The sequence below is a fragment of the Heterocephalus glaber genome, unplaced genomic scaffold, assembly GCF_053883595.1.
Source record: "Heterocephalus glaber isolate CG9 unplaced genomic scaffold, H.glaber_assembly_v1.0 deba00001497, whole genome shotgun sequence".
Classification (NCBI taxonomy): Eukaryota; Metazoa; Chordata; class Mammalia; order Rodentia; family Bathyergidae; genus Heterocephalus; species Heterocephalus glaber.
Window position 1 is genome coordinate 6,264,165 of NW_028258320.1, and position 68,461 is coordinate 6,332,625.

Below are 68,461 nucleotides of genomic sequence, written 5' to 3' on the forward strand. Positions count from 1 at the left end.
AGTCACTGCTCTGTGTCCACTTCAGCCAGATCCTCATCTGCTCCAAGGGCACACCCTCCAGAGAGCAGGAGACAGGGCTGCAGGTAGTGTCACATGGCCCTGGGGGCTGTGCCTTGCCAACTGGGCCTCCTCCTGAGCCCAGTGAGCTCCCAGCTCCCCAGGGTGGTGGCTTCCCAGTCACACCACTGGCTTGCTGGTGGGTCCCAAAAGGAACCCGAGTCTACCAACCACTGCTGCCAATCTACCCTTCCCCACTGGTCATACCACAGGTGGTGGGGACATTTCAGCAAAGACACCACAGTGACAATCCAGGACTAGAAGGATGAGGCCCTGGGGCTGTTGGGCAGCCTCATAAAGGCACAGAGGGGAAAACAAAGCAAGTTTATCCTCACAGGGAGTGAAACACAATCTGTGATTATAAATATTTCATGGGCAAAGAGTGGAGTGGGGGTGGACAGCAATGAAGCTCCCATCTGCAAAGTGATCAGGCCTTGGGCACAGCAGCCAGGCCGGGCTATTCTGGGCAGTGTGGGGTGAGGCCTGCGTCACAGCCCCGGGCACCTGGCTATGCGGAAACCACAGCCTTCCGGTGGACAGCTCAGAACACCTTGGGACAAGCACCCGCGTCCACAGTCAGAGGGGACAGGGAGGACAGGTGATTCTACTGAGTCTTGAGAGTGTCAGGCAGGGGCAGGCCAAATGGCCACCCTCCACCAAGACGTGACCACAGACAGATGGGACGGGGCCCAACCCCGGCAAGAACAAGTGGAGAAACTGGGACTGCATGAGTTAAGCTGCCGGGGCACAGTGAAGGTCCACCTCGGGCACTGCCAGGTTGAGAGTCCCTTGCCTTTGCCCCAGCCAGCCCCTCATGCAACGGCCTGTAGGGGGCAGCATGGACAGCGGGCAACTTCAAGCTCCAGATCCCACTGTGGCAGTGCAGAGACCGCACCACAGGGCAGCTCAGTAAGGTCAGTGGTGCTGGGCACCCAGACTCCACCGGCCCTTGATGAAGGCGATGGCCAGAGCACTAGGAGCCACACTCAGGGCCCTGGGCAGCAGCGCACTCCTCAGTTGGAAGATGGGATGCTGGCAACCCCTGCCTCCCAGCATCAGCACTAGGTGGAGTGGGCTTAGGTTCCACGAGGTGCCCCAGGGTTTGGAAGACAGGAGGGGCACAGCCAGTGAGAGCCATGGAGAGGGCACAGCCACCACGGAAACGTGTCCAGATGCCAGGGCTGCCCGTCTGGGGTCTCCCAGCATCGCCAGGGCATTTGAGGCATCACTGGATTTGTGCTGATTCCCCGTGACACCGTTAAGCTCCACAAGGACGAGAGCCAACCCTGCCCTTAGTCATCTTCATTTCCTGGAGCTGGCACAGTCATGAGAACAGGAAATGGCTCAGCCGTGCTGAATGCTTACTCCTCCAGGTACTGCGAGAAGCACTCAGGGGCACTAAGCTCACTTCACCTTGTCAGGTAAGTGCCCCTGTTTCATCCTCATCTTCCAGCCAGGAAACTGAGGCACACAAGGCCAGGTAACATGTGCAGTATCTCACTGAGCTTTGTGGTAGAGCGGGGATTCACACCAGGCTGCCTGGCTGTGAACTATGCTCCTGACCACGACGTGACCCTGCATCCAAGGCCGATGTGGTAACTAACAAGCACCCAAAGTGCGTGAGGTGAAGGATCTTGGACATGAGCTCATGAGACTCCTTTACAGAAACCAAGGCAGCACTTAGCGCCTCACTCCCCCAAGGAGGCCGACAGTCACCAACACAGGACTGATGGTGTGTCACCTGCAAAGCAGGACCAATCTATCTCCTCGCAGCCCTGGGCACAGAGCAGGGCCCAGGCAGACACCCCAAGGAATGACAGGGCGCCATCTGGGTGCTCCTGCAGCCCAAAGGCTATGGCCCAACTTGCCTTCCATGGTGGCCCCAGTCATCTTTTTTGTTTTCTTGACACATGGTCTCACTAAATTGCCCAGGCTGGCCTTGAAGTCACGGCGATCCTCCTGCCTCAGCCTCCTGACTGCAGAAATTACAAGTATGCCACCACACCTGACTCCTGGGATCTTTATAACCATGCAACCATGTCTTGAGCCCTCTAAAACAGGAAGAAATGCTACAGATGAGCAGACTCCATGGCACGTTTATAAATCAACACCTGATTTGTACCCAGTTTCCTGAGCCTGCCAAGCCTGGATGAACTCACGTGACAGGGCCCCGAGGAGAAAAGCAGGGTGCAGGCTGCCATCCCATGCACGGGGCCAGGTATGGTCAGTCTCACGGTCCCAACCCAGATGTTCAGGAAGCAGCCGTGCACAACAATGTTTATTCCCGCAGACAATACCGTCCCCCACCCCAGGGGGGCACTGTCCTCCAATCAGCCAGGTGCAGGCTGGGATCGCCGCTCACACGAAGTTCTGTGCTATGGCCAGCACCTTGGAGTACTCGCCCTCCTTCCGACGCAGGCTCGTGGGCACTGGCACTTTAATCCGAGTCCCCACAGGGTTGCCATTGTCCTCGATGAGGACCACATTGTTGGAGTCAAACCTGGGGGTCATCCGGGGGCCAGGCATGCGGTGCCCCACGATGAGCGCTTTCTTCTTCTGCCCCCTGATGGCTAGCAGGATCCGGTCACCCACCTTGCCCACCCCACTCTTGTTGTAGACATGGATGCAGCGGGGAGGTCGGTGGTATGGGGTGTTGCCCAGGGCACTGTTGTCCACTACGCGCACCCGCGTCAGCTTCTGGATTGCATCAATGCTGCCTGTGGTGCTGGGGACAGAAAACACAAGTTGGTGGACTGGGTCAAGGTCACAGGCCTGCGAGGGCTAGAAAGCACACACCTGCTGCATACACACAAGTGCACACTCATACATACAGGCTGAGCTCTCAAAGACTCTTCTACTCATGCTTCCTCCAAATTGAAAGCTTCTACCCTTGTGCCATGGTCTCATTTTGGATAGACTTTTTTGTTTGTTTGTTTTGGAGTTTTTTTGGTCTTATTATGGTAGTCCAGGCTGGACTTGAACTCACTCTATAGCCCAGGCCGGCTTCAAACTCGAGGCACTTCTCCTGCCTCAGTCTTCTGAGTGCTGTGATTACAGGTGTGCACCACCATACCTGGCTCTTGATTTGGATACATTTTTAAGAGGACACAAGTTTTCTATTACAACACATCTCATTGCACCTTAATCTGAAACCTTTGAAGAAATCCTTGGCTGGCCAGGCCTACCTACCACCTCCCAAGAAACCTGCCTCCCAGGTACTTGCCCAAGTTGTCTACAACAGAGCGAGCAAGATTGCTGAGGAGTCCCAAGTAAGATGCAGCAGAGCCCACTGTGTTCTCTCGATGGGGGCCACCCTCATGACGTAGGGTGTATTACTTTTCCTTCTTTTGTTTGGCCCAAATTTGCTCTGCAGAGCCTGGTTCTTTTCCTACCTTTAATAAAACTTTGCTACCATTAATTAAAAAAAAAAAAAGTTTAAGTGTTTTGCAGACCACCTATTAAAGGCAGGTACAGTATTAGAGATCTGGTCACCAAGGCTTCAAGGCAACACTCAGAGCTCTCAAGTGACCAGGGCTCCTCTCCTGGTCCCCGTGCCCAGTACCCACACCGCCCACAGGTAGAGCCCACCTCCAGGCCCATGCCTCTCTTACACTTCACCCTCAGAGTCTCCACAACACGTCCACAGATGCTGCCCCCGCAGGCGCTCGGGCTTCTCCAAGGACTCTCCCACCACACCCCCTGCTCTAACACCTACAGGCACCTCATCCTGGGCTCCATCCTTTCTCTGCCTCTGCCCCACGACCGCCTTCCTCCAATGGCTCCCTGTACACTGGGACAAGCACGAGTGTTCTCCAGGCCTCATGGCACTGTGCTGTGAGCTGGCCCTCAAGAACCTAAAGCAAAGCCATGCTCCTGCTTACTGCTGTCTGTGGCTCCCCACCATCAGTCCTGTGTTTGTGCAGGTCCTGCGTGGACCCTGCACCCAGAGCAGACAAGGGAACTCCAGGCTCACCCCTCCCGGCCCCTAGGGCCTGCCCTGCACCTACTTCCCTTCCTCCCCTCCTCCATCAGCAGGTCCTGTCTCAGGCCTTCCGAAGCCACCACACTCCTCACATCTTCTAGGTCAGAGACTTGTTTTTAAGTCCCTCCCTGCAGCCCCTGGAGAAACCTTCACTTCGGGAGGCAATTCCCACGCCAGGCAGAAGTTCAGCCTGCACTTGGACACCTGTGCTGGGCCTTCCTGTTCAGTCACCAGGGCCCATGACACCTGAGCATCCCCCAAAGGAAGAAAGGAGCTGTGCTTCTACCATGCTGGAATGTTTGCTAACAAGCATGCACTGTTTCTGTAACGGAAAGAAATTTCCTTCCTTAAAAGGGAAGGTTTTAGGGGACCGGGGATTTAGCTCAGTGGTTCCACCACCTGCTCTGCAAGCGCAAGGACCTGAGTTCGATCCCCGGTACAAAAAAAAAAAAAAAAGGGAAGGTTTTGAAGCCTAGGGAAATGCAGCATCCAGAGATGTCGGATCCACTCCAGGTCTTACAGGGGCTGAAAAGCAGCAACAACTACCCTCTGCCAGCCCATGACATCCCCACCACAACCCAGACACAACTGTCATCTCCTTACCTCCTCCCTAGTCCTGACCAAATCCCAGCTCAGCCAGTTGCCTCCAGCTTCCCCAACCCAGGGCCCTCCCAAGGTTGCGCCAACTCTTGTCACCTTATCACCCTGTCTGCTGGCCCTGCTGGGAAGTCTCAAGTCACCTGAAAGCGTGCCAGCCGAGTGCTCTGATAACACAGGCCAAGGGGCCACAGAGTGCAGGAGAGGCGGCCATGGGATCCCACAATGGCAAGTCCTGCTGGGAGAGGGAGGAAAGATGGCTAAGTCAGAGTCCTTCTGTGGAGCCAGGTTTCTTTGGGGATGTGTGTGGGAGATGGCGATTCTAGAACAAGATCATTAGTCATATAAATCCCAGTGTTTACAAGAGAAAGGACAAGCCCCAGCTCCTGCCCCACCTGCTGAGTCAGGGTCTGACCTGGGTTGGGGCACACTGGACCCCAGAGCTATTCGAAGTGATAACAATAGCTGCCACTGCACCTGCCTACTGGCACCTCCAGCTGTGACAACTCCTCAATAATCCCACGACCCCACAGGCTCCCCACAGACACCGTGGGCCTTCTGGTTAAAGTTGGTACTTTAACCCCTAATGGGGGGCGGCATTACTTAAGCACTGCCAGTCACCTGGTCACCTTTCCCCCGAGTGCAGAGCCCACAGCAGCCCTTGCCAAGTCACTGGCCAAAGTATTTGGATGAACATCCCAAACGCCAGCAGACCACAGAAAAGCTGCCCAGCCCATCTGGGACAGGAAATGAGTTTTGGGAAAGCAAGCACCGCCACCAACCCAAGACGCATGATTCCAGCCTGGAGGTCACCAGGGCCTCCGACACCTGAGGATCACCAGGAGCCTGGATACAAAAAGTCTCCAGATCCAGACAGCAAACCTGTAATCCCAGCACTCAAGAGGCTGAGGCAGGAGGACTGCTGTGAGTTCAAGGCTAGTCTGGACTACACAGTGACACCCTGTCTCAGAGAGAGAGACAGAGAGAGAGAGGGAGGGAGGGAGAGAGATGGGGGGAGGGGGAGGGGGAAGGAGGGAAGCAAAGCAAGCAAGCCTCCCACCACAAAGCACATCTGTCCCTCCCCGAGATGTCTGTCTACAGCAGGCCTGGCTGAGCTCCATGAGCCAAGCCTCTACCCAAGTGTTTACACACATCCTTGCCCGGCACAAGTTCAAGGCTCTCAGATAAGACTTTATTTAATGAAGGTGGAGGGCTGTTTACCTCCTCAGGAAAAGCCAGACATTCCATACATGCGCAGTAACTCCAGTTCAGCCCCAACTCTAGGCCTGCTCCCAAGAGTCTTCCTGAGACAACCCATGAAGCACGGGCCAAATGTAATTATAATCCAAAAATTAAGTGCAAAAGAAGACAGTTAACCTAGGAAATCACTAGCACCTGACACACACAGGACCAGAGATGCCCAGTGGCAGCCAGCTCCACTTATAGCCAGATGACCCAGATGGCACAAGCAACTGCACCTGGCTCCCCACTTCACCTGAGACACTGGCAGGACCTGCTCAAAGGTGGCCAGGAGGAGCCACCAAGGCTCAGACGCAGAGCATCTGGGCACCTGCCTGATTCTGCAGAGCAGCAGGGCCCCAACCCATGCCCTGCTCACAGATGCCCACAACCTGTGCCCCTCCCTGCCCACTTGGGTCTCCCCTGGCCCCAGCCCACCTCCCCTAGAAGCCTATGCAGAACAGCAGCCTCGCCCCTGCCCTCCTGCACACCAGGAACAGCCATACCCAGGCTGGTGCAGCCCTCATAGACGGCACCATATCCAGACACTGAACAAACCGGACATTTTTTTGAGATAAGGCCAACATCCCTTGCATCCCATTCCTTGCTGCTTCCTCTCCAGAACTCAGAAACCACAGAGGAGCTCACGCATGGCACCTGGCTGTAGAGCTCGGGCCACATGTACCAGGTGGCACCCTGGCCTCCAACACGAGTGACATGGGAGTGCCTGCAGGAAGCACACTCACTGTCAGAAGAAAAGGCTAATTCAGTGACTTTCACTAGCTCTTTTCTTTCTTTTTTTTTTTTGGTACCGGGGATCAAACTTGGGTCCTTGCGCTTTCACAGCAGGCAGCGAAACCACTGAGCTAAATCCCTGGCCCCTTTTTTCAGTAGCTCTTAAACGGATTTGATATTGACCCTCCCCAAACAGCAAACAGACGATAGTAACCATTTCTATTGCTTATCCCTCCAAAAACCTCCAAAACAAAAAACCAACTGTTTCTCCTTCCACCTCTACCACAGCAGATGCTGATGAACAGAAAGAGTGTGATAAATATTTGTTAATCAAATAAATGAGGCAAGCTGGGTATGTTGGTACACACCTGTAATCCCAGCACTCAGAAGGCTGAGGCAGGAGGATTGAAAATTCCAGCCCAGGCTGGCCTGCATAGCAGCAAGTTCAAGGCTAGCCTGGACTATACAGTGAGACTCTGTCTCAAAAAATAAAATAAAATAAAACAAATAAAAATAAACGTAAAAATAACAAATGAAGTAGCCAAGAGGAAGATAGGCCCCACACCTCAACCATGGCTGCAGGCAAGGAAAACCCCAAGTAGGGTTCCCGTCTACATGGCGGGACCCAAGAGCTCAAAGGCCCCAGGCTTCAAGATGCTAGTGGTCAGAGGAGCAGCCCCAGTGTCACCTGCAGGCCTCAGAATCATCTGCTAGCCTGGAGTCCACACTGCCTACCATGGAAAGCACCCCTTCCCACCACTAAGTACCTGCTGCAGATGAGGAAGAGTGATGGAGGCAACAAGCCTCTTCAGAGAGACTCTGGAATCCTTAGTGTTACTTCATGGTATAGACGGATCCACCCTGTGGACGCGGCCTGGTCCACTTCACACCCAGGCTAATGCTTTGCTGTTAGCCTGGTTGTGCCTGGGCAGGAGGTAAAACCTAATGCTGCTTCCTTCACTACATTCATTGCAGGGTGGCTTTCCACACTGCTTCCTAATTCAGAAAGTGAATCACAACCTTTCCCTTATGGGTGGGGGGGCAAAGTGACTTGATGCCATCCGAGTGGTGCTCACGTGCCCTTGGTTAACACTATCCCGTCTCTGGCTGTGGGGATCAGGGACAGGCAGGATCTCAGGGACATATGGGTGCCCTCACTTGGCTCGGCCCCCAGAGAGGTGCTGGAATGATGGCTCTGTGGGGGCAGGGACTGCAGTCCCCGGCTCAGTGCCACCCGCTCTGGGCCCAGAACAGTGGACACATACATCTAGAGCTGGGGGACCATGCCAGAAGTGATTTGCAATTCAACCTCTGGCTCAGTTTCCATGCGGTGGTGTTGGGGTGCTCCCAAGGACCCGGGAGGCTGGGTTTTACCTCATTTCATACACAGGGTCTGAACTAGAAAAGCAGACAGAAAGAACCTCCGATGCTTTGTGGAAAGATAAAGTATCACCCCTGGAGCTCTAAAGATCAGTACAATGCATCTACAAGTGTGGGTATCCATACAGAGCTAGGCTATAGTGTATGCTGTATCTAATCGTATAGTATACTTAGTATCACAGACCAATCTATACATTGTTTCCACCCAAACAGCTTCAATCTTCAAGTATCTAATATGTTGCATGCATTTGAAAGTCTTTCCAGGGAACAGGCTCCTATGAGCTCTACAGAAAAGTAAGGAAACAGGGCCATGGGTAGGGGTGGAAGGGGGCAGTTGGATGGCAGAGCACGTGCCTAGAATGTGTGAGGCCTTAGAAGAAAAAAAAGTCTTACACCACCACCAATGTGTGCTTAAAGGAGATTCTGTTAGAAAGAGAAAAGAAACACTAAGAAATCAAATGCAAAGCTCAGGCACAAAAAGGACAAACCATCAGTGTGAGCCTCTAAAGGTCTTTCATCAAAGCAGAGAAAGCCAGGGGCGGGCTCACAGGATTGAAACTCTCCCTATCCCTAGGACCCCAGGGTTCTCCTGCTCACCCTGGCCCAGTAAGTGCTTCTGTGTGTTGACTGAAAATTCATCATTGCTTTGCAGCCTTATAATTCCCTCTCAGAAGAATTTACTATGTGTGTGGGTGGGGGTTTTTTTTAAGACAAGTTCTTGCTATATCCTTCAGGCTGGGCTTGAACTCATTATGTAGGCAAGGCTGGCCTCAAACTTGAAGTGATCCTCCTGCCTCTGCCTCCCAAGTGCAGGGATCACAGGTGGGCAGCTACCACACCAGACTACTGCATGTCTTTTTTTTTTTTTTTTTTTAACTGCATGTCTTTTTAACATCACAAAAGTATACCATGTTGCAATTCTCAAAGTATCCTCAGGGAGGTCATTTTCTTTGGTGATTTCATCCTGAGCATCCAATGGAAACAAAGAAACAAGAAACTAAAGCCTAAGAGGTTGCATCAGCTGAGGATTCTGAACAGTTCTGAGGTCTCAGGGAGGAAGTGCCATTCTGCAGATGGGGGATGAAGTCAGAGAAGCTGGACACCTGCCAACTCATCCCGGGTTAGCAGGCACCAGAGTCCACACAGAGTCCAACACTGTTCTTGTCCTGCCCTGCAAAGGATGGGGACCAGGGACCTCAAGAGGCTGCTTTCACCACCAACAAACTCCACCGAGGCAAGCGCACCACACACGGGGCTGTCTCCTTTGCCACTGTTGCCGTCAATAAGCACCTGCCTCTTCAATAAATATCGATGCTACCCACCCAGTGCAACCCAGGACCACAACTGAAGCTGATTCACTGATCAAGGTTCGAGTTTTCACAGTATCACTACCCATAAGCAAAGCCAAGCTGGGCATGGTGGTGCACACCTGCAATCCCAGCATCAAGAAGGCTGAGGCAAGAGACCAGTGAATTTGAGGCCAGCCCGGGCTACATATCAAGTTCAGGCTGGCCTGGGCTACAAGCAAGATCCTATCTCAAAAAATAAACAGATAACCAAGTGTGTGGCAGATGCTGATAATCCCAGCACTCTGGGAGGCTGAGGCAAGAGGATCACAAGTTCTAACCCAGCCCAGGCAATTTACCAACTTACTGAGATCATATCCCAATCAATCAATCAATCAATAAAATAAAAAGGGCTGGGGATACACTTCAGTGCAAAGTCCCTAGGTTCAATATCCAAGACCACAAAATAAATAACATTAAATTAAAAAAACAAAAAAATAAACAAGGCATCCCTCAACAGCATGACAGGCTATTTCTACTACCACTACTGCTAAGAAAAATCCCCTTTCTCAACTCAGTCCACAAAAAATTTTCTTACATTTGTTTATTTGTTACAGAAGTATTTAAAGCAGTGGTTCTTAGCTAAATCTGACATTTGTCAATCACTCAAGCTGGTTTTATAATATACAGATTTTATATATTCCAGCTTTATCTCCTTCCCATCCCATCCTCACGGGGGTTTGGGGGGTACCTATAATCCAGGAGCAAGTTTGGAATGTTTAAGTTCAGGAAAAGCTGCAGAAGATAGAGCTCGGTCTATTTAATCCTGCACCTGTCTCCTGCCTGTCACTGACTACACGGGGCCAGGAACAATGGGCCAGGTATGCAGAGGGGTCAGGTGTACAAGAGAACAGCAGGGAACAGCAAAACAGGAGGGTAGGGGACAGGATCCCAGCCCAGCCTCCCCTCCTCAAAGTCTGTGACCTTGAGATCACAACTCCAGTCTTTTTTTTTTTTGTACCAGGGATCGAACTCAGGACCTTGTGCTTGTGAGGCAGGTGGCAGAACGGCTGAGCTAAATCCCCAGTCCACTCCTCCAGTCTTGGTGACTCTGTCCAGCTGGGGTCACTAGGAAGAGCAAAGTGACATGGAAATGAAAGTACTTTATCTCCACACAGGTGAGGGGCACTGAGACTGGGAAACCCTCTGAATCAGGGATGGAGAAACTTTTAGAGACCAAGTGCCAAACTGCAACCCCAAACCCACTTATTTATCACAACAGTGCCAACACTGCAATTAAACCTGAATACTGAGGTTTTAGTTTAGAAAAAACAACTCGTAGGCCAGGGATGTAGCTCAGTGGCCCCGTGCCTGCTTGGCAAATGCAAGGTCCTGAGCATGATCCTTGGTACAAAAAAAATGAAAAAACAACTCATACATTAACATCGTTTGTGTTAAAAGAAAAACACAATAACGTGTGCCATAAGTTTGCCACCACTGCAAGTCTGAATCATCCCATTGGGGGTAGGTGTGTAGGACAAGTACTCTGCCTCCCTGACCCCGGGCAGCTCATGGGCATCTCAAGGATCACAACATCCTGCCTTAGAGTGGACCTGGAGAAGTGCGACCTCTCCTCCCTAAAGATGAGAATTCGGGGGACTTTCCTACTCTTTCCTGCACATTCCTAGTGAATGACAAGCTACCTGCATCCAGTATGTTACTTGACCCAGGACAACACACCAAAACCTGAGCTATCACTGGCTGTCACCATTAACATGCCTGTCAGATCATACCAGGGCAAGCCATGATGTACAAATCACCGCCTATGAAATGGAAGGCTAACCTTAATCTGTTTTTTCTGGTACTGCAAATTGAACCCAGAGCTTCTTACTGAGCTACGTCCCCAGCCCTTTTTTTTTTTTTTTAAATTTGGGACAAGGTCTTGCTGTTGGTAAACTGTTAAGGCTGTGTGCAAACTTGCTATTCTCATGCCTCATTCTCCTGGAGTGCTGAGATTATACATGTGTGCCATGGCCCTCGACTCGTAATTTGATTTTTTAGACCTTCCCTACCCCCTACAGAGCTGTAAGAACTACCCAAGTGACACAAACAGGAGAATCCACCATAGATGGGTCCAGATGCCACAATCACAAAGAGGAATTGGAGCAAAATAGTCTTTAAAGGACAATGCATCATCTAGCATTCTAGGAGCCGAGGAGAGTCTAGGGCCCAACAGACTGTCACCTGAGCAACAGACTCCAGAGGAGGAATCTACCTTTGACAAACAGGGGCAACAATAAAATATTTTGGATCAGACATGGTAGTACATGCCTGTAATCTCAGCCCTCAGTCGGCTGAAGCAGGAGGATCATGAATTTGAGGCATAGCACATCCCAGGCCAGAATAGGACTTTATGTCTCAAAAATAAATATTGTGACCACTGTTCCGTTGTGGATTCTACAATGCCCCTAATTCAACTCTTTTCAGGCTTACTGAAATGTTGCCTTTGCTATCTGCAGAGTGCCATACCCTCCCTGAGGACGCTGTTCAGAGGTGCTGACCCTAGTTAAGCACAGGCAGAAATAGCTCAGGAATCCCTATGTTCAGATCCACAACTGCATTATTTTTAAAAAACAGTATTGAAGAAATGCCTTCCAGTGATTTTCAGAGCTCCCCAAACCAGTAATTATCCCATTTCCAATTTCCAGCTATCCACTATCAGGGCTCAAAATGAATTTTATTGATCCATGCAAGCAACAGATCACATTAGCTTTACAACCATTAAACCAACACTATATGTAAAGAGGTACACGTACACACAAGGGTAAAATGGACAATTCTTAAGAAAAAAAATGACAGCAGATCCCTGAAATTTTTGGCTCCTTCCCACAACAACTCCCAGACCTCAAGCCTACAAAGACTCCTGCACCCAGGCGGTCTACAAGACAGCTTCATCCCCATCTTCCCTTCTGTCAGTTGAAAAAAACAGCTCTTCCTATAAAGCCAATCTACTTCCTACCCCCAACAAAATTCTTGGTTTTTTTACTCAGGGCATGGTGGCACATGCTTGTAATCCCAGCACTCTAGGAGGCTGAAGCAGGAGGGTCACAAATTCAAATCCTGCCTAGGCAACTTAGCACGAGTCCTTGTATCAAAATAAAAATTAAAAATAAAGGGAGCTGTGATGTAGTTCAATGTGAAGGTCCTAGGTTCAATCCTCAGTACTGGAAAAAGTGAACATCATCCTTCTTAGGGAGTAACCTCCCTGAAGATACCTGCCTTGTTCCTTCCTGTACATCCCTGGGTTCTAACCACATCCTTCTGGACGATTTGAACTGACTGCAAACTCAGGCTGAAGAGCAAGGGGGCAAACAGGAGGATACAAGTGATTGATGCTTTCCAAATTTTCTGTGACGCATGGAAAACACACTACACCAAGAAACACCTCCTAACACACTCATACCTGAGCCAAGTGTCAAGAAACAACGCTCTTGCTAAGCACAACACTCTCTGATAGTTTCTGTTTCTTTTTAAACGGTGGCTGGATCTGCTAAATTGACTTCCAATTCACTGACGGAACTCAACACTGCAGTAAATCAAACTTTACTGTTGTATTCCACAAGCTTCTAATGAGCCCTGAAAAGCCAGCCGACCACAGAACACAGCCGGTGACCCACACAGAACCAGACAGCCCAGCTGGGCAGCGTCCTTTTCTGCCCAGCAGTGGCCAAGGCCCTGGTTCAAGTTCCTCCCGTATGTCTCCCAAGAAACCCAAGGTGGCTCCATGCCCCTGCACCTCTTCATATGTCAACGTCTCAGGGTGCTGACCACTATGGAAAGTCATCCTCTCTTTGTGTCCCCTTCAGGAACCTAAAATTAAACAAGCTGGCGCGCTCCTTATGCTTCGGTGATGAGATTCGAGTCCGCCCGTCCCTCCATCTCCATCTCCATCTTTCCAGACTTAATCATCGCTGGGCGCAGCCTCTGGTGAAATAGGAAACCAGGGACGCCCTTGATAGAGTCACATCAGAGTCACAGCACAACCGGCTGCAACGGAAGGAGGTGCAGGTCACCAGGCGAGCAGTGACGGCCAGGCCGCCCTGCTCCTTCAAGACAAGCAAGTGAGCAAACGCGGGCGCACAAGCTGGGGAGTCCGCACCCCAGGGCCCAGGGCAGGGGAGCAGGGCGAGGCCTCACTCCCAGTCAGGCCCCGCGACGAACCCTCAGCTCTTCAAGGACCCACTGCCGCCCACCCGGGCGGAGAAAGGAGGGAAGAGAGGAAGGGGGGGAGTCCCCGAGCTCCGCACCTCGGCCCCCGCCCCACACCGTACCGCTCCGCCGCCGCCGCGCACTCAACAGGCACCGCCTCGACACGCGCTCTCCGCGCGTGCGCCCTGGCCGTGCGTCGCGTGCGTGCGCTGCGTGGAGGCGGGGCCCGACACCGCCCCGCCCTCCCCTCCCCCACCACCGCGACCGCCGCCAGAGCCAAGTCCGCCTCTGACCCCGCGCCCCGGGCCGCGCGCCCGAGCCGAGCTGCGCCGGGTGAGTTCGCGCCCCACCCGGGACCCGGACCCCACCGCCGCACGTCCCCTCTCTGCAGCTTCGCGGAATCCGTACCGCCCCGGCTCCGTCGGGGTCCGCTCGGCGCTGCCCTGTAGCCCCCGGGTGGGACCCGCCTGTCTGCGCCCCAGCCCTGGGCCCGCCCCACGCCCCAAGTGCGGATCCGGGGTCCCCACGTCCTGGCTCGGCCCTGGTGGGTGCGCTGGTCCGGTCGGCCGCTGTCCCCGCTCCTGGGGATCGCGCGTCCTGTCCGGGCGCCGCACCGCGCGCCCTGTTCCCGGGCGGGCACCGGGGATCGGGGAACCGGGAGCTTCGAGTGGGCAGAGGCCCCGAGAGAGGGGCGCTTTTGCTCCTCCTGCTGCGCCAGCCGCCCAGGGCCACTGTCCCAAAGCTGTCGCCAGCTCCCCAGGAAGGGAAGAACGCCAGGGCAGTGGGGGGAAAGGTCGGAGGGGCGCTCCCCTTGCGGCTCTGCTGCCACCTGCCAGGGTCCGCCAGGCAGAGGTCTGCACCCACCGCCCCGGGGCGGGGCCTCTCCGGGCTCCGCAGGCTGTGCCCAACATCTCCCAAGTAGGGGCACAGGGTCCTGCGTCCCAGGCGCAGGGGAGGGGACGAGGACGTGCCGCAGCACAACTGTCCTCCACGGCACCCGAGGGTCCAGGCCCTGGCATGCCCCAGAGTGGCACCAGCTGGAGCCTGCTGTTGCTTCATCCCGTGCATTCGTCCTGGTCATGGGTGGTAAGGTGGGTGGAGATGTTGCTGGCAGAATACAGGAGGAAGGTGGCTAAGAAGCCCCGTTTGCGTATCCTACAAGGTCCCTCCAAGTGTAAGAGAGTGATAGAGACCTGGATGTGAATCATAGTTCTGCCATTTATTAGCTGTGTGACCTTGACCAGTTACTTAACCTGTCCAAACCTCTGTTTCCATTAAAAAGTGTGGTTATGAGTGGAGTGCCGCAGCTCACTTCTGTAATCCCAGCACTCAGGAGGCTGAAGCAGGAAGATCAAAAGTTCAAGGCCAGATTGGGCTACCTGGCCAGACCCCGTCTCAAAGAAAAAAATAAAAGTGTGGTTACTACCACAAGGTTTGTCATGGGGATCCAACAAGATAACACAGGTAGAGAGACTGGCACCCTACCTGATAGTGGATTGACACTGGGTTCTCCTCTCCAGACTTTGGACCCATCCTGGCATAGCATCGCCTCTGCGCCCACCTCCCAGCCCAGTGCAGATGGATGGGCTATGTTCAGAGAGTTTGGGGACATCCCCTGCCACTCATTGTCTGAGTCCCTAACACAGCGCAAGCCCGAAGGTCCAAACAAGAAGCTGTCCTGCCTGGCTGACGGCTTGTGTCATACTTCTATCATGAAGTTTTAGTTTCATTCTCTGTTTCTGTCTCTCTAGCAGTACTGAGGATCAAACCCAGGGGCATTCTACCACTGAAACACATCCCCAGCCCTTTTCTCTTTTTGTTGTTGTTTTGTGTTTTGGTTTTTTTTGAGACAAGGTCTTGCTAAGTTACCCAGGCTGGCCTCAAACTTGCCATCTTCCTGCCTCAGCTTCTGGAGCAGCTGGGATTATAGATGTGCATCACCATGCATGCTTAAATTCTGTTTTCTTTTGCTTTGATTTTTACTGATTTTTCTCCACTAAACCATTTGTTCCGTGTCTCATTGATAACAATGGCTATTTTTTTAGTGCCTGTTTTTGCCTTGAACAATGTAAAGAGCTTTGCATGAAACTTCTTATTTAATTCTTAAAACAGCCACACAACTACCTCCATTTCACAGATGAGAGTGTTGAGGCCCAGGATGATTAGGTAATTTGCCACAGGAGAGGCCAGATCTGGCTGTCCTGGAGCCATGGCCTTAACCACCAGACTGCCTGCCCTGCCTCAGGGACTTAAGATCACAACCCAAGCAGGAGCAAAGACAGGTGGGGAGAAGTGGGGTGCGGCCCTGGGCAGCCCTTAGCCCTGTGCTCCCCAGAGGAAGCCTCCCCTCTTTGCAGAGGAAGCCTCCCCTTTTTGCAGAGGAAGCAAGCGCCGCAGTTAGCAGCATAGATGTAGCCTGTCTCTGGGCCTACCACAGACTGGCTGTGTGACTTTGGTCATGTTGTATACCCTGTCTGTCCTCCTGAGGTTATAAAGAGAATCAAATGAGTTACATTTGCAGAGTTCTTAAAACAGCACCTGGCACAAAGTAAAATAAACATTTGATAGATACCTATTTTTTTTTGGTACTGGGGATCAAACTTGGGACCTTGCACTTTTGAGGCAGATGGTGGAACCACTGAGCTAAATCCCTGGCCCTGATAAATGCCATTTTAAAAACCTGAGACTTGAACCTAAAAAGTGCGGGGTTACAGCCTTATTTATTTATTTATTTATATTTGTGGTACTAGGGATTGAGCCCAGGGTCTTCACACTGAGCTGTGTCCCCATCCTTTTTTATTTTGAGGCAGGATCTCCCTAAATCGCCCAGACTGGGCTCCAACTTTCAACCCTCCTGCCTCATGCTCCAGAGTAGCTGGGATTATAAACATGAGTCACCACACCCTGCTAAATGCATTCTTTTAATGCTACTTATCATCAGGTGTGAATACTTTTTTGCCTAGCCACTTGAAATCAGTAGGGGATTGGGTGAGGACACTGGTAATCATTGTTACACACTGGAAGACTAAGGCACAGGTCTCATGGAAACAGCCAGTCTGCATCTCACCTGCCTCCCTGTGAGCCCAAGACCTCCATTAAGTCACCCCAATAACAACAACAAAATGTAACGTATGACTCCCCACCCCCACTGTGCACTCCATAATGGGAAATCACTATGTATCCAGACATCTGATCCTCTAGCTCTAACACCACTGCACACATCCAGCCAAAGCCTCAGTATCCTGCTGGAGAAACAGGCACACAGCTGGCTGGGGTGTGTCTGGAAGAACTGCCACCAGCCCCTGCTCACCAATATTCTGCCCCAGAAAAAAAAAAAAAAAAAAAAAAAAAAATTCTGCCCCAGGCTAGCCCTCCTCTGTGCCCACAGCCCTGCCCTGGCTTTGAGAGGAGCTGCTGATGTTGAAATCGCCCAGAAACCCTGACCCCGCCTCCACAATTAAGACCTTGAAGTATCCCCATCAACCGGCCTGGCCATCTGGACTCCACCCCTTACCTGCCCTTTGACCTCGTGTGAGTGACTCTCCTCCCTGGGCCTTGGTTCCTGCCCTGAAAAATGGAGACAGTTATCTGAGGGGGCCCATCCTAGGCAGATGAAGGAGCAGGCCAGTTTCCGAGAGGGCAGTGAAGAGAGACCTGGTGGTTTCAGGTGCTGAGCATTCAGTTGGACGATGGCCCAACCTGAAGTCACTTAGTGGAGAGGCACCCACCATGCTCCATCTCCCCAAAGTAGGAAAATAGGGTTGGGGTGCTGGCTGGGTGGGGCCTTGGTTCTGGGAGAGAAACACAGTCCAGTGGTGGGAATGAGCCTTGTGCTTCCTAGAGTGCACTGAAATTGGAGTTGAGAAGGGGAACTAGTTAGGGCTCCCTATACCACCCAAGATGCACACAGCTACCTTTAACCTGCTCTGGAGCCTGGGATCTGTGCCTGATGTTTACCTTCCTGGCTCCCAGACACACCTACATCCACACCTCCACTCCAAGGCCAGCAAATCCCCTGGTTCCATGGATGCCACAAAGTCACTTAGCTCTCATTCACACACACATAAGCATGCGTTTACACATCCAGACACACATTCCCTCCGTGCCTCTGTGTTCTCTGGCCTGAGAATATTTAATGGACATTTTATTTCTGAAGCTTCCTCAGTTTGCACAGTCTTGTGGGCACAGCCGAAAAGCATGGCAGTTCTGTAATATTCTAGCTTTACAGAGAAGTTAACCTAGGTTTGGACCCCCAAGCCCATTATTTTACTTACAGTGAGGACTTGGGAAAGTTTCTTAACCACCCTGAGCCCCGTAGCCTCATCTTAAAACAGTGATGACACTCATAGGATTGTCAGGGATTTAATGCAATCAGGTACATATTCTTGAAACACTTAATAAATGATGCCTGCCACAGTTACTAAATTAGGATGTTTTGAAAGTCAATTTAGGCGAGAAAAGAGGGAGGCATAAATGACAGGCAGTTACTCTGCACTTCCCAACCAGCTGCAGAGAGGCTCTGGGAACCCCAGGACTGGTGGGTGGGCCTGAGAAGTCCTAGGGGGAGGTTGGGGTTGAGGGCATTTGCATGTCCAAAGTTGCCATCACCTTCACCAGGTTGTTGTTCTCTCTGTCTATTTTCCTTTCTTCCCTGGGGACCCCCCCCCCCCCCGCACAGCTGTACAGTTGTCAGCGGAAGGAGCCCCCAGGGCCCCCAGTAGGAGGAGGTGGAGCAGCACTGTCACTGCCTCCACCTGGATGAAGCCCCACTCCCCCTCCCCCGCTCTGAGAGCATCCCCAGGGCCCACTCAGCTCCATCCCCAACCAGCCCAAGCCCCTCCCCCCCCCCAACCCAGCTGCCCTGAGCTTGGAGGGCCGTGGCAGGGACAGGTGAGAGAGCAGCACCAGGTGGCAGGGGCTTGGGTGGGCTGAGGCCACCGCCTACTCTCCCGGCCTTTGCCAATGGAGCAGCTTTTCTGAGGGCATGAAGATTTGGGCGTCCCTTGCTCCAGAGGTGGGAGCACAGCATTCTGGGAGTTGTAGTCCTCACTGTGGTGACCCTGAGCCCTAGCTGGAGAGGGGAGGATGCTTGCTGTAGGGGAACCAAGAGTAAGGGACACTTACTTGTGATGTGGCCTGGAGCTGCCAGCAGGTAGCACAGACTTGGAAGTGCTGCTTTGTACCTGACTTCTCACTCTCATCCCCTCCTTGAACCCCTGCTCTGAGGACCCTAAAGCTGAAAATCTGGTTTTAAAGCCAGTTACATTGAGACAATTAACAGAGTTGCAAACTCTAATCACATGAAATCAGGCCTCTGTGTTTTGATGGAGGATAGAACCCAGGGCCTTACACATGGCAGGCAGATAGGCAAGAGCTGTATGTCTGGGCTGCAGCCCCAGACTAGAAGGAAAATATTAGGTCATTGCTGCTGGTTCTTGCCCTACGCTCACTGGCCTGGAAGCTCCTCCCTCTGCCCTTTGGGGAGACCAGAATGTGGGAAATGCTGGTGTGCAGGCCTGTAATCCATGCCCTCTAGGAGGCCAAGGCAGGAAAATTGCAAGTTTGAACCCAGCCTGTGGAATTTAGCAATCTTTTCTCCAAAAATAAAAAAGCTGCAATGCGTGTGAAGGCTCTGGATTCAATGTCTAGTACCTCCACAAAAAGTGGGTGAGGCAGTCATTGAGAGTGACGGACACCTTTTGGCTCAGTGTGACCTGTCGGCCCAGGGTGGGGACGCAGCTTGAGAGCCAGGGAAGGCAGGCCTGTGTAAACCAAGCCTCCCTCCTGGGCCTTATCTCCCAGGCCAGAGCCTCTACCGTCCTACCAGCCTGGAGCTGCCTCCCCACTGGGCTCCCTGTGGCTGGGCCGAGGGCATGGGGTGAGGCCTCTGACCACACTGCCCTTCACGCAGGAGGACCATGCGGCAGTAGGCGCCATGTTGCCCTTTTTGCTGGCCACGCTGGGCACCACGGCCCTCAACAATAGCAACCCCAAGGACTACTGCTACAGTGCCCGAATCCGCAGCACTGTCCTGCAGGGCCTGCCCTTTGGGGGTGTCCCCACTGTGCTGGCCCTTGACTTCATGTGCTTCCTGGTGAGTGCTCACTGGCCACCCTGCCCTTCACCTGTGCCCAACCCTGGCAAACCACACCCTCTCACCCACCTTGGCTTCCAAGTGTGACTGCTGGACGGGTCCCCGCCTCCTGTCCATTCACCCTCACCAGCCCATCCCCTCCCAAGATGAGGTTCTTGCCTCAGTGTCCAGGGCACCTGGTCTGCACCTCCCACTCCCCTCTTCCTTCAGGCACTACTGTTCCTGTTCTCCATCCTCCGGAAGGTGGCCTGGGACTATGGGCGGCTGGCCTTGGTGACAGATGCAGACAGGTAAGGGTGTCTGCTCGGCCATCTCATTCCATGCTCCTCAGGAACCGGAAGGGGCCAGGTCCTTTCAGTTGGTCCCCTTTATTGGGGGGAATGGGGGGTGGGCTTGATCCCTTGCCAGTCCTCTCCCCCCGCCGTAACCCTGTCTGTTCTCTGTCCCCAGGCTCCGGCGGCAGGAGAGGGACAGAGTGGAACAGGAATAGTATGTGGGGCACCAGCCCCTCGCCCCCACTAAACCATCTTTCCTCTTCTCTCACGCTTCTCTCTCCTCCTGCCAAGCTGCTGGTTTCTCTCCTCTGCAGGCTCTCGGTGGTTCAGATGGTTGCAGGCGGTGTGCTTTGCAGAGCAGTGGGCTCCCAGCTTGTCTCTGCTCCCCACCCCAGCTCTCTCAGACCCTGCCTGGGAGAAGGCCCTCTCCCCTGTGGCCCCCAGGAAACTGCACCACATGGTCCTCAGCACGGTCACGGTCACGGTCACGCAGAGACAAGCTGGGTGTCCCCAGCCCATTTGCCCCCTAACAGCTAGTTCTTACATTCCAGGGTTCCCTGTCCAGCCTGGGAGGGGGCTGCCCAAGGAGCCCCTGTTCTGCCCTGTGTCCCTCACTGTGGCCTCTGTAGGACTGGAGTTGGAGCTGTGTCCGCTGCCGGGTTGGAGAGCAGGAAGGGAGGCATCTTCCCCACCACCTCTCATCCTCATCGTCCACCCCATTCTTGGGTTCCCCTGGTCCCTGTCCCTCCACCTCCCCTTGCTCTTTGCCCAGCGTCAGCTCTGTTGCTCTCGCCCCCCTGCTGGTCAAGACCAGAACTGCAAGGCTTCTAATATTATTGCTTTGGCCTCATCTGAGCGATGATGAAGAAACTCTCCCCCCACAGGCCCCAGGGCCCCGCTGGTGCTGGAGGGAAGAGGCAGGGTAGAGGGTGGTCACTCCTGCTTCGGCCTCTGCTTTCTGTGCTTTCTGTGGCCCCCGAACTCTGGGTTTCCCTGCCCACTCCCCAGGGCTCACTCACCCCACTCTGGTTTCATCTTCCCCTCCCCAGTGTGGCCTCCGCTATGCATGGGGACAGCCATGACCGGTATGAGCGTCTCACCTCCGTGTCCAGCTCTGTCGACTTTGACCAAAGGGACAACGTAAGTGTCTGCCCCCCAGCGTGTGGGCCAAGCAGCCTGTAGTGTACACTGTATGGAGTCTGGGACTCACCTGAGACCCAGAGGCCTGGAGCTCCTTCCCGGCTCCTGCCCTGCGTCACGGCCTCCGAGTAGCACAGACCTCACACGGTGAACTCCAGACTCTGCTGCTGGTTAATTCAAGGCTTCCGTCTTCTGTAGAAGTGGCTTTAGAAATCACAAATGTGCCTGCCGGGTGTGGTGGTGCTTGCCCGTAATCGAAGTAGTCAGGGGCTGAGGCAGGAGAATCGCCACAAGTTCAAGCCCAGCCTGGACTCATAGTGAGCTCAAGGCCAACCTAAACTACATAGCAAGACCCTGTCTCAAAAAAACAAAAACAAGATCACAGTGTGTTTTCCTGGCTAGGTAGCTAAGCGTACAGACTGTGCCGTAGTGCTCGGAAGGGCAGCCTGGCAGGCCTAGCTGTGTGGACAGCTGGCTTGCAGTTCACAGCACTCTAATGTTCAGACACTGGGGGTCCCTGGTCAGCCCAGTTTGGGCTGGGGGTCCTGGGGATAACAGCCCAGTGGAAGGAGGGTGTTGCTTCCTGAGTTGGACTCAGTCAGGTAAGTGGCAAGGGACAGGTGTCAGCCTTGCTAGCCGGATGTGTCCAGATGGTCCCCAGACATGGGGGATGCTCAGGGAGCAGCGTCCCCCGCCCTGAGTGAGGTCTGGGCCTCCTGTTGGGAGCCTGGGGAAGATCCCCTCTACTTGGCCACCCCTGATGCACCCCACTGTCTGCCCAAAGGGTCCTCGGGGACAGAGGAGAGAGACATGCTGCAGCTCATGATGACCCTGGGTTTGGTGCTACGAGGGTGGACTGGAAGGCAGCAGTAGGAGTCCAGGCAGATGGGGCACCTCACTGGTTTTGGAAGCTGGAAGTGAGGGGCCTTCCTGAGAACTGCAAGCTGCACCCCATCCTGACCCACATGGCCACAGGGTTCTGTGGGGCTCTAGCTCTGGACATGAGGGTCCACACATAACCTGATTGGACATTGTCCTTTTTTGAGGCCAGGGACCTCCCTCTTCCCCTGCTTTCCTTCTCTGGGCTGAGCTCATTCCTGGGCTTTGGGGTTCTCCTTGGCGGGGGGCAAGTGTGGCTGTGTGAGGTGAGCTTCAGCCTGGACGTGGTCCTGAGAATGGGGGTGGCTTTGGGGAGTAAGGGCAGTGGTGGGCTGGGGCCTCCTGCTGACAGCCTCTGTCTCTCCAGGGCTTCTGCTCCTGGCTGACAGCCATCTTCAGGATAAAGTAAGTGAATGCTTCCAGCTTACAGAAAGAGAGAAACAGGAACTTCAGGCCTGGCATCTCCCTCCAGAATGCAGAGGCTAGCAGCTTGGAGGGCCTTAGCGCACCTAGCCAGCCTGGCTATTGCTTCCTGCTCCTTGCTCCAGGCTGCCTGGCCAAGGGGCCCGGCCTCCACTGTCCCAAATGCTCACTTTCTCCATGATGCCCTGCCGTGGGGCCAGCCCTGGCCTTCTGTCTCCTGCCCCCCGCCCCCGCTCCCTGAGAGCAGAGCCTGACCCCGGCCCAGCCCCCTGCAGCCAGCGGGGAGGGCAGCGGCAGGCAGAAGCCAGTGTCCAGCAGGCAGCAAGGCAGGAGATCAAGCCAGAGCCCAGCAGGCAGACAGTGAGCTGAGAGGCAGGAAGCTGGACAGGTCAGCACGGCCCCTGCCCGAGCCCAGGCTGAGGCCCCCCGCAGGCGCTGCCACCGCCTTCTGCCCACCTTCCCACTTCTGCCCCTCCTGAACTGGCCCTCTCTTTTGGGTCCTTTTCCCTCCCTCCTCTCCCCTCCCGGGAAACTGGGGACTCAGAGGTCCCATTCCAGCCCCATACTGGGCCAGTCAGCGGGTGGGACGGATGGGGACTGGGGCCAGCTGTGGCCTCCCGGCCCAGTCCTGACCTTGTCCTCTGCCACCCCCTCGGCCTGCAGGGATGATGAGATCCGGGACAAGTGTGGGGGCGACGCTGTGCACTACCTGTCCTTCCAGCGGCACATCATTGGGCTGCTGGTCGTCGTGGGCGTCCTCTCTGTGGGCATCGTGCTGCCTGTCAACTTCTCAGGGGACCTCCTGGGTCCGTGAGGGCTAGGGCAGCTGGGTGGGGGAGGTGGGAGCAGGAGCAGAGACCCCGACCCCACTAACACCTGTGCCCTCCACCCGCAGAGAATAACGCCTACAGCTTCGGGAGAACTACCATCGCCAACTTGAAATCAGGGTGAGGCAGGGACCAGCGGGTAGGTGCCTGGGGTGGGGCGGGGGCCGGGGCGGGGATGGCTGGGGACAGCAGAGGCACATCTCTGGGAGTATCCCCAAGTCGGTCATATAAGAAGGTGGCAGCCTTGCGCCGGGGAAGGCTGGCAGGGTTGTTAGAGGGCACTAGCCCGTGGGCAGGGTATGAAGAGACAGCCTGTGGGAACATTTCCACTGGGGTGTCTCAGGGCATGTGGGGTGTGCAGCCCGTCCTGTGACAGCTCAGTGCTGGAGACTGGTGTCCGCGTTTACCAGGTTGGGACATCTGCGTGTGTCCCAGCCGTGCGTACCCCCTTGCTACCCCAGGAACAACCTGCTGTGGCTGCACACCTCCTTCGCCTTCCTGTACCTGCTGCTCACCGTCTACAGCATGCGGAGACACACGTCCAAGATGCGCTACAAGGAGGATGACCTGGTGAGCGCTGGGAGCCCCCTTTGCTCCCCTGTCCTGCAGGCCCCACCCTGCTGCAGGCCCTGCTCTGCCCCACCGTCACGTGCCAACCTAGAGTTAGGCCACCAGGTTTGAGCCCTGGCTCTGAGGTTCAGGAGCTTCCCACATCCTACAGGACACATAACCTGGCCTGTTTCCTCCTTGTGAAACAGGATTATAGTATCCCTCCAAGGTTTCTGGGAAGGTGAGACCAGGCCGTTCGTGTCCAGGGCCAGCCTTGCCTGGCCCTGGGAAATGGCTGTGGTTGGTGCTGGGTGACGGTAGTCCCCATCCCTAGTCACTTGGCAACCAGCTGTGAGCACCAACCCTACGCTGGCTGCTGTGCTGGGACCCTGGGCCCAAGGGTCTGAGAACAGCCCTCCTATCAGCCCTGTCACCCCTCCAGGAGCAGGGGCTTATGTCTCTGGAGTCAGGTTTGCCACCTGCTCTTTTAGCAGCCTCTGCAGTGATGGCACTAGAGTACACCCCAACCTTCCCAGGATCCAGCGAGTCCCCACTACTCCCCACCTGTCCTCTCTACTCGCCCCCATCACCCCGTCAATACAAAGCCCCGCTCCAGCCCTCCCTGAGTCCTCTGGCTCCTAGGGGTCCTCTCTCAGGAAGCTCACCTTTCCCCCCAGGTGAAGCGTACCCTTTTCATCAATGGGATCTCCAAATACGCCGAGTCGGAGAAGATCAAGAAGCACTTTGAGTGAGTCAGTGCCCCTGTGCCTTTAGCCCCAGAGCGACCTCATCCTTTGCTCCACCTCGGGATGCACAGTGGGGCGGAGGTCAGAACAGGGCCACAGTCTCTGCCTCCAGGGTGGCCTAGCCTGTGGGTCCCTTTGGGAACGGGAGAGGGGTGGGGTACACTCAGTGCTGAGTGTGTGTTAAGCAAGTGTGAGGCCTGGGGTTCAATCCCACCTCCCCACCAAAAAAAAGAGCAAGAGAAATAGGTAAAATCTGCACGAATGCCACATGTGTCCTCTCCACCCCTCCTGGAGTGGATGGGCTCGCAGGTTGTTGATTGGGGTCCACTGGAGGCAGGTGCCTTCCTCCATTCTCAGCCATGTTCCGGGCCATGCGGATGTGGCAGTGAAGCTGGCAGACTCCGGTGGCTGTCTAGGAGCCCAGGACAGGCTGGGCTCTGCTCTCTCGGGCTCTTCCTGCTGGAATCCTGTCTTGGTGGGAGGAGCTCCGGGACAGCAAGAAACTGGAGAAGAGGGAGGGGACTTGAGTGGCAAGGAGGGCCCTGCCTAATCCCCAGGGCGGGGGGACAGGTGGGACAGAGCCATGGGTGGCAGAGTTGAGGTTAAGAGATTGTCTGTGGAAGGTGCAGGGATTGGGGTCACCTGTGCATACAGCCCGCTTTCGAGAGTCGCAGCGATGAGCTTGGGACTGTGAAAGGTGAAGGAAAGGTCCTCAGGTTCTCTGGGTTCACTTACTGTGGGGATCAGCCTTAGGCGCAGGTCTGGGCTGTGGACAGAGGTTGGTCTGAGTCATCCGCCGCTAGAATTAGAAGCTGGCTGGTGTCGAGATTGGGTTGGCTGGTGGTGGCCTGAGCAGACTCGGTCTGGCGCAAGAATGAGGGACTCTTGGCGATCCGGATCTGCCGAAGCTTGGCCTGAAGAGAGCTCAGGCCAGGTCCTGGACTGGGGCAGCTGCGGTCTGAGTGGGGAGCTTGTTGGGGCGACCTGGGAACAGGGTCTGGCTGGGGTCCAGCGACGGAGCCCTGTGCTGCAGCATTAAGGACTGGCTCCTGATGGACACCTTCCGTGTACCGTGGGTAAGGACACCAGGGACGTGCCCTGCCCCACTTTCCCAAGCTGCAGTCCAAAGCAGAGCTCCCTCGGTCCATCAGCTGCTTGGGGTCCTCTGTGGGGCTCGTGTTGTGATCAGCTATGGCGGGCAGTCTGGATCGGGACTGAGGATGGTGTGCTCCGAATTCGGCGCCTTGCCTTCCAGTTGGAATCAGCTCTCTGCTCGTACTGATGCCTGTACTAAGGTGGACCCCGGCAGGCTATGCACTGCCCAGGGATGGAGCCTTCCACAGAGCAAGCCACCCTCAGCACCCACGTCCTAGCTGGGGAGACAGACAGCGGGGGCAGGAGTGAGTCGGAGACACTGTCAGGCCAGGGCAGGTGGGGAGAGGACCTCATCTCGGGGACAGGGCAGAGGGAGAGGGCTCAGGAAGTGGGTTGGGCAGGTGCCATTTGAGCAGAGGCCTGAGTGACCAACCGTGCCAGCTCATTCGGCTCACAGCACTCTGCTCGTGCCAGGGAGACAAGAGAACCAGCCTGACCAGTGTCCGTGGGAGCACTCCATCCGGACTGTTTCAGGGACAGTCTATAGTCCTGTAATACCAGTCGTGGTCATCACTGGGCCTGGTGGGCACACGCTGTAACCACTCTGGGAGGCTGAGGCAAGAGGATCACAAGTTTGAACCCAGCCTGGGCACCTTAGCAAGACATTGTCTCAAAATAAAAAGGGCCGGGGGTGTGGTTCAGGGCAAAGGTCCTGGGTTCAATTCCCATTACTACAAAAAGTAAAATGAGGGCCGAGGATTTAGCTCAGTGGTTTCGCTGCCTGCTGCGCAAGTGCAAGGACCTGAGTTCGATCCCCGGTACCAAAAAAAAAAAAAAAAGTAAAATGAGGGCCAGGGATTTAGCTCAGGGACACCTCACCTGCCTCACAAGTGCAGGGTCCCGAGTTTGATCTCCTGTACTGGGAAAAAAAAAAAAGTAAAATGAAAAATAAACAGGGATGCAGTCTACATTGAGGAGTAGGATCAAGAAGTAGAGTAGGATTGGATTTTAAGAAGTTGTCTTTCCTCAGTCAGCTGGCATTCTCCGAGCCCAGCAAGGTTCTGAGGGCTGGGAGTTGGGGACAGTTTCTAGTCAGCATGGCTGGGGTGGGGTGGGGACTGGGTATCAATCTCTGGTCGCAGGTCGGGGTCAGGGTGAGGTCCCTGTTGGTCTCGGGCCCTGGTGACTGAGCATCGAGTGGGTGGGCCACAGGGTAGGCGGGGCTGTCCCCCTCTGAGGCCGAGTGTGGGTCAGGGCTGCGTCTGTCACAGCTCTTCCACTGAGACCAGAGTTCCCACAGAGCCCTGGGCCCCTCCCCACAAGGACCAGCAGGAAGGGGATTCCAGGCTTTATTCTTGGGGATCCGAAGGGGCAGTGGGAGCGGGGAAGTGTGTCTCTGCAGCAGAGCCAGGACTGCTAGGGCTGGCTGGCAGTGGGGTCCCCGTGGGAGGTGACACTGGCCCCGTTTCAGGGAGGCCTACCCCAACTGCACCGTCCTGGAAGCCCGCCCCTGTTACAACGTGGCACGCCTTATGTTCCTGGACGCAGAGAGGTAGGCTGGGACGGGGGACCAGAGTTGGGCTCCATGGGCACTTGGGTTTAATTCCACCCCAGAGTGCTGGCTCCCCACTCAGATACCTGACCCCACCCTGAGGATTCACCCTTCTCTCCTCTCTGGCCCTGAGGGATGGGTGGGGATACTGGGCTGAGGGCATTGGAGCAGCCGCCCTACACAGACCCGAAGCAGGACACCCACATCCTTGGGAGTGGCCAGTGACAGGAGCCTGCCGGCTAGGAGTGACAGGCACCTGGGTCCCGCAGGAAGAAGGCAGAGCGGGGAAAGCTGTACTTCACAAACCTGCAGAGCAAGGAGAGTGTGCCCACCATGATCAACCCCAAACCCTGCGGCCACCTCTGCTGCTGCGTGGTGCGCGGCTGTGAACAGGTATGAGAAGAGCCCTGTCCCTAACTGCCACACACAAAGCAGGCCCAGGGCACAGGGAGACCCATGGAGGAGGCAAGGCTGCCCCCCAGCCAGACCCCTCCAAGCCCCAGCTCCCCCTGCTGGGCTTGTCCTGTCTGCAGTGACCAGGTGTTCAAAGACCAAGTTGGAGAGGACAGAATTGTGCTGTGCTTGCTAACCCTGGCCTTGGCAAGTTCCTTAGTGGCCCTGTGCCTCAGTTTCCACATCTGTAAGATGGGGCTAATTGTACCCACATGAGTAAAAACACCTCAGAGCCAGGTGTCATGGCACAGGCATGACCCTCAGGCTGAGGCAGGAGGATGGAAAGTTTGAGCTCAGCCCAGATGACTTAGTGAGACACTGTCTCAAAATAAAAAATAAAAAATGCCAGGGATGTAGCCCAATGCAAAGGACCTGGAGGAAGAAGCTGGGCTTGCGCTGTGCCCGGCCAAGGTGGCTGGGGCTGCAGGTCTCAGCTCTCTGACCAGAGCCTCGGCCACCCGCCCGGCAGGTGGAGGCCATTGAGTACTACACGAAGCTGGAACAGAAGCTGAAGGAGGACTACAAGCGGGAGAAGGAGAAAGTGAACGAGAAGCCGCTCGGCATGGCCTTCGTCACCTTCCACAACGAGACCATCACGGCCATGTGAGCCCCGCCCCCCTGTGGCCACGCCCCTGCCCTGATGGGTCGGTGGGTTCTCAGTGGTAACGGAGCCGTCCCCTGTCAGCATCCTGAAGGACTTCAACGTGTGCAAGTGCCAGGGCTGCACCTGCCGTGGGGAGCCGCGCGCCTCGTCTTGCAGCGAGTCCCTGCGCATCTCCAACTGGACCGTGTCCTATGCCCCCGACCCCCAGAACATCTACTGGTGAGATGTTGGGGAAGAGGGGAGGGCAGGGGGTGGGGACAGACACCCGGGGCCCCTGCCTGACTCCTCCTCTGTGCTCCAGGGAGCACCTCTCCATCCGTGGCTTCATCTGGTGGCTGCGCTGCCTCGTCATCAACGTTGTGCTCTTCATCCTCCTCTTCTTCCTCACCACCCCGGCCATCATCATCACCACCATGGACAAGTTCAATGTCACCAAGCCTGTGGAGTACCTCAACGTGAGCTCCCTCCCCACCCAGCCTTCCCTTACTCTGCTCCACAGCTGCAGATGCCAGGCCCGGCCCCGCTTCTGCCCGCCACCTCCCCACCCCTTCCTGCCACACAGTCAAGGGCCCGTTTGAAATTCCCTGAAGGAGTCTGGCTTTGTATATGAGCCCCAGAGTATCTGTCCAAATCCCCACCCCTCTGCTTGCTACCTGGGTGAGTCTGCCTCAGTTTGCTGGTCTGTACAATGGGCCAGTGTCCTTGCTGTGAGGATGGATGTCAGGCTGGGTGCATGGCAGGTGTTGCACCACTTGAGTGTCAGCACCTGGGACCAGAGGGCTGTGGGGAGCACATGGGCCCTTCCTGACGCTCGTCCCCATGTCCCGCAGAACCCCATCATCACGCAGTTCTTCCCCACTCTGCTGCTGTGGTGCTTCTCGGCCCTGCTCCCCACCATCGTCTACTACTCAGCCTTCTTCGAGGCGCACTGGACGCGGTGAGGATCCACACTGCCCGCCTGTACCTGCTGTGCCCTGTCCCACTGGCCGGGTGCCCTCTGCCCTCAGGCCCCCTGCTATAGGCATCCTCGCCTGGGGAAGCCCCCTTCCCCCCGCCCCGGCCCTGTCATGCTGGCTGGCACCCCTCACCTCTGCCCTGTGCCTTGCGCCAGCTCTGGGGAGAACAGGACCACCATGCACAAGTGCTACACCTTCCTCATCTTCATGGTGCTGCTCCTGCCCTCACTGGGACTGAGCAGGTGAGCAGGGTGGGGGTACCAAGGGGGGCGGGACATAAAGCTGCCTGTAGGCGGCCCCGAGGCCATCCCAGACCCACTTCCCTCCTCTCCTCCCTCCAGCCTGGACCTCTTCTTCCGCTGGCTCTTTGACAAGAAATTCTTGGCAGAGGCGGCTATTCGGTTTGAGTGAGTAGGAAGAGCCCGGGAGGCAGGGGACGTGGCAGAGACGCTGCCAGCCCCCACAGGAAGGAGGGCTCGACAGCACCCAGCCCTGGGCGGAGAGGCAGGAAGGACTGACATCATGGGCTGTGCGGGGTCCCTGGGTCTCTAGGAGCCCACCTGAAGCAGGGTTCCCCTGGTACTCAGGGATCTAGGGCATCCCTGCGGGGCCCATGGGTGTCTGTCTCACTTGGGAGCAGTCGGCAGTGACATCTCGGTCAGATGCTGGGAGGGACTTAGGGTCCCTGCAGCTCCCTGGCATCCGGGCTGGGAGGGTGTGGGGAGACTCCTGGCCTCACAACTCTTGGGTGTCTTGGGGTCCAGAATTCACACTTTAGGGTATCTCTGTGGCAGAAGCTGGGGGACAGTTTCTGGCATCTCAAGCTCAGAGTGTGACTACGGGGTTCCCCATGGCCCCTTCCATGGGAACCCCCATGGGGCACGTTCGGGCACAGGACTGGGGCTCACTGTCAGCCATCTGTGCCAAGCTAGGATCCCGACTTGGGGCATCTCAGGCATCGACGGGGATCCTGGGGCCCAGGCCAGACTCTGAAGCCTATCTGAGGAGGCATCTGAGCCCAGATCCTGGGGTGCCTCACATCAGGTGCCTCCACATGCGCTCTGGGGTACCTGAGCTTATTTGGGGGAGTCTCTTGACTCTGGTGTCTGTCTCTGGTGTTCACACGGAGGGACCGGGTCACAGTGTGGGGCCAGGCTGAGTGCCCAGGTGCAGGAAGCATGTGGAGGGTGAAGCCAGTGGCAGTGGCCACTGGGTCCCCCGAAGTGTGGCACTGGAGCATCCGGTGCCCACAGGTGCGTGTTCCTGCCGGACAACGGCGCCTTCTTCGTGAACTACGTCATTGCCTCGGCCTTCATTGGTAACGCCATGGACCTGCTGCGCATCCCAGGCCTGCTCATGTACATGATCCGCCTGTGCCTGGCACGCTCGGCAGCGGAGAGACGCAACGTCAAGAGGGTATGGCCGCCCCGGCACAGCGGCCTGCAGGCGCCCTCTGTTGGCCTGACACGAAACTGCAGTCGTTGGGCTCTTGGGGGGCACAGGTGCTGGGACTCTGGGGAGCCCGCTTCTGTGGCCCTCATCCCAGTCTCATCTGGGGCCCTGCTTTTCCCATACGCATAGCTGTGGCTGACAGAGGTGGCCCTGGAGGTCCCCGATTCTGACAGGGTAGTGTTCCGTGCTGGGAATTGGGAGAGGTCTGGCCACCTAGCTCTAGGTCCCTGTGTCCTGACCTCTCAAGAGGGCCCTGGATGTTCCCCTGCCCACAGTCTCCCCACTCTTGCCCCTGCACTCTTGCCCGGAAGGCCCTCAACACCCCACCACGGCCCTGCCTGCCTCCCCTCGGCCACAGCCTCTCCTGCCTTCCCTGCCCCAGACCTTAGGACCCTGCTGCTCCCGGCTCTGTGCCTGATCCCTGTAGAGCTCCTGGTCTCTCCCAGCTGCCCTGGCCCCACAGCCTGTCCCCTGTGCTCTGAGCCCCTCCCGCCCATGTCCCCCCCAGCATCAGGCCTACGAGTTCCAGTTCGGCGCTGCCTACGCCTGGATGATGTGCGTCTTCACGGTGGTCATGACCTACAGTATCACCTGCCCCATCATCGTGCCCTTCGGTAGGCACCGCCGCGCCGGGACCTGGGCCCTGCTCAGGGGGACCCAGGGCCTTGTGCAGCCACCCTAGGCAGGAGGCCGCCCCGAGTGGACAGGGCCCGGCTGGGAGACCGGTCCCTCGGCCTCCCGCCCGGTTCCTGGCCCAGTCTGGGGCCTGGCCTGGGGAACAGTGGGCAGCAGCTCAGTTCAGGCTGGACCCACCCAGTGTGTTGGTCCCTGGCAAAGCCACTCTGACATGGTCCTGTCGACCACACTGATGCTGCCACCACTGACATCACATCACCACTAACATCACACAGCCACTAACGTGTCCTCGCATGCTCACAGTACTACACCGGCACTGCAAGGGCACATGGCCCAGGGTGGGATGCATCCCCGCTGCCCACAGAGCTGTCCCACCATAGCCAAGCTGTGTGACTTGTGCAGGGCCCCCTCCTTTCTCTCTGGACATCTAGCACAGTTTACCTCTAACTATTCCCCACTGCAGCCTCTCCTTCCCCGTAACATCCTAACCCTAATGTAACCACCCTCTCTGGCCAGTGAAGGCTCCGGATTCCCAGACAAACCTTGTCCCGTCGGAAGCTCCCACAGCCCCAGCCTTTGGGGAAACAGAGCCGGGAAACAGCCGTCGAGTAACTTAGGCAAATTGTGGAGAGTCAGGGTGGAGGGAAGCAAGGAGGCCTGCAGGGACCCCCTGCCGCTTGCCCTGGGCCATTTCTGGTGGCAGAAGCCCTGGCAAGGGGCCAGGCAGAGGAGGCCCGAGCCCTGTGGCCACGCTGGGGTCACCAAGCCCTAGCCTGTCTTGGGCTGGGAAGGAACAGGCCAGGTGGGCAGCCAGCCCTGGTGACCACAGAAGGCCCGGGCAGCCTGTGCTGGACACACCACGGTCTGTGGCGCTGGTTCCGAGGTCAGGGCCGTGTGGCTTCCCCAGGGCTCATGTACATGCTGCTGAAGCACCTGGTGGACAGGTACAACCTCTACTACGCCTACCTGCCTGCCAAGCTGGACAAGAAGATCCACTCGGGTGCCGTGAACCAGGTGGTGGCCGCGCCCATCCTCTGCCTCTTCTGGCTACTCTTCTTCTCTACCATGCGCACAGGTGAGGGTGCTGCTGCCTCTGGAGCTGGGGCAGGGACAGGTCGGGAGGGCCATGTGGCCAGGGGCCTGGAGAGGCCACAGCGAAGGCACCATGCTGAAGCCAAGCCATGAGCCTGGAGGGAGCCTCAAACACTGGTGGCAGCCCTGTCCTTTGTCCCCACACACACCAGGGTTCCTCGCCCCCACGTCTATGTTTACCTTCGTCGTCCTGGTCATCACCATCGTCATTTGCCTCTGCCACGTCTGCTTCGGACACTTCAAATACCTCAGTGCCCACAACTATAAGGTGGGGGCCGAGGGCTGATGGGCACAGCTGCAGGTGGCTCAAGGGGGCCAGGGGGGCGGTGGGGCACCAGGAGGCCGAGGGGCTTGGGGACGCTACCCATGATACTTGACCTGCTCTGTGTCTGTCAAGATTGAGCACACGGAGACAGACACCGTGGGCCCCAGAAGCAACGGACGGCCCCCCTCTGCTGCTGCTGTCCCTAAATCTGCGGTGAGTGCACCACTCCCTAGCCAAGGAAGGGGGTGCCTGACAGACTCAGCTCCAAGGCCGGGTACCCCATGAGTCCTCCAGATGGGGCAGCCTATTCCAGACCCCAGGCAGGGGGGATGTGGGAGGGATATCGTCCTCGTCACAAGAGAGGGACACTGTCCCCCTCACTGCCTGCTCCTTCCCCAGCAGAAGTACATCGCCCAGGTGCTGCAGGACTCAGAGGGGGACGGGGATGGGGACGGGGCTCCTGGGAGCTCGGGGGATGAGCCCCCGTCATCCTCGTCCCAAGACGAGGAGCTGCTGATGCCCCCCGATGGCCTCACGGACACAGACTTCCAGTCGTGCGAGGACAGCCTCATAGAAAATGAGGTCCACCAGTGAGGGCGGGGCCCTGGAGGCGGAGCCCCCCGCCCGCCCCACGGACACAAGACGCTAATAATTTATTAGATCTAAAGCCCCTGCCCCCCCCCGCCCCGGCCCGCTTTCATTAAGGTATTAAACCTGGGGATTCGCCGCTCTCCCCCACAGCGAGGGAGGCAGGGAGCCCTTGCCTCAGTGAGGACAGCCCCGAGCCGGCCCCGGGGCAAAGAGGGGTGTGGGGAGATTCCCCCAGATCAGCAGCACCCCAGTAGTGTGGCCAGGAAAGGTTGATGAGAGCCAAGAGGGGTACCTGGTGCCGTGGCTGGAGACCTGGGGACAGGCGGACCGGGGGCCGTCCCCCAGTCCCGTCCTCCCCTTGGCTCCCAGGAAGATCTGGCCCTGCAGGGACGTGCAGGATGCATGAGAAGGGAGGGGAGCCGAGAGGAGGAGGCAGTCCAGCCGGGACCTGGGGGTGGGCGTGGCTGACACTGGAATATGGGTTTTTGCACTGGTTTTTGTTTTTTTTCCTTTAAAATAAAAACAGAAAGAAAAGCTCCTAGGTCAGTGTGATCTGTGTGCTGCCTGGGCACCTGTGCTGGGGCCTCACCCCACCTCTTTCCAGCTGGCAGCCTGTGCATGGCCCCAGCATGAGCCCTGGAAGGGCTCTAAGGCAGGAGGGGCCTCTGCACCTTGGTCATGCTATGCCAGTACCCCCTGCCGCCCCCAGATCCTTGAGAGCCATGCACAGGACAGCAGTCAGGAGATATGAACCTGAAAACCACCAGGTGCTCGCACTGAACATGTGCGGGTGGCCTCCCTCAGGCCCCACCCTCTGCACCAGGTCCACGCCGCCCCTCCAAGGGCTTGCCTAGGACGCCACACCCACTCCAGAGCCACGGGGCCATGTGTCACACAGTGTGTGCTGGGGCCACGTGCCCACACCGTCCATCCTGGGTCTGTCACTAGCTTGAGGTACACAACACTGTCCCTGAGGAAGCTGCACTTCCTCGGGACCTGTTTCCTCATCAGTAAAATTAGGGTACAGGACCAGGTGGCTTCGAGAGCCCCTGGGACACCTTGCCGCCTGCCCCAGCTGCCGCTCACTAGCAGGACCCAGGAAAGGAGAAAGTGCATCAGTGGGGGCGGGAGAGGGGATAGGGAGGTGACAGTCCATGAGAGAGGCTGGCAGAGACAGCGAACACTGCCCAGGTGCCAGAGGGGTGGCAGCAGCTGGCGCAGGGCCCACCGGCTGCAGAGCCATGGATGCCCTCTGCCCACAGCTGAGCCTGGGCGCCCAGCGGCCATGGCAGCGTGGATGAAGGGATGGACAGTGACACTGGCAGTGATGGCACTGTCCCCAACCTTCACACCTATGTCAGCCTTGTGAGCCAAAGCCCCCAAGAGAGTCCCCAAGACGGCTATAGCAAGGAAGCCAAATGCCAGCTGCTGGGTGGGCTCTGGGACTGCTGGGCTGGGCGGAGCCTCTAAGCCCTCTGTGGGGTGGGTACAGGACCACCCTGTCTGCCTGGGAGGCTTCACGGCAATGCAGCATGGCTGGGACAGACCTCAGTCTTTCCCTGTACAGCACATCTCCCTGTCCCTGGAGACACCTGGCAGGGCTGGAGGTTCAAACCCAAGTCTAGATGTTTACAGATGTGCAGCCCCACTGGTGCCCAAATTATGCACAGTGAAGGTGCCCAGGACCCCAGCCACCACGCCCACCTGGCCTCATCACACACAGCACTTTCCAACTTGCTGGTCCCAAAGCCCACCGTTCAGGGACAGGGACCCAGCACCCCACTGGGCAAGACCCAGCTCCTCAGTCTCAGCTCCTTTTCAGAAAGCTGCTGTCACTGTCACCTCAACCTGAGCTCTCTACCCTGAAGGCCTTCCCATTCCCAGAGCCAGGTTCCCATGGCAAGTTGGAAGGGGCTGGGTTTCTGAGGGGACAAAGGGAAGGACAGGGAGAGGGAAGGTGGCCGGTAAACGTGATCATCCTCGGGAAGTTCTGGAGCGGGGGCGGGCCAGGCTCTGCTCCCCACCAGGACTTCAACTGCCACCATGGCACTGGCTGCCTGCCTGCCGTGCTCCCCAGGTAGGTGCCAAAGGGCCTTGGCCCCTTGGCCCACACCTGTGCTTCCTGGAGACGAGGTCTCGCTGGAAATGAGGCTGGGTCCCCATGAGACTGGATGTCCCAGGGGTGGAGGCCGGGACTCAGGCACTGGACCAGCTGCCCCAGGACGCAAGAGCCAGTCCTCCCGTGGCAGGAACAGCACCTCCTCATTCTGCTGCGGGGCTGGCACTAGGGAGTGGAGAGGGTTTGGTGAGGGCACCTGAACAGCCATCAGAGGGAGCAGTGAACCTCTGGAAACAGGGTGAGCCCATCCCAAACCCAGGACCCAAGGGCTCAGTCCAGGAAGGGAAGGGAAGGGAGGGCCCAAGAGGCTGGTGGGAGCTGGCACTAGGCCACTGGGGACCCTGGCTTCAGCCGCAAGAGTGCTGGGATGGCTGCCGAGCTGACCTGTTTCTGGGGGAAAGCGGTGCCTGAGGGGCAGCCACCACCAGATCGCCCTGGGGCCATTGCCCCCCACCAGCCTCCTGGCCCAGGCCCTCCACTCCCCAGCTTGCTCCTCTCAAACTCCCAAGGCCTCAGCATCAGGTCTCCTCCCTGCTCTAGAGGCTTCTGGCTCCCCTACCACAAACAAGGAGTCGATTCCGAAGGTCACTGAGCGGGTGGGTGAGAGGGTGGGGTCTCAGTGTCCCCACCACAAAGAGGGTGCGTGTATGAGGCAGCGTGTGAGGGAACAGCTCCCTGGGGCCTTCCCACCCTGCGGGCCATTTCAGAACATCGTGGTGGACCTGACCAATGCGTATTGGGGTTGTTTGTTAATAAAAAAATAAAATAATACAGCTTTAAAAAATATATGGTCCAGGCTGGGGATTTAGCTCAGTGGCACCGCACCTGCCTTGTAAATGCAAGGTCCTTCCTGAGTTCAATCCCTGGTACAAAAAATATATATATAGATATATATTTTATATATATATCTATATATATTTTTATATATTTTATATATATATATATATATAAAATATATATATATGCATCCCCCCGCCCAGCCTAGGGACAGGGCCTGGCCTGGCCTGCATCCCCTCCAGAGAGGCTTCCCATAATAGCTGTGGCCTCGTGTGGTCGCATGGCATGGCAAGCTCAGTCCCTGGGGCAGGGGTCTCAGGCAGGGCTTGGAGACAAGCTGGTGAGAAGGGACAAGGCTCCACAGGGATGAGGGAGGGGAGATTAGCCCCTCACCGCCTTGGCCTGTCCTCTGCCCTTGCCACGGTCCCCAGCATCCTTTGTGGCTGATTGGGACCCCATGAGAGAGGCACACTCGGTGCTGGCCAGCCAGAGTAGAGACCCCACCCTGGTGGCCCTGCGATGGACAGGCACCGGGAGGTCCTTTCCCTGTGGGGTGGCCGGGCTTTACCCTCACTGGGTTTCTCAGCCTCACCAGGTGCCTCAGTGCTCAGGGTGGGATCATCCTCTGTCACACCTGTAGGGGGCGCTGTCTGAGCATTGCAGGACATTTAGCAGCACTTGGGGTGTCCACCGCCCAGCTATGACAACCAAACTATCTCTACACCTGGCGGAGTCCCCAGGGCAGCATGGCCAGGGTGAGGATCTGCCTCGACTCCTCCGGGGACTGCTGTCCTCCCAGCTGAGATCGGAGTAAGGGCGACTGGCAGCTCCTGCTAGGGGTGGGGATAAAAGAAAAACCCCAGACCCCACCCTCCTGGGGGACCTCACCCCTTTCCTGTGAGAGGGGCGATAGTGTGTCCCCACACCCTCCTCATCTTCAGACAGAAAAATAATACACACACACACACACACACACACACACACACACACACACACCCCTTAACCACCTCCTCAGAGTCAGAGGGAGCCTCCTCTATCATTCACACTTTTTCCTTTCTACTTTTTTGAGATAAAGTCTCACTAAGTTGCCCAGGATGGCTTCAAACTTGAGGTCCTCCAGCCTCAGCCTCCCAAGTGCTGGGATCACAGATGTGCACCACCATGCCTGGCCTCTCTACTGCTTCTAAGAGAACCCCAGAGGGCATGGGTTGGAAGAGGGAGGGTCTGAGGAGAGCGGAGGGGGAGGAGGAGGGGAGAACTCCCAGACTCTGGCTGCTCCCCAGTTCCTGCCCCACTCCTCGTCCCCCCAGAACCAGGAACTCCTGGAGGGACCCTTGGGGCAGTGGGAAGTCTCAGAGCAGGGAAGGGCACAGTCCTTCCCTGCAGGAACTCAGGCCTCTCCCACCCAACCTGCAACCTCTGTCCCAGCCCGTGGCACTGCACCAGAGTAGGGTGGCTGGGAGGGTCCAAGTGCCCATCCAGAACCAAAGCCCATAAAGCCAGGGCTCTCCTGGGAACACAGGGACCCTGGCGATGCCAGGGCGAGGAGTGTTTATCAGTAAGCCCGTGATGGACAGGGGTGTGTATGTGGCCCCAGTAGTTGCTCAATAAATACTCAAAGACCGCCAGGGCAGACAAACTTGCGTCTTTGTCACTATGCAGCACAGCCAGCCCTCAAATGCTGCCAACTGTGACCATTTTCCTAAGTAGGGGCTCTTACAGCCTGAGAGATTCGTTCTGGCTCCTCAGTGAGGCTCCGGATGGGGTCCTCAGTCCTTCATCCATGTGATTGATTGATTGATTATTTATTTATTTATTTATTTTTAAGAAACAGGGTCTTATCCAGGAATGGTGGCGCATGCCTATAATCCCAGCACTCAGAAGGCTGAGGCACGGGCCGGGGATTTAGCTCAGTGGTTTCGACGACTGCTTTGCAAACGCAAAGACCCGAGTTCGATCCCCAGTACCAAAAAAAAGGAAGGCTGAGACAAGAGGATTGCGAATTCAAGGCCAGCCTGGACCTCGTCTCAAAAAAGCCAAACAAACAAACAAAAACCAGAAAAGAAGAGAAACTATGTTGCCCAGGCTACCTTTGAATTCCTAGGCTTGAGTAATCCTCCTGCCTCAGTTTCCTGCATAGAGGGGACTACAGATATGCACCTCTGCATGTGCCTTCTAACGTGATTCTTGAACCCACCAAACCCAGAGGGACCCCAGAGAGTCTTTGGGGCTGTCACAGTGAGCTTTGCTCCTCCCCACGCCAGCTCTGGCTACCTCAGGCTGATCTGCATACCTTTGGTCCCCAAGTCTAGGCAGGTGTGGGGAGCCTGATGTCAAGGGCTGTTCCTGAGGGTCTGGGGGTCAAGGAGGAGCCGCACCCCATCTACAGTATCAGTACAGGGCCTCTTCCCATGGGAGAAAGAAAGAACCACTCCCGCCTCCCTTCGAGAGCTGCCGGGAACAGCACTGGAAACATTCACTAAGCACCTACTGTGTGCTCAACATAGCAGCAAACAAAAACTCCTCCCTTCCTGAGCTTTCACTTTCTTCCCCTCTACTCCTGGGGATTGAACCCAGGGCCTTCGAAATGGGCTATGTCCCCAGGCCTTTTTAATTATTGAGTCAGGGTCCTGCTAAGTCACTTAAATTGCCCAGCTGGGCTTGAACTTGTAACTTTCCTGCCTCAGCCTCCCAACTAGCTGGGATGACAATCATGAGCCATGGCACCTAGCCATATTTTACTCTTTGAGAAACTTCTGTACTGTTCTCCAAGGTGGGGGCACCATTTTATTCCCACTGGCCAAGTCCACGGACTCTGATTTCTCCATGACCTTCCCAACACTCATTAGTATTTTCCTTTTCATGACAGCCTAAGTGGGCATGAAGGGGTTTCTCCTTGTGTTCTTAATTTGCCTTTTCCTGATAAGGAATGCTGTGAGCTTTTTTCCCAGTGATGATTACTGGTCATTTGTGTGTCTTCTGAAAAAGGTGTAAGTTCAAAAAAAAACACAACGATGTGAGTTCCATTTGTAAGTAAGGCACCTGTCTTTTATTACCAAGCAGAGCCTTCTGTTACCCGAATGGTGGCTTCCATAAACCAGAGCTGGCTCAAGGCCAAGGGGATGGGCCAGCACCACAACGCCTGCAGCTTTGGGGGCCAGAGCTTCCAGGAGCTGCAGGAGGCCTACTTGAAGGCGGAGGAGCTGTTTGAGGATCCCCTGTTCCCCACGGAGCCTTGCTCTCTCCGCTTCAAGGATCTCGGCCCCAACTACAAACACACGCAGGAAATCTGCTGGCTGCGGCCCAAGGTGGGCACCAGGCGGGGGGATGGAGGGGGGAGGCACCTGGGGATCATGGCCTCTGCCCCCTGGGACCCAGGCCCCAGGCTCCCCCTCTGTCCCCTCCAGCCTGCCAGGGTCAGATCCGAGCCTGCTCAGCTCAGTGTCCCTCTGAGCTTGTCCCCACCATGCTTTGCTGTCACAGATGAGTTGTGTCCAGCAGGTCTGAGTCCCCTCTTATCTGCTCTCCTGGAGAGGCAAGGAAAGTGGGGGGTGCCCAGCCCCCGTCACCCTTGTCCTCCTGCCCCCACAGGAGAGCACATGCAACCCCCAGTTCATTGTGGATGGGCTCAGCCCCACGGACATCCGCCAGGGCGGCGTGGGTGAGTAGCAACCCCAGGGGACCCTGGGTTCAGACACCCCGCTCTGCTTCCCTGTCCCTGTCCTGCACGTCCCCTGCTGCAGCCTGGGTTTGGAATAGACTGGGGGTGACATGTTAGTTACCCATTGCTGCATAGTAAATCACCCACAACTTGAGGATTCAAAAACTCTGACCCTGACCCAGGGCCTTGCACATGCTAGACAAGCGCTCCGCTACTGAGCTATGTCTGCAGACATTTGACAGGGTCTCTGGCAGTGCCAGGCTGGCCTGAAACTTGTGACTCTCCTGCTTCAGCCTCCCACAGAGGTGTGATTACAGGTGTGCACTAATGAGCATGGCAACAAGTATTTCTTACCTCAGAGCTTCTCTGGGTCAGGAAGTCAGAAGCAGCATGGCCAGGTGGGTCCAGCTCAAGGCCTGTCCTGAGGTTGCCCACTGTGTTGCATCCTCAGAGGGTGTCCCCAGGCCAGGACTGTCCACAGGGCTGCTGAGTGTCCACACAGCAGAGTGTCTGCCCCCACCAAAGTGAGTGACCCCAGAGAAGACAGGGCAGCAGGGAGCCACAGCCTCTTGTGACCTGGTCCAGGGAGTCACACATCCCCTTGCTCTGTCCGTGAGAAGCCAGCCCTGAACCTGGCCCTGCCTTGAGGGGACAGAAAGTGGGCACCACCTTCCGAGGGGGTGGGCACAGATGTGTGGACACATTTTCACTCCACTGCCGGGGCCAGAACCTTCCCAGTCCAGGCATTGAGTAAGGGGCACTGGGGTCCCACATGCAAGGCTGACCCCAGAAGGCAAGTGGCAGTGGGGACTCATGGTGCTGGGGACAGGAGGGGTCCCTTGATCTCCTATAAGATGTGATGTGAGGGCCAGACCTCCTGGGCCCTTTGTCACCACATCAGGCTGCCAGGTCGGGATGGGGGTCGGGGGGAAGGGGCTGGGTTTGTGCATGAGACAGAGTGGATTTCCTCCCACAGAGAGCAGGTCCTAGAGTGGAGTGGGGTGCAGGCCAATTCCTCCCACAAGATCCCCTCATCCGGGCTCTAACAGAGCAGGCAGGGCTGAGCTCACCCCAAGCCCCTCCCTGTCCCCTGCACTCCTGGGAGCTGAGGGGATCACTCAAGCCCTGCTGGCCCAGCAAGGGACTGTTGGCTGCTAGCTGCCATGGCCTCCCTGACCACGTGCCCCAGGCTGCTGTCCCGAGTGGTGCCCGGAGGCCAGAGCTTTCAGAAGAACTACGCTGGTATCTTCCATTTCCAGGTGACGCATAGTGGGGGAAGGGGGAGAGGGAGAGAGGGAGAGAGAGAGAGAGAGGAGTCATGTGTGCTTTTGTTTTCTTTTTTAAAAATAACATTGATAAAGCCAAGTACGGTGGTGCATGCCTGTAATTCCACTGCTCTGAGAGGTGACTTCGCCTATCAGAGAAATATCTGTTCCGAAAAAAACTATGTAAGCTAATTTTGGGGGGTTTTTTGGTACCGGGGATTGAACTCTGGACCTTGCACTTGCAAGGCAGGTGGCAGAACCACTGAGCTAAATCCCCAGCCCCAATGTAAGCTAATTTTTAAGCCCCAAAAGAAAATAATGATGAGCTGTGTCTTTCCTTCTCTCCCTCTCATTATTTGCATGGGTGTGCCCACGACTGTCTGCATGTGTGACACTGGCAGTCTCCATCCTGTCATTTTTGTGGTGTCCTTTAACTTAGCAACACGTGGACCCTTCTGTGTATTATAGATGTTTCCTAGAACAGGAGCCCTTAAGCCCCTGAGCCGTGACCTCCAGCTGTGAGTTCTCAGAGCAGGGCCTGGACAGGACCTGGAGGAGCCCAGCTGGGGTCAGGGACCCCAGTGCTGCAGAGTGGGATCCATGTGTTACTAGCCCTGGCCGCCAGGGGGCGCGGCATGACAGGGTCCCAGCGTGCACATGTGTTTGCCTTGTGACAAGTCTGTCCATGCTTGCGAACTTGTACGTGTGTGTGTGCACCTGCATGTTTGCCTGTGTGTGCACCTGTGTCCCGCTGATCCCCTCTCCGCTGCAGATCTGACAGTTCGGGCGCTGGCTGGATGTGGTGGTGGATGACCGTCTGCCCAGCAGGGCCAACCGGCTGCTCTTCGTGCACTCGCAGCAGTGCGAGGAGTTCTGGAGCGCCCTGCTGGAGAAGGCCTACGCCAAGTAAGCCGGGCCGCGCGGAGGCGGGATCGGGGATGACCAGGCACCCCTCCTTTCCCACTCCCACCCCTACCCAGCGCCCCACCGTGCCTTCTGTGCCCACAGGCTGAGTGGGTCCTATGAGGGACTGGCAGGGGGCAGCACCGCCGAAGGCCTGGAGGACTTCACCGGCGGCATGGCGCTGACCTTCCAGCTCCAGAGCCCCCCACCCACCCTGCCAAGGCTGCTGCCCGGGCCCTGCAACACTGCTCTCTCATGGGCTGCTCCATGGAGGTAAGCCACGCCCAGCTCAGGGCCTTTGCACCTGCTGCTGTTCTACCCTAAGGGCTCCTGCACAGCTCTGGCTCTCCTCTCCAGGTTCCAGCTCAGCTGTCCCCTCTGAATCACTTTCTACCTGGCTTCAACTCTCTCCCTTACGTCATGGAGACGGTTCATCTACACATCTCCCCATGGCCGTCTTCCCTCCAGCCTTATTTGTGTCGCTCAGTGCCTTGCCCTGGAGCTTTGGGCAGGGTCTAGCATGTGATAGGCACCCAGCAAAGACTTATGCAAAGGAATGAGTGAAGCCATCATGGAGCCCTAGGATCAGCAGTCATGTTCTAGGTCATTGGTCACTTGCGTCTATGCAAAGCCTGTGGTCAGATTCTACAGCACACCGTGTGGGCACCCCACAGTGGGGAAGGGGTGAAAAATGGCTGGTTTACATGCCGTGAAATATTACTCAGCGGTGAAAAGGAACAGACTCAGACAAATGGGCAGCAGAACAGTGATGGTCAAGGGAAGGAAGGGAAGGGAGAGGGAAGATGTGAGTTTGGGTTACAAAAGGACAGCACAAAGGGCACTTATGTTCCTGACTGTGGGACTGTGACACAGAACTACACGTGTGGAAACATTGCACATAACACACACAAATCATTACTAGTGAAACTGGGATCTGGGTAAGGTCGAGGAGTTGCATCAGTGTCGACATCCTGGTCTGACCCCACCCAACAGTTTTGCAAGACATCGCTGGGGGGGAACTGGCTAAGGAGCACATGGGCTCACTCTATCTTGTTTTATTTTATTTTTATCACTATTTTTTGAGACAAGGTCTTGCTATGTATTTTAAGATGGGCTTGAACTCACTATGCAGCCCAGGCTGGCCTCAAACCTGTGATCCTCCTGCCTCAGCCTCCTGAGTGCTGGGATCCCAGGTGTGCGCCACCATGCCCAGCTGTATTATTGCTTATAACCGAGTGCAAATCTGCAATCACTCCAAAATATAGAGTGTACCTTAAAAAGAAAGACACCAGGAGTTCTCCCCTCCTTGGGGTGCCCGGTGCAGACCATGCCTGTCCTCTTCCTTTGCCCTGCAGGTCACCAGCGACAGTGAGCCGGAGTCGGTAATGCCCAGCTTGCTGGTGAGGGGCCACGCGTACTCAGTGACTGGCCTGGTGGATGTGAGTCCTGGCCGCAGCCCACCCGAGGGTCAGGAGAGGGACCGGGACCCTGCAGTGGCCCTGACCAGTCCATCTCCCCCAGGTCCTCTACAGGGGCAGGATGGAGACGCTGCTGCGGCTCCTCAACCCCTGGGGCCACATTGAATGGAATGGAGCCTGGAGCGACAAGTAGGCATCCCACAAGGTGCCTGAGGGTTCCCCGGGGGCCCAGGCACTGCCTGGGGCCGACAGCATCCAAGGGGAGATGGTGTCCCTGCGCACCCTCCCAGCCCTGCCTCCCGCAGCTCTGCAGAGTGGGGCGAAGTAGACCCCAAGGTCCAGATGCAGCTGCTGCGCAAGAAAGAGGATGGTGAATTCTGGTCAGTGTGGCTGGGGCCACCCAACCCCTTACCTCGTCCCTGTCTCCCTGCCATGATGGTGGTTGGAGAAGCTCGGGGACCCTGGGCATGGGCGTGTGCAGTGTGCCCTCCTCCCCGCCACAGGATGTCCTACCAAGACTTCCTGTGCCACTTCTCCCTCCTGGAGGTCTGCAACCTTACACCTGATGCCCGGGCGGGGGTCCAAGAGGCGCTGGCACATCACCTTCTACGAGGGCAGCTGGCGGAGGGGCAGCACTGCGGGGGGCTGCAGGAACAACCTCAGTGGGTCAAGGACGAGGGTGGGAGGCTTGGGGTACCTGAAGTCGAGTGTCCATCGGACCCCTGTGTGCCCAGCCCAGCCCCACGCCCTGACCCCCGACGACCTCCCTACAGACACATTCTGGACCAACCCCCAGTTCAGAGTCTCACTCTTGGTGGGCGACGACCCCGAGGACGACCTGGAGGATGACACGGTCGTCTGCACCTGCCTGGTGGCTCTGATGCAGAAGAACTGGAGGCTTGGCCAGCCGCAGGGGCCACGCTGCTGACCATCGGCTTCGTCATCTTCCCGGTGGGCACCCTGTGCGTCCCCTGCCCCCTCACCTGGCCGCATGCTCCAACCCTCTCCCGGCCTGCGGCCAGCCCAGGCTCCTGGAGGCTGCAGTTTCCTTTCCTTCCATCACCACACCTAGCCAGCATTCCCTCTGTGACACGTGTTGTCCCAGAGCCTCGTCGTACAGATGCCCTTAAGGAAGAGGAAGGGGTTTGGGGGCCAGAGAGGCCGGGTCACAGCCACGCTCACATCCACAGGTCAAGGCGGGCCCCTGTCCTATTCCCAGATCCTGGGCAGAGCTGTGATCTCCGTGTCCCCTGCCTCCACCACCTCCCCAGCGGCCCTCACTCCAGGGACCCAGTGAAATCCTGACAGACTTCCAGGACCCATGGTGCTCTGCAACCCCCAGAAACAGCCACTCGGTCTCCCACATCTAGCTACATCGAGTATTTATGGAGCATCTACTGTATTCGAGGTCCCTCTCCAGTCCCAGGCTCAACACAGCAGACCCGAGCCCTGAGCTCCAGGGCTGCGCCTGCAGGGTTCACCGATCCAAGAGGACTCTGATGCACAGTCCCAGCCAGGTCCACGTCTGCTGTCGTAACTGAGTGCCACAGGAGTTAGGAGGGGAAAAAAGGCTCCTTTGGCCCATCATTCTGGAAATCGAAGAGCATGGCACTTCTGTCTGCCTGGCACCTGCCTCCTACTGGGCATCCCCGGCACAGGGCATCACCTGGCCAGGCAGAGGAAGCTGCTAGCTTAGGTCCTTCTTCCTGGGTTGGTTTTTTTTGTTTTTTCAATTTTTTGAGACAGGATCTCATTCTATAGCCCAGGCTGGCATTGAACTCCAAGGTGATCCTCCTACCTCAGCCTCCCAGAGTGCTGGAATTACAAGCGTGCGCCCTAATACCTAGATTTTTAACTTGATCATTTACAAACTCACTTGGAGCTGGGCACAATCTCACATACCTGTAGTCCCCACCGTTTCGGAAGTGGATGCCGGGGGAGCGATTGAACCCACAAATTCAGGACCAGCCTAGGCAACACTGTGAGACCTTTTCACAAAAAACAAACACATGGACTTGTTTGTCCTTGGTCCTTCATTTCAATTATCTCCTGTCCACTTCCTGAAGGAAATGAGTGTTCCCTGGAATAGGGTCCCGGAAAAACCCATTAGATTTTCTCTCCCAGCTCTTTCACTTCTAGCAGTGTGGGGTCAGCAGGTCACCTCACTTCTTGGGCACTGAGCTTCCTGCCCTTAGCCTGGGGCGATAAAGATCTACAAGCTCTGTGTAAACGGAGCTTTGCTGTCTGCAGCAGCGGCTCCTTGATGCTATCAAACCCAGGTCCCACCCAACACCATTGTCCCAGTGCCTGGAACACACCCCGACACTCACGCGCACCCACTGTGCACGCCCCTGGTCCCGCGCCCTGGAGGTCTGACCCCCTCTCTCTTGTCCCCCAGGTCCCCAAGGAGGTACAGGAGACCAGGACCCAGGGCTTCCTCCTAGACTTAGCTCATCCCAACTTTGTGTGGATGGTCAAGGATGGGATTGGCCTGGAGCTCAGGGAGCACTGGCTTGGGAGTCCAGCGCCCTGGGGCCCTGCTGGAGCTGGAGGAGGAGGGGACCGAACTGGGGGTGCCTGTCCCATGGGCGGGGTTCAGGCCAGCCAGCTGCTCCCCGAGGGCCTGTCCCGGGCCTGTGCCCACTCCGGGGCCCACAGTTTCAGAGTCTTCAGCATGGCCACCTGAGAAAAGACTTCTTCGAGATGTACCCGGACCTGGGCTTTGCTGAGATCTTCGCCAAAGCGCGGGAAGTGCACAACGAGCTGCAGCTAGCACCCGGCGAGTACACAACGAGCTGCAGCTAGCACCCGGCGAGTACATCATTGTCTCCTCCATCTTCGAACCTCAGCAGGACGCCGACTTCCTGCTGCGGGTCTTCACAGAGAAGCACAGCGAGTCCTGGTGAGGACCACAGGGTCCCCTGCCCCACAGCTGCCAGGTGCCATGCTCAGGGAGCTCCCACCTGCTCCTCCTCCTGGGGGCCCCTACTTTACACTCGGAGAACCTCAGACCTGAGGAGGAGAGATCCCTGTTAGGAGTAGCACCCAGATCCCAGACCTTTTCCACCTTGCTCAAGAGGTGTCACACAGCCCCTAGGACCACCCCTCAGCTTCCCCTCTTCCCCAGCCCTTGTAACCAGAAGCCTTTGTCCTTTTTGCTCAGTGAAATGGACGAAGTCAACTATGCTGAGCATCTCCAGGAGGTGAGGGGACACCTGGCCAGGGCTGGAGGGACTCGGGGGCCGTGCACAGGATCTGGACCCTGTACCCTCCCGCCCCGCCCTGCCCCAGGAGACCATCTCTGAGCAAGACCTGGACCAGGACCTCCTCAGTGTATTTGACGTGGTGGCCAATGAGGTGAGAAGGGCCCGGGTTGGGGCTGCAGAGAGATGGCTGCCTGGGGAGAAAGGATGGTGACAGGGGTCCCCTTCCTAGGACAAGGAAATACATGTGCACGGGCTCCAGACTCTGCTCAGGAGGTTGGGCTGCCAGACGTGAGTCTCTGACCCGCCCACAGCCCACCCCCAGCATGTTGCCCCATCTCAACCCACACCCCCTTCCTTCCGAGTCTTTTTCCCACCACTTCCCTCCCTCACAGTGAGTAACGTCAAGACCAGGGGCTTGGGCCTGGACACCTGTCGCCGTATGATCAACCTCATGGACGTATCTTCCTGTGCGTGGCCAGGCCTGTCCTGTGCCTCCGGTCCCCAGGCCTGACCCATAGGCAGCCACCTCTCTGGCCAGCCTTCCCCACCTTTGGGACGGGGATGAAACTCCAGGATAGCAAGAGATGCCAGTTCTAGCTGGGGACAATGGGCCACACCTGTACTCCTATCACTCTGGGAGGCCGAGGCAGGAGGATCAAAAGTTTCAGTCCAGCCTGGGCAAGTTAGCAAGACCCTGTCTCAAAATAAGAAAATTAAAAGGCCCAGGGGTGCAGCTCAGAACAAAGGCTCTGGGTTTAATCCCTGGTACTATGAGAAAAAAAAAAAGATGCCAGTCCTCTTGGCTGGGGAACTGGAGTCTGTACCCTGTGATGAGCCACTCAGCTTCCTCCCCCAGGGTGCCCTCTTCACAGCCCGTCCCTACGATCCTTGACTGACCCCCAGAAAGACGGCTCGGGCAAGCTGGGGCTTCAGGAGTTCCAGATCCTGTGGAAAGAGATCAACAAATGGGCGGTAAAGGGGATTGAGGGGGTAGCTGGTCTATGGGGACCAGAGAGGGTGGCCCTCCATGGGGAGGGGACATGCAAGGATGAAACAGGGACAGGAGCCCTGGAGTAAACACATGAGTGTGCACACACACGCACGTGCACAGCAGAAGAGGGTCTGCAGGGGGCTGCTGCATTGTTCATCAAGATGCTCAATAAACGGCACAGCCAGGTCTGAGGGTCACGATCACAGTGCCAGCGGGAAACACCAGGCATCAGCGGCCCCCGCTGTGCTTGGCATAAGCCTTTCTGTCCCCGGATAATCAGGAGCTCAGGAGTTAGGGTCTCAGCACTGGTACTGGGAACCCAGTGTTTCATGATCCCAACCCTACACCATGCACACGGCCACCCCACACTCAGGACATCTTCCGAGAGTGCGACCGAGACCATTCAGGCACCCTGAACTCCTACGAGATGCGCCTGGCAGTGGAGAGGGCCGGTGGCTGGGGCAGGCAGGGCTGCGGGGTGCAGGGGGGCCACGTCCAGAGGCCCACACTGTCCCCTTCCCACCCCTCAATCCCAGGCATTAAGTTGAACAACGAGGTGGTGGAGGTGCTGGCGGCTCGATATGCAGACGACAACCTGACCCTGGACTTGGACAACTTCCTCTGCTGTTTCCTGAGGCTGAAGGCTGTGTTCAGTGAGTGGGGCACCAGCCTAGCCCCTACCCCGGCCCTGGGGAGCCACAGGAGCCACACGACCCACCTTTTGTTGGGCTGTAACTGTCCGGGGCCTCCATCCCCCTGGATCAAATGCGAGTGGCAGTGGGAGTGGCCCCCAGGACTGAGGAGTGGAGCAGAGCACTGCGCCCTGGGCTGGGAGCCCCAACTGGTTCCAGGCGAGATGAACTGTACTGGGGGTGCATGCAGGCTGGATCTGGGGGTGAGAGCATCAGGACTGCCGTGTCTAACCCTTCCGACCTGGGAGTGGGCCCTGCAGACCTGGACTCCGCTCTCAGCCCGTGCCCGGCCGCCTCTCTAACACAGCCTTTGTTCTAACCATGGACCCCAAGAACACCGGCTAGATCCGCTTAAACCTGGAGCAGGTGTGTGGGGATGCCAGGAGGGGTGTCCGGGTTTCCCCCAGGCTACTGCTGTTGCCCACCTGCCCCTGCCACCCCACCCTTCAGCCTGCTCTTGTCTCCACCGTGGCTGCAGATAACTCTGTGAGGGGAGCCAGCTCCCCCTGCCTGCAGGGTCTGAGGGCCAGGTGCTCGGTGCCACCCTAGGGCCAGGTCCCTGCAGAGGGCATGGGCTCCACATGCCAAAGTTACTCCATGCCTGCCCTCCCAGCTCAAATCCCCCTCTCCCCACCCCTGCCAGGCTTCTAGTGCCTGGGTCGGCCCCACGGGCTCGAGCTCTTTCTGAATCTGTTTTACTAAAAATTAAGTGACACTTCCCCAGCATCCCCTGTCCACACCCACCTGCGCCTGGCACTCACCCCCTCACCTGTGGACAGTACTGTAATAAATGCCGCCTGCCACCCATTCCCCAGTTCTGTGTCTCCATGCTATGAAAAGACAAGAGCAAAGAGGGGTGTCCCGTCGCTCTCAGAGGAAGGGGATAGCACCTCACCTCCAGGAGCATTAAGAAATGCATGCTTGAAGCCAGGAGCGGTGGCACACGCCTGTAATCCCAACATTCTGGGAAGCCCAGGCAGGAGGGTCACAAGTTGGAGCCTAGCCTAGGCAACTTAGTGACTTAGTGACACACTATCTCAAAATGAAATAATTTTTATAAAGGGTTGAAAGCCCTTTGTTCAGTACTGAAAGAAGAGAGAGGTGGAAGATGAACAAGAAGAGAGGAGGGGGGAGGGAAGGATGGAGGCAGGCAGGCAGGCAGGCAGGCAGGCAGGAGCTTGGTCCGATGATTAGAAGCGCTATTGGTGCTTGTGGGCAGTGCCAGGCAGCTAAGGGCACCACCGGTCCCTAGGGTGGAAATGGTGCAGGCCATGGTGTGCAGTGGGCTGGGTTGGGTGGGGCAGGGAGGCCAGACCAGCTGCCCACAGAACCTGCACTGCAGCTGCCAGTTAGGGACCGCAGCCCCTGAACCCAGCTGTGATCTCTGGCCTGACTCTGGTGTCCCTGAAGGTGGCATCCCAGGGCCTCAAAAAACAAAGTCCTGACACCCGCAGCCGCCCACGGGCTCTGTGCCCAGAAAGGACCCCAGTGAAGATGCAGCCCCGTAGTGGCTCAGCACTACTTTACAGGTGTCAGATCCAAACCATTGCCACCGTCCATGGGAACTGGGCCTGGAAAACTGTCACCAGGGGCCCGGCCACCTACACCTATCTGGCTGACCGCCATCGAGAGTAAGAAAAATTAAGAAAAAGCTGAGGAAAGGGAAGAATGAGCTTATTCACATTTGGCCAAACCCAGAAGGCAGCTAGTGCCCCACCTGCCCTGCACAGAGGGGCATTTATCCCAGGAGGGACAGGACCGAGGGGCCAGCAAATGCCAGGCCCAGAAACACGCCAGAGTCTGGCCATGGGGACCCATCCTCAGCGCCAAGGCTGGGGGTGGCCCTTGTCCCTCTCAGGGAGGAAGATGGGCCACTAGCTTAGCTTTAAAATGTAAGTGTTAAACTCCACTTCTGCGTCTTGGTTTCCCATCTGTGTGAAACTCCCTCCCTCTCTGTCTCTCTCTCTCTCTCTCTCTCTCTCTCTCTCTCTCTCTCTCTCTCTCTCTCTCTCTCTCTCTCTCTCTCTCAAAAACTCAGGGCTAGGCCCTCAGGAACCATATTGAAATATGCGACTTCATTTTATTTATTTATGTTTTATTTGCTGTTTGGGGATGTGCCTTGCACATGCTAGGCAAGCGCTCTACCCTGAGCTGCATGTATCCTGGCCCCTCAAACTCATCAAAATCCTTCCTGCTTCAGTTTCCTCCCACAGTGCTACCCACCATGGTGCTAACTAGCTTGCCCCTGCATGCTGAGAGGGCAGCTGGGACTCAGGTCCTCTGGGGCCTGCCACCAATGACTCGCTGCCAGCCTAGCACACCTCCTGCATGACTTCAAAGACCCAAGCTAGGCAACCTGGGGAGAGGGCTGCCCCCGAAGCCTGTCCAGGAACTGTTTCTTGACCTGCTGCTCCTCTCCCAGCTGACAGATTGCACTCTAAAGAACCTCTTAGCAGGCGGATGCCTCTCCCTCAGCTTCCTTCCCACAGGGCTAGCAAAGGTCCCTGGGGGCCAGGGGATATCAGGAAGCAGCACTGCAGGGAGATTCTATCCTCAAGCCTTGGCCTTGCTCCTCCTCGGAGGGTGACATCGCTAATGTCAAGCCAGGATGCAAGGGAAGCAGACACCCCACTCCGGAGGTCACTTCTTTCTTTAACATTTTTTAAAATATATTTTTGTTTTTAATCCACACCCAGTAAGTGCACATAGTTCTGGGGTTCAGTGTGATATTTCTTTTTTTTTTTTTTTTGGTACCAGGGATCGAACTCGGGTCCATGTACTTTCACAGCAGGAGGGGAAACCACTGAGCTAAATCCCCGGCCCCAGTGTGATATTTCAACACACATATGCAATGGGTAGTGTTCTGATCCAGGTCAGTGGCAGATCTGTGTCCTTGGCCCATTTAGCATTTCCGTGTGCTGGGAACATCCAAAATCCTGTGCTTCCAAACCCAGGGAGTTCAGAGCCATATCTCAGCCCTTTAAGAATAAAAGCAAGCCAGGCACGGTGACACATGCCTGAGGCAGGAGGATCATGGCAAGGCCACCCTGGGTTACACAGCAAGACCCTGTCTTGAAGAAGTAAGCAAACAACAACAACAACAAAAATCTTATTTGTTTGTTTATGGTAGCATGAGACTGAACTCAGAGTCTCCAGGATGCTAGGCGAGCTCTCTGCACTGAGCTATAGCCCCAACCTTTTTTGTACTGGGGATTAAACCCAGAGCTTTCTCATTGAGCTACATCCCTTTGGGGGGGGGTGTTTTTGTTTTTTTGAGACAGGGTCTCACTATGCGGTTCAGGCTGGTCTTGATCTCACCATGTAACCCAGGCTGGCCTTGAACTCTCAACGATCCTCCTGACTCAGCCTCCTGAGTGCTATCCTCAGCCTTTTTAAAATTGTATTTTTTACTTTGAGACAGAGTCTGTAAGGCTCTAAGTCACTAAGTCACTCAATTGCCTAGGCTGGACTTGAACTTTTTTGTTTTGTTTTGTTTTTTTGAGACAGGGTCTCACTATGTAGTCCAGACTGGCCTCGAACTTGCAGCAATTCTCCTGCCTCAGCCTCCTAAAGTGCTGGTATTCCAAGTGTGCAGCACCATACCTGGCTTGTTTTTTGTTTTCAGACAGGGTCTCACTAAATTGCCCAGCCTGACTGTAACCGTGATCTTCCTTTGAGTTTCTCAAGTATCTGGGATCACAGTGTGTGCCTTGGGGCCCAGCTGGTTTGAAAGATTCAATTAATTCTTATCAGCCAGGACAATCAATTCTGGTTGGAAATAAAACTGAAATGACTCATGGACAGCTTAGCATAGACGCCCAGGCAGGTTCACTGAACTTGGGGGTAGTCTGGGGCAAGATGCTTTCCCCCTGGTCCCACCTGTCAGTCAGGGGAAGCCAGGCCTGTCATAGAGGGCAGGGATAGCTGAGGTGGTGAGAGTGAAGCCAGGCTGGGCATGGTGGCCTAGGCCTGTAATCCCAGCACTCTGAAGGCTGAGGCAGGAGGATTGCCAAGCGTTCGGGGCCAGCCTGGACTATGTAGCTAGACCCCGCCTCAAAAAAAAAAACGAAGAAAGAAAAAGTTGGAAACATTTGGGCCCATGATATTTACCCTTTCAGAATTATTTATACTAATAAAAGTGGTGTTATACAGAGTAGAACACCCAGTCATTGAGCCGCATAACACAAAAACCAAGAGACTTATTATGAAGTTAAATAAAAAGGTGTCTATAAAACCTAGAACACCCCTTTCCAAGAGAATCCTCACTGGCACTGAATACATGAGCGACAGTGGCAAACGGTGTTATCAAAGTAGCTGGGTGTGGTGGCACAGGCCTATCTGAAGCAGGACAATCTTGAGCTCAAGGTCATCCCTGGCTACGCAGTGAAATTTAGTGTGGGCCAGCCTGAACTACACAGCCGGACTCTGTCTCAAAACAACGTGGAAATGGTATGGCAATTGAGGCGCTGTTTCTCTAGCCCCTTCCATGCCCCGCCCCCAGTGGACTTCCTGCCTGTGGGCAGCCTAACTGCCATGAAGGCCACCACGCCGTGTCCCGTGGTCCCCAAGGCTCTGTGAGCACAAGCAGGCAGCCTGTCTCTGCCCCTGGGCAAGAGCACTGATGCCATCTGACTCCCTTGAGCACACAGGCCCCATGGCAAGCTTGACTGCATCTCCTGCCAACCAACTGCCACTGCCACAGCTGTGACCTCTATTTTCCTGCAAAGACAGGGGACATCGGAGGACAGTGGCCCCACCCCACATCTCCCCTTCCTCAAGGGTTCCTGTGGCTTCACATTTCAGTCTCTCAGACAACAGTGCTCACCTGTTCTCAATACCAGGGATGCCACACAAGAGCTTTGACTGCCCCTGAAAACATGTGAGGGAAGGAAAGCAAAGCAGAAGGACTCAGTAGCTTTCTGGGGTTTTTTAACTTTGTTTTTGTTTTTTTTTTTGTTTTTTTTTTTGGTACTGGGGATTGAACTTGGGTCCTTGCGCTTGCGCAGCAGGTGGCGAAAACACTGAGCTAAATCCCCGGCCCTGGGGTTTTTTAACTTTTAAAAAAATTATGGTAAATTGGATATGCTGCACTCCTGTAATTCCAGCACTCTGGGAGGATGGCGAGTTTAAGCCTGGCCTGGGCAACTTAACAAGACCCTGTCTCAAAAAAAAAGAGAGGGGTGGGCAGACTTGAGGATGAGTTCAGTGAAAAGGCTCTGGGTTCAATCTCCAGTACTGCAAAAAAAAAAAAAAAAGTGGTTAAAAAAAACTTGTTTCTCTATCTAAATACAAATATATAAATAGATACTCTCTTTTCACAAAAGGTTAAGATGGGATACAAACCAGTTGACATTTTCTGTGTGCGTGTGTGCTTTGTTTCTTGAAAGAGGATCTTGGGCCGGGGATTTAGCTCAGTGGTTCCACTGCCTGCCACACAAGTGCAAGGTCCCAAGTTCAATCCCCGGTACCAAAACAAAACAAAAAAAAGAATTGAAAGAGGGTCTGCCTATAGAGTCCAGGTTGGCCTAGTTTTTGTTTATATTTGCTTACTTGTTTGTTTCGTTGTACTGGGGATTGAACCCAGGGCCCTTGCACTGAGCTACATCCCCAGTCACTTTTTATTTTTTATTTTGAAACAAGATTTCATTAAAGTCATTAAGTTGCCTGGGATATGGGCTCAAGCTTTCAATCCTTCTGCCTCATACTCCCAGAGTGCAGGGGTTATAGGTATGCACCACCATGCCCGGCTCCTCTCTTCTTTATTGCCTTCTTTTCTCCCTTCCTTCTTTCCTTCTTGTGTGTGTGTGTGTGTGTGTGTGTGTGTGTGTGTGTGTGTGTATAGTGCTGGAGATCACACCCAGAACCTCATGAGTGCTAAGCACTTGCTCTACCACTGAGCTCTCCCAACAGCCCCTCCTTTTTTTCATTTAAAAAAAGTATACACATCTTGGGGAGACTACAAATTAGCAAGGGGGAGAGTCTAGAATGATCCGTATGGTAGATTGGCAATATCAGCATGAACTCTGCTTTGCTTGGTACACATATAAATGATTACATAAAAATATTTATAAACTGGGTGTGGCATGCATCCCAGTAAGCCCAGCTACTAGAGGGATTCAGGTAGGAGGATCGGAGGACCCCAAACTCTAGGCCAGCCTGAGCAAGTTAGAGAGAGCTTGTCTCAAAATAAAATAATGAAAAGAGATGAGAATGTAACTCAGTGCTCCCTGGTTTCACCCATACTGAAAACATATGTTTGTGCATACACCCAGGTTACTAGATGCACACACTTCCTCCGTCCATGCCCTGAAGCCTCAGCAATGCTCCAGCAGCAGCAGGCACATGAGGTGTCCAAAAATTGGCTTCTAATCCCACTCTCCAATAAGTACAGGAAATTGGTATGAGATAGAAAGAAACTCTGCACAATCTCCACAATTTTCCTGTAACTCTAAAACTATTCTAAAGTAAAGTTTATTTTAAATGCCATTAACATATATATCTTGGAGATATTTTTCTATTTGGGTTCAGAGAGCCTCCTTTATTTATTTATTTATTTATTTATTTATTTATCTATCTATCTATTTGATACAGGGTCTCACTATGTAGCCCAGGCTGGCCTCGAACTCACGGAGATCCTCCTGCCTCAGCCTCCTGAGATGCTGGGGTTATAGCCATGTGCCACCATGCCTGGCCTTCTCCTCATTGCTTTCAGAGTTGCATGCTAACCTCTCTAACAAAGTCTCATTCATATCTTTCAGCAGTTCTGTGGTGACAGTTGTTTCTCATCTTTAACTTTGATAAACAATGAGTAACACAATGAATAACACTGTGCATGTGTCAACTAGTTCTATAGGATGCATTCCTAAAAGCAAGACTACTGTGCTAGAGAGTATATATAACAGTAATTATGATAAGGATTAAATTCTCTTTCCTTTCACTTGGACTCCAGCTGGCCAGATCAGAGGCACTTATTTCCCCACAGCCTCGGGCACACAGTGTGGCTCACACTCTGCCCATTTCCCATCGCCCAAGACCATGGCATCTCAGTGGAGCTGGGGTTCGAGTTTCTCTCGCTACAATGTGCCTGAGCACAGATTTGTATTTTGCTTCCGCCTGCATCTTGTTTTCCATGGACGATCTCTACGTATTCCTTGTGCGTTTTTATTTTGGGCTTTTTTGGTTTTCCTTACTAAAGTCTAGGAGCTGTTTGCATTTTAGGAAGATAAGATGTTAGTTGGCCGCAGGGATTGTAAATATTTTCCTTCTCTTGTCATTGGTCTTGCCCCTTGAGTTTTAGCTCCTGCCACATGCACTCAGCCTCTTCTGTCCAATAGAGCTGCACTCCCCAGCCATTTGTCCCCTCCCAGGGCCACATCTCCAGGCCCTTCCTCTAGTCCCACGCTCTTTCTGGGACCTCTTGGAAACCTATGATTCCAGCCTGAAAAACACCCTCCCTCCAGTGTAAAATGCCATCTATTGTGTTCCTCTGGTTTCAGGGCTTACATATTCTTGTTAGAATACGGAAAACACAGAAAAGTACAGAAAAAACCCCAAACTCACATTTCCTCTGCCCTCCCATGGTAACTACTTCCTGGCTTTGTCATTGCCTCTGTGTTGTGTCTGTGGCATCTATTTACAAAATCAATTTCTTAACCTGGCGCAGATCCACTTGGGAGTCCACAGCTGCACCTCCCAGGCTCATGGGCTGCTCCCAAAGCAGCTGGCGGGGATTTCCTGTCCTGCTCAACCCCATGCATTCTCAGGTCTCTCTCACCCGCTCCCTGCCAAAGCCATGGAGCTCAGGCCCCGGGGCTTCAGAATCACCCAGAGTTCGTCTCATCCCCTAGTTTTCCTGTTTCTTTTGATACTCCCCGCCAGAAGGACATCCAAGTCTTGGGTCCACCAGTAGGGTTTTTTTTGTTCTTTTTTTGAGACAGAGTTTCAGTATGTAGTCCATGCTTGCTTTGTACTCTTGGTGATCCTTCTGCCTCAACCTCCCAAGTGCTGGGATTGCAGGTGTGCACCACCGCAGCGCACCTCCGCTAGGACTTTGGTCCCTTCTACAGCCCTGATGTGCTGGGGCAGTGGAATAGGTTGCCCAGAGACTGAAGAAAATACCCAGAGACCACTGTGGGAGATAGTGTTTATTAAAAGATCAACAGGAAAGGATAGGGTTGAGGCTATTAGCAGAGAAGGACAGAGTCTAGCAGAAGCAGGCCGGTTAGGACAGTCGTCAGAAAGCACCCAGAAAGTCTAGAGGCAGCAGTCTGGACCAATCAATCGCCAGGGTCCGGTGGAGGGGAGGAGCAGACAGGAAGTGGCCAGAGAGAGCCTGAAGTGTCCAGTAGTGGTCAGCTAGGTGACAGCTATTGCAGGGAGGTTTTACTGATTAATAATAACATTAGCGTGCATGTCCCCATTGTATGGGCAGTATTCTAAGGAACAGCTGACTTGGCACACGGGCAGGAAGGGAGTTTCTGCAGATAACACAAGTTTGCCCAGAGTCCCTCAGATAGTAGTTATCCGGACATTCCAGTCCCTGTCCGTTTACAATGTCCCCTTGATTTGGCAAGAGTCTTAGAAACACAAAAAGGTCATTTCAGGGATAGGCTGCTAATCGCCTTAGTTTTCTCAGGGACCATACGCTCCACCCTCTATGTGTCTGACCCCTTAGGCTCTTACCACACCCGTCCCCCAGTGTCCCTCAGGCAGCACACCAACACGTGCATTGCACCAAATCCCACACTAACAGCACACAGAGGGCAACAGGTTATAAGGGGCCCTGTTACCAAAACAAGAAAACTGAAAAAAAACATCTCCCCAGGCGGCCGGAAGAAATTTTAACCAATTGGAAACAGGACATACTCTTGAAATTGATCTGTAGCCCCAATATGGGGCAATAATTTAGGTAAAACTCAAGACACACTGTGAAAATTATCAAGGACGCGTCTATTCCACATTCTGTTCTATGAGGGGCACTGGTGTTGCCCTCAGCCACCCCAGACAGTCACACGTCAGCAAGGGCTGGGTTATGGCCATGTGCTGCCCTTCGAAGTGAAAGGCACAAATGTGGTGTCGTCTACAGAAGGCGACTTTAAATCCACCTGTGTCTGAGGCTGCTTCCCTCTGTGAACATCTAATGGCAGCTCTGTTAGATTAGCCTTAAACTGGCTCGGGACAAAGGATTTTGGCAGAGGCTTTTGCAGTATTTATCACAGGGCACTTACTCATAAGAGCTCTTTCCTCACAATCTCTTGGCTTTCGTTTTTCCTAGGGGCGACACAAGGGGCGCCATCTCGATTTTGACAACTCCTGTTTTCCCCATATCCCTGTTGCTGTTTGTTTGTTTGTTTGTTTTGAGACAGAGTCTCCCTATGTACTTCAGGCTAGCCTTGAACTCACTATGTAGCCCAGGCTGGCCTCAAACTCTCAGAGATCCTCCTGCCTCAGCCTCCCAAGTGCTAGGATTACAGGTGTGTGCCACCAAACCCAGCTCCCCACTGGTCTTTCAAAGGTATTGCTGATCATAGTAGTTACATTTGTATATGTCGCTCACCACCAGAACGCTGTGCTGGTTGTGGGTCTTATCTGGTCCCTGATTAGAGGGCAAGTGATTGACAATTGAAAGTCAGCGTCATAACCCTTTTATTATTTACTTATTGGTTGTTTGTTTTATGTGTAGTATGGGGATCAAACCCAAGGCCTTCACACTAAGCTACATCCCCAACCATTTTTTATTTTGAGATAAAGTCTTGCTAAGTTGCTCAGGCTGGTCTTGAACTTGTGATCTTCCTGCTTCAGCCTCTCAGATTGCTGGGATTGCAGGTACATGCCAGCACACCCAGCTAAGCATCATAGCCACAGTCAAACAACAAAGAGGGTTAGAACATTCATAGGCTAAGCTTCCTTGGAGTCTACTGTTAAGTTTAATTGTATCTGCTCTTGTAAGTGACAGCTAACATCTCAGAACATTGGATCAGCCCTTTGTGTTAGGAGTTGTGCTTCTGTAGAGTTCTGAGAGGCAAGAATCACAGTTTTAAAAGGAAAATATAAAACAAACAAAACCAACTAGATTAAAACAAACTGTATAACAGTTTTGAACCAGGATATGTAATTTCTAGTTACACCATTTTCCCTAAAGATAATCAAAAGTAAAGCCGATTTGTCTAAGGGACTTGTTAGTCTTTTTCACAAATCTGATTGCAAATGTTTCAGAGAAGAATTAAAGCCATGAATCAGAACTACAGCTCAAAAACTGTGGCTGACACAAGACAGAACAGTCATGATTGGAATTCTCATAAATGGTTAGCAATTGTCAAGATGAACAGGTTACTTTATTTCGTATAGCATTTTAAGATAAAAAATCATGGCTGACAACATCATATCAGGACCAACAGGCCTTCCTGTATTTTCTGGGCCAGTGGTACTGAATCCTCTTAATGATCAGATCAGCACCACTATCAACAGCCTTACCCAAGATAACAGCACCAACAAAAACAACCAAATAGCTTTAGACTTTTAACAAGCTTCGGAAGCCATGTGAATGGATGGCCACAAATGCTTACAGGTTGATGTATATAAGCAAAGAGATATCAGCCAAGTTTTACGTGGCAATATTGTACACATGAAGAATTCCCCCCACAAGTAACCAAAACCTAACGAGGACAGCAGAAAACACAAGAAATTATCCCGACAATATCTCTGCTTCCTAGCCCACTTTATGTATACTTTACTTAAGACTGATCAATGTTAAACACAGAGAATCAGATTTTGGTTTCATAGCAATGCATCAAATTCTGATTTTAGAAAACTCTAAATGACCTTTTCATCATAACCAACTTAATCATACACACAAATTTTCTTTTATAACTTTAATACTCCAAACCTTCCTCACCTTGTCTTTATCTTTTGTGTGTATAAGTGGTATTGGGGTTTGAACTCAGGGCCTTTGCACCTAGCTACATCTCCAGCACTGTTCTTATTTTTTATTTTGAGACAGAGTCTCACTGAATCACTAAGTTTCCCAGGCTAGGCTGGAAGGTATGATCCTCCTGCCCCAGCCTCCCAAAGTACTATGATTACTGGGGTTTGCCACCATGTCCAGTTACCCTTATCTTTTCTTTTCGGAACCATCTAGTCCTTTTACTTTAGGACAAAATCTTTATTTTATCATACATAATAATTTTTCCTTGTTTTTGTATTTCTCTTTTTCTCTCCTACTTTCTGTTGCATGCTTGCTGCCACTCAGATTTCAAAAAGGCTTTATATACTTTTTCCTTTGGTCTCATAGACATTTCATTTCAGCTAGGATGAGCAATCCTTTAAGCCTTTATACGACCTCGAAAATTATCTTAGTAGAAGCAGAGAGCAGCAAAAGAACAAGTTAACACTGTGATTATAATTTAAGAACTTTCCCAAAGCTATGTACAAGAAATGTTTTAGGCAACCAACTAATTAAACAAAAACATCAACTTAGACCATGCAATCGAAAAGCGTATTTAGCAATCAGCCAAGATGGTCCCCAATGGGCTCTGGTTAACTCTCAGGAGCTGCCAGGAAACTGGTTCCCTCCCTTGGCATCTGGAGACTGTGCTCAGTCTACCCCAGCCTTGCTGCCCACCAAGACCCAATGCAAGCTGCACAGAGCCAGCTTTCTGATCTGATATCCAGCTTTGCAGCCTGACCTGTCCATATCAGCCTGACCTTTGTCCAGCTGCTGGGACTCCTCATCTTTACATGCTGTGTGGAGTCCACCCCCAGCACTGTCGCCTGAGCAGATCGACCTGAGTTCTGTTTCCTGTGTCATTGTGTGGCACAGGCTTGAGCTTGGAGGGGCAGCCCCACAGCCACTGTGGTCCCACACAGCCTTTACTTTTATTTAAATCACATTGTTCACTAACAAACAATATTCCCCCAATCTTTAGGGCCTTTTCAGGGCTTCTCCATACTTATGTGGTTCCCAAGCCTCTATAAAAGATACCACCCCACACCTATGGAGGTGGACGGCCATTCTGGGACTGTCCCACCCCAGCTATTTCCCTCCTTTAAAAAAATTTATGTTTAGGGCCAGGGATTTAGCTCAGTGGTTCTGCCGCCTGCCTTTAAAGTGCAAGGTCCTCAGTTCGATCCCCGGTACCAAAAAAAAAAAAATTTATGTTTGTATGTATGTATGTATTGGAGACAAGGTCTTCCTAAGTAGCCCAGGCTGGCCTTAAACTTAATCTCCCCATTTTTTTGAGACAGAGTCTCCCCATGTGCTTCAGGCTGGCCTTGAACTCACTATGTAGCCCAGGCTGGCCTCAAACATAGGGTGATCCTCCTGCCTCATCCTCCCGAGAGCTGAGACTATAGATGTGCCCCACCATGCCCAGCATTTGTGGCAATCCTCCTGGCTCAGCCTTCCCCTGGCTGGGATCACAGGTGTGGGCCCCCCATGCCTGGCTTTCACTCCTGTTAATCTCTACAATCTCTATGATCGCAGATGTTTCTCTGGCTTCCTAGCTGGGTGGACAGTTTTCTTGCCCACAGCCCAGGTGTGCCGAGACAGTGGAGCAGGTTCCCAGGAGACCAAAGAAAATGCCTGCGAAGGCTGTGAGATAAGGGTTATTAAGATACAAGCAGGAGAGCTGGGGATTTAGCTCAGTGGTTCCGGCACCTGCCACACAAGCGCAAGGTCCCGAGTTCGATCTCAGGTACCAAAAAAAAAAAAGAAAAGAAAAGAGATACGAGCAGGAGAGGATAGGTTGAGATTTATTAGCAGAGGACAGAGTTCAGTGGCAGTATCCTGGATTAGTTAGTCCCAGGGTCTGGGGACAGCAGGCTGGATGAGGACATCAGCAGAGAGAGCTCGAAGTGGCCAGTGGCACTGGAATGGGGGACAGCCCTCCATGGCTCTCTGTCTCCCTCAGCGATCGCGGGGAGGGGCTTTCTAGGCAATGCCACACCACGGGGACAGGGACAGCTCGAGTGAGCTGCATTCTGCTGCATGGTGGCTGTGTTGGCATGAGGGCAGGAGGCAGTTTCTACAATGGCACTGGTTTGCCACTCCCAGCGTCCCTCAGGTCATCTTACGCCAGACACTCTGGTCCCCGTGGGTTGTGATGTTCCCTGACTTGGCAAGAGTGCTGGGTTACTAAGGGGCACTTCAGGGACGTCGTGACAGTCTCTGGCTTTCTAGGGACCTCCTCCTTGGTTCTCTGAGTTCCCTCTCTGCTTGGCACCTGTCCCTGCTCCCCTCCTCCTGTCCTCTATAGCCCCTTACTGTCGCCACCCTTCCTCAGGTCACACACAGGACTGGGGACCTCCCAGAGCCCTCCCTGTCCCCTGCGGATCCCTGTGACCCACTGTGACAGCAGCGCAGTCTCCTCACAGAGACATTTGCACTCATTGAGGTTGGATTCGAAGGGTGCAGCCACAGGGCCCTGAGTAGCTGGGCCCCCACAGCTTTGTATCCAGGACCCTCCAGCCAGGCTGTCTCCTGCTGCCCTCCTCTTCCCCGAGACCATGGGGGATCTGGGGTTGGAACCTGGAGCCCACAGCTCCAGACTCCCCCTGTCCACTAGCACCTGGCTTGAAAGGGGTTGGGGGGAAAGACTGGCATTGCAACAGGGTGGCCCTGGTCCTGTCCCCAGAACTTTGGGGGGTGGGGGAGTTCAAGTAAAGTCAGGTGATCCACAATCCACCCTGGGGGACCCTGTGCTACTTTCATGATTTTTCAAAATTACCATAACAAAGAGTTTGTAAAAATCTACAAAATAACTCTCTACTCTTTCAAATTCCAAAGATCTACTCCTATTTTTTATAGTTTTACTTGCCACATTTAAGACTAACACCACCAAAATTTTTAAATGTTATTTATTTCCTTGTCTGTTCATTTGTTCATTTGTTTGTTTGTGGTACTAGGGCTTGAAGAACCCAAAGCCTTCACACTGAGCTACATCCCCAGCCTATTTGTTAGTTAGCAGAGTTAGTACACGGTCTGTCAAAGTTACTAAGTTGCCCAGGCTAGGATCAAACTTGCAATCTTCCTGCCTCAGCCTCCCAGACTGCTGAGATCAGAGGCCGCACCAAACTCAGAACTTAATTTTGTAGTGCTTGTGCCAGAGAGTCAAATCTGATCCTTCCTCCCAGTGGATAGAAAACTCCCAAACCCCGCTTTTTTTTTTTGGTTCAGTGCTCATGAAATGGTGAGCTATATCCCTAGCCCCCTTTTAAAAATTTTTATTTTGAGGCAGAGTCTTCCTGTGCACTGCAGGCTGACCTTGAATTTGGCAATCCTCCTGTATCAGCCTCCTGAGGAGCTGGGATTATAGGGAGCACCGGTCTACCTGCTTCCAGCCCCATTTCTGGCCCTGAGTGTCCCTTTCCACTGACCAGCAGCTCCCCCTGTCCCTCACTTATCCTTGCATTTGTTGGGATCTGTCCAGTCCCTTTGCCACTGATTCTGTCTGCACCTCATCACACCATTTCAGTTCCTGTTTCAGCAGCGTGGCCAGAAGGGATGTGCAGTCCAGGCCTCTCGCTGTTCCTCAGTGTTGATCCAGCTATTCCAGGTCCTCATTTCTGCCACACAATGGTGTGATCAGCTGGCCCAGACCCAGGTTAAAAAAACAAAACAAAACAGGAAGCACTGTTGGGTCTTTGAATGTAGTCACGTTGAATTTCAAGATTATTTTGGGGGAACAAACATCTCGGCCACATTTATGACCCAGTGCTTTCCTAACCGCTGCCCTGGCACTTCCACCATCTATTTGGGGCTCCTCTTCTGCTTCCTCTGTTAAAAATGTGTTTGCTTTCTTGGTCAGGGCCTTGCTCAATCATGGTTAGATTTTCCCCCGCCCCCAGGCCTGTGGTTTCCACCTCACTCCCTCCCTCCTCAGTGGCCTCAGCCAGGCACTTACTCCTGACCTCCTTCCAGCCCCTCCTGAAGCAGCTGCCCTGCAACAGCTGTCAGTCCCCGTGACTGAGATGCTACCTCACTCTGGGCCCCAACTGCTGAGTCAAGGGGGAGGCAGCTGCTCCCCTGGAGACAATGGGACCCTCTATGGAGGCCCCGTCCTGGGACACCTCCTCTTTCCTGGCTGGGACAACTGTCTCCATGGACAGGGTCCCCAGCTGTCAGCTCCACTTACTCCTTGGACCACAGCCGTTGCCTGGACCCCCAGAGCTCCTGTCCTTGGAGCACGGCTGACGTGGGTCCTACGGCCCCCTCACCTGCTCCTGTCTGTTCGAGGTCACTGGGTGGGTGTCATTTCTGACCTTGGAGGACATTGGTATGTACGCTGTGGCCCTAGCAGGAGATCCTCATAAAAGCCCCCTTAGGGTTCATGCTTCTGGGTCTGCTGTCCCAGGTTACAAGGTGCTGTGCTGAGTGACAGGACAAGTGGCAATTCTTGGTCTGGGCCTCAGCCCTTTGCCTGCCCATGCCCCCAACCCTGGCCACCGAGGCCCCAGGAGGAGCTCCCTAGCCACATGGACAGCTGGAGATGCCACAGTCCCTGAGCCTTTCCAGAACTCCTTACTTGGGGTCAGCACTGATCACGCACACACACCAGATCAGGCAGAGCTCCAGGCCTGGGTCAAGCCCAGAGAGGACCATGGGACAAGGAAGTAGGAAAGAGCCAGGGCCGTGGCCTTGCAGCCCCATCGAGGCCCCAGCCTCCACCTGGCCCTGCCTGTGGACAGCAGGATGCTCAACCTTGCCAGGAGCTGCCAGCTCACTGACCTCGGAGCCAGTGAATGGGAGGGCAAAGCTGAGACACCAGAAGGAAGGAAACCGATGTTTACCGGACATCACCCAGGAGCCGTCCAGGAGCCAAGCCCCATCTCCTCTGAGTCTTGTTTCAGGGGAGAGGTCTCCATCCAGCCACTCTGGACCCCAGCTGTGCAGTGCACAGCCTGCTCAACCATCCAGGGTGGCCTAGAGCCAGCTGCACACCCAGGGCTGAGTGATTTACAGAAGCACTTGTGTGTTTTTGTTTGTTTTTGCAGTGCTGGGCATGTAGACACTTTTTAACCAGCTTCACAGGGTGGTCCCCCTGACCTGGGGTGCCTTAGAGCCCCTAGGTGGAGACTCTCAGGGATAGGACCCACGAGGACCCTCAGCATCCCAGCCTCAGTTTACCCAATACTGTTTCTCATGGCACCAACCCTTGGTGTCTGCCCTTCACCAATGCCACATACCTTGCCCAGGCCTGACATGCAGTAGGTGCCCACTCATCTCCAGCTGTCAACATGAATGGACCCATCAATGGGCAGGGTGGCGGTCCCTGGGACACTGCCAGACAGACTTACCTGGGTGTGGGCCACCCAGTGCTTGTTCCACCCAAAGCTTTCCAGGGTGTTTTCTTTTTTCTTTTTTTTTTTTGGTACCAGGGATTGAACTCTGGTCCTTGCGCTTGGGCAGCAGGCAGCTAAACCACTTCAGGGTGTTTTCTTAATTGACCTTAAGGAAATGAGAGGTCAGTTGATTTCCTTAAAGCTGCTTTCCGGCTGCCAGAGAAGCACGGATGACCAGGTCAGAGACGGGCAAGGACTGCAATACAAGCCATACCCAGAACCCTAAGAAACTGCTCCTGGCAGCGAGGATGGTTATCTTTCCAGGAAAGTCAGCAGACCTTGGGTCTGGCTGAGAAGCATGGGGGGCAGAGCCACTGGCATGGGTGGGGGTGAGGACAGAGGACAGGAGAGTCAGTGGGGGGTTAATCCCATGCTCTCCCCACCCCCAGTCTGCACTGTCCCAGAGACAGTAGGCTTGCCTGCACCTGCTGCCAGCCCCACCCCGAGGCAATCACTAGTTACTGAGGCCAAGGTAGGACAGGAGAATCTGGCCTCAGTTCAGGGTCCAAAGATCCCACAAGTGTGGAAACTGAGGCTGGGAAGGATAGGGTATGGTCAGCCAAGGTCACAGCAGTCACAGGCCACATGCTTTGGAGGTCCCTAGAGGGAGCCCCAGACCTGCCTTTCCTGCCCTTTGGCCTAGTATGTCCAGCTCCTGTTCCCAAGGGCTCACCCAACACAGGAGTGTTTGGACCAGTGGAGCCCAGGGCTCAGGAGCAACGCCCCGGGGTATAGAACTTGCTTACTCTCACAGCCATGGAAACACTGGCAGTCAAAACAGAGCTGTTCTCACTTATTGGACTTCCATTCCAGGGTAGGAGCAGAGAAGGGAGCACAGGGCCTCACACGTGAGACAATGATTTCCTGTGGGGCCAAAGGAAAGTGGTGGTACCCAGAGGGGAGGTGGAGGGCGGGACATGTCCAAAGGCAGAGACTCAGTGGGAGCTAAGAGATGACCCCACATGGATACCTGGATAAACAGCCTTGTAGAAGCTAGGCCTGTCATCCCAGCACTCAGGAGGCCGAGGCAGGAGGATTGTGAATTTGAGCCCAGTGATTTACTAAGTTCCTGTCTCAAAATAAAAAGGGCTGAGGATGTAGCTCAGTGCTAAGGCTCTGGGTTTAGTCACCAGTACACACACATACACACACACACACACACAAAGCCTTGTAGGCAGAAGCAACAGTAGATGCTATTAGGGCTCAGGATACACTCCCAATACATGAGTGTAGGAGATCAGAATATGCTACCCTAAAATATGCCTCTTTGGCATGCTATTTCAAAAACCTGCAGACACAGGAGTCTCTCTAGAAAGTTGCCTCTTATAAAGAAATGTCTGTTAGTAATGGGATCTGTGGCAGGGAAGGAGCTACTCAGACAGCTTTTGTCACCTAACAAGGCGGCCTCTGTCCACCACCTGGCTCCTTCCCTCCCCTTCTCAGAACCTGTTCCGTAACACCCCCCCCCCCCACCCCTCCTCTCTGTGGCTCAGGGTGGAGCACACACATCCCCTGTTTTTGTGGGATTCCCACGCTGACTTTTGTAATGAGAATGGTTTTCCTCCTTTAATCTGTCTTATGTTAATTTAATTTGAAGACCAGCCAAGGAACTGGGAAGGGCAGAAAGGAACGACATTACCCTCCCCTACACTGTAGGGACCCAAGGGACCTTACTGACCCATTCGCTCTGAGCTCTAGCAGAGGAGGCAGGATTCCCGGAGCCCAGGCAGAAAGCTGGCTGGAGGATGTGCCCTGAGCCAGGCTCCCAGATCTCTGCTGGCAAAGGGCAGCGATGACAGCCACTGGCCTTTTCCTTATGTAAATTCTAACTGGCAGGAGGAAACATTCATGTGTAAACTAGATCTTGTAGAGCAACTTTGGAATTTGTGCATATGCATGTGTATGTAGGTGCGTGTGTGCATGCGTGTGCATATGAATTTGCGTGTGTGCATTAAATGAGAACTCTTGTTTGCCAACCCCGTCTCCTCCAGTGACAGTAACTGTTTTCTTTCACCCCTGTTGTGTCTTTTGTCATAAGGAGGATGGATCGTGCGTTGAGGTCTCCTCTTTCCGCCTTATGTCCTGACAGCTGAGAGTGTGGCTTTATCATCATGATCTCTCTGGTGTCCTCAGCCATGGGGTGTGAGTGTCCCCTCCCATCAGACAGCTTGTCCCACAGGCGGGGAGCCTGACCCATGAAGTAATGAGCCACATTCTCTGCCCAACCTCGCCAGCTCTCAGGGACTCTGTCTTCATGAGGTCCTGGTCCCTAAGAAGCCTGTGTCACCTCCAATGCCACTGCTTGGCTGGTGCTAGGAAAGTTCCACCCTGCAGCTCCAGCCCAGGGTCATGGATGAGCAGCATTGTGCCCATTGTGCCTACTGGAAACTTGAGATGCCATTTGGGAAACACCACCCTTAGCTACCTGTGGCAGGAGGGTCTGTGCTGTCCTCATCTTTGGGAGGGACCTTTCTGGACCCTGAGGACCGGATTCCTGTGCCCACTTCAGGAGACCTGCAGCCTCCCTGGGACAGTTGACTCAGCCTGGAAACCATGCAGCACTGCCAAGATCCCACAGACCATGTGTACAAACAGGAGTGCAGTGCCCTTGTGCCCAATGACTCTCTCTCCGGTACCCACAGGAGGATCAGACCGGCAGGGAACCTGCAAGTAAAAAGGCTGGGATGGGACTCTATAGTTAAGGCTAAAAAACAGAACCAAAAAGCCATAGGAATCAGAGTTAGAACAAAAGTTGGAACCAGATCCACCATAAACTCTCCTTCTCCACCCTCTATATTGTACTCCCTTCACCCTCAACTCCCTGACCCGCCTCCCCCAAAGAAGACACTGGATCTGGATCCTCTAAACTCCCCTCCTCAAGGTCTAGCCTCACTTCCTAGCAAATCCCTTTAGCTGCCAAATGGCTCCAACTCCCCCAGAAAGTCCCTCAGATACCCAGCCAGCCGTCTTCACATCCTTCTCCTGCAAGGATTCAGAGAGGCCCCTGGCCTGGTCCCAGGGTAAACTGACAGAAGCAACCAGGATGAGGGGCCAGACTCACGCTGTTGTCCCTCAAGATTCTCACCTCCAGGGCTCTTCAGGTTCCTCATGCTGCACGTGCCCTTTTATACACCCATAAAGTGGCAGACCACCCAGAATCAGGCCCCGGAAAGTCTGACTTCTGACACAGGCAAAGAGGCTCCCAAACTCTTTGATACAGAAAACTTGATTCAGTTAATTTACTACCCTATTCTACCTTAGAAATTCCCCTTTTGACATGCAGACTTTAGGAAGATGTGGACAGGCAGACATGTGGCAGTGCTGATATAGGAGCTCCAAATGATATAAGGGAAATAACATAACTCCCAGCCTGTTAGATGTCCCATATGCTGAGTTCATGTTCTCAAAATCAAAGAATGAATTCTGAGGAACAATGGAGGTTAAGAGTAGGAAGGTTTTATTGAGAGGGAGAGATTTTAGCTTCTGAGAGAGACGGGGGGGGGACACCCAGAAAATGCATTGCCAACAAGCCCACTTTACAGAAGAAGTTTTATAGAGTAAAATCATGAGGTGGGTACAATGTGGGATAAAATTATGATCAACCAATAACATTACAAGTATAGCCGCTTAGGTAATATTGATCCAAAGGGGAAGCAAGTCATGTAGCAAGTGTACATGGGAAGAACAAGGATCTTTTTTGGAAGAAATGAGTCAAGAGGTCCTGGTTGCCCAGCTGAGTGACTGATGCCTATCTAGATTTTATTGGATCAGGTAAATACCAATTATAATATATCATTTTTCCCTCGGGGAGATATGTAGGCCTAGTCATTCCATCTTTATCTTGAGGCCTGGCCTTCAATGAATGCACCTTCACCCACAGTTATGATGTGTTCTTGTCTTCTGCACTGACTTTCCCAAAGGCCTAGCCCTTTCTGCCTGCCTATAATATTCCTACCTAACTTAGCTGCTTATAATAC

General features: G+C 54.5%; 3 protein-coding genes and 1 long non-coding RNA gene across 19 annotated transcripts; 2 read left to right on the plus strand and 2 right to left on the minus strand.

Annotated features, from left to right (window-relative positions):
- Positions 1-2,322: 2,322 nt before the first annotated feature.
- On the minus strand, positions 2,323-13,687 carry Mrpl14 (mitochondrial ribosomal protein L14). Of its 5 annotated transcripts, none has more exons than XM_021259749.2 (3): positions 13,608-13,687; positions 4,780-4,871; positions 2,323-2,782 (listed from the first exon to the last, which is right to left on the minus strand). In XM_021259749.2, exons 2-3 carry the CDS (start codon positions 4,848-4,850, stop codon positions 2,416-2,418), a joined length of 438 nt encoding a protein of 145 aa, XP_021115408.1. In that variant the 5' UTR covers positions 4,851-4,871; positions 13,608-13,687; the 3' UTR covers positions 2,323-2,415. The 5 variants fall into 5 exon arrangements, with proteins under 5 accessions (XP_021115408.1, XP_004846527.1, XP_021115409.1 ...); XM_004846470.4 differs by having other exon boundaries at positions 4,780-4,874; positions 13,608-13,681; XM_021259750.2 differs by having other exon boundaries at positions 13,584-13,672.
- A 31-nt stretch (positions 13,688-13,718) lies between these two features.
- Tmem63b (transmembrane protein 63B) lies at positions 13,719-33,655 on the plus strand. 7 transcript variants are annotated; one of them, XM_021259746.2, is made up of 25 exons: positions 13,719-13,818; positions 16,874-17,016; positions 19,397-19,579; positions 19,790-19,869; positions 20,030-20,068; positions 20,904-20,994; positions 22,241-22,278; positions 22,960-23,102; positions 23,192-23,243; positions 23,585-23,693; positions 24,350-24,420; positions 26,985-27,065; positions 27,335-27,458; positions 27,988-28,121; positions 28,204-28,341; positions 28,424-28,577; positions 28,953-29,059; positions 29,234-29,320; positions 29,420-29,485; positions 30,332-30,494; positions 31,039-31,144; positions 32,074-32,241; positions 32,411-32,526; positions 32,656-32,736; positions 32,923-33,655. In XM_021259746.2, exons 3-25 carry the CDS (start codon positions 19,421-19,423, stop codon positions 33,115-33,117), a joined length of 2,502 nt encoding a protein of 833 aa, XP_021115405.1. In that variant the 5' UTR covers positions 13,719-13,818; positions 16,874-17,016; positions 19,397-19,420; the 3' UTR covers positions 33,118-33,655. The 7 variants fall into 7 exon arrangements, with proteins under 7 accessions (XP_021115405.1, XP_004846524.1, XP_004846525.1 ...); XM_004846467.4 differs by having other exon boundaries at positions 32,926-33,655; XM_004846468.4 differs by lacking the exon at positions 20,030-20,068.
- A 5,372-nt stretch (positions 33,656-39,027) lies between these two features.
- Positions 39,028-45,923, minus strand: LOC106009565 (uncharacterized). 6 transcript variants are annotated; one of them, XR_015440261.1, is made up of 4 exons: positions 45,160-45,923; positions 44,656-44,794; positions 43,112-44,382; positions 39,028-41,833 (listed from the first exon to the last, which is right to left on the minus strand). It is a non-coding gene; the product is annotated as an uncharacterized LOC106009565 (long non-coding RNA). The 6 variants fall into 6 exon arrangements; XR_015440258.1 differs by having other exon boundaries at positions 44,656-44,846; XR_015440262.1 differs by having other exon boundaries at positions 39,028-40,917; positions 41,678-41,833; positions 44,656-45,923.
- On the plus strand, positions 39,091-50,133 carry Capn11 (calpain 11). Its single transcript, XM_087184623.1, is given in 21 exon segments — positions 39,091-39,318; positions 39,602-39,675; positions 40,813-40,930; positions 41,709-41,842; positions 41,945-42,066; positions 42,069-42,112; positions 43,195-43,278; positions 43,361-43,446; positions 43,563-43,835; positions 43,837-44,171; positions 44,174-44,208; positions 45,656-45,667; positions 45,916-46,011; positions 46,044-46,159; positions 46,421-46,460; positions 46,549-46,614; positions 46,693-46,751; positions 46,860-46,920; positions 47,367-47,435; positions 47,828-48,107; positions 48,454-50,133. Coding segments are annotated over 21 exon segments (2,574 nt in total). The 3' UTR covers positions 48,696-50,133.
- Positions 50,134-68,461: the final 18,328 nt, after the last annotated feature.

What these genes read in the sequence shown, in the direction of transcription:
- Mrpl14 (XM_004846469.4), bottom strand. Translation starts at nt 13,120, where the DNA reads ATGACTTTCCATAGTGGTCAGCACCCTGAGACGTTGACATATGAAGAG. An exon ending in AGACGTTGACATATGAAGAG is followed by an intron (nt 4,872 to 13,072) that starts GTGCAGGGGCAT and finishes CTCTCCCAGCAG; the next exon opens with GACTTGCCATTGTGGGATCC. An exon ending in CTCGGCTGGCACGCTTTCAG is followed by an intron (nt 2,783 to 4,779) that starts GTGACTTGAGAC and finishes TTCTGTCCCCAG; the next exon opens with CACCACAGGCAGCATTGATG.
- Tmem63b (XM_021259746.2), top strand. Translation starts at nt 19,421, where the DNA reads ATGTTGCCCTTTTTGCTGGCCACGCTGGGCACCACGGCCCTCAACAAT. An exon ending in GACAGAGTGGAACAGGAATA is followed by an intron (nt 20,069 to 20,903) that starts GTATGTGGGGCA and finishes TCCCCTCCCCAG; the next exon opens with TGTGGCCTCCGCTATGCATG. An exon ending in TGGTGCGCGGCTGTGAACAG is followed by an intron (nt 27,459 to 27,987) that starts GTATGAGAAGAG and finishes CCCGCCCGGCAG; the next exon opens with GTGGAGGCCATTGAGTACTA.